The sequence below is a fragment of the Helianthus annuus genome, chromosome 14 (genome assembly GCF_002127325.2).
Source record: "Helianthus annuus cultivar XRQ/B chromosome 14, HanXRQr2.0-SUNRISE, whole genome shotgun sequence".
NCBI lineage: Eukaryota > Viridiplantae > Streptophyta > Magnoliopsida > Asterales > Asteraceae > Helianthus > Helianthus annuus.
In genome coordinates, this window is record NC_035446.2 from 126,448,027 (window position 1) to 126,518,524 (window position 70,498).

General features: G+C 36.3%; 7 protein-coding genes and 1 long non-coding RNA gene across 8 annotated transcripts in view; 5 read left to right on the plus strand and 3 right to left on the minus strand.

Annotated features, from left to right (window-relative positions):
* The first annotated feature begins 922 nt into the window (after nt 1-922).
* Nucleotides 923-8,849, plus strand: LOC110909351 (5'-3' exoribonuclease 4). The gene is made up of 22 exons (XM_022154376.2): nt 923-1,368; nt 2,481-2,583; nt 2,675-2,751; nt 2,837-3,028; nt 3,544-3,663; nt 4,062-4,124; nt 4,210-4,341; nt 4,451-4,615; nt 4,702-4,779; nt 4,953-5,039; nt 5,230-5,310; nt 5,605-5,700; nt 5,794-5,864; nt 5,988-6,116; nt 6,209-6,285; nt 6,389-6,429; nt 6,526-6,600; nt 6,681-6,850; nt 6,941-7,045; nt 7,125-7,200; nt 7,820-7,908; nt 8,004-8,849. Exons 1-22 carry the CDS (start codon nt 1,177-1,179, stop codon nt 8,590-8,592), a joined length of 2,808 nt encoding a protein of 935 aa, XP_022010068.1. The 5' UTR covers nt 923-1,176; the 3' UTR covers nt 8,593-8,849.
* A 1,819-nt stretch (nt 8,850-10,668) lies between these two features.
* On the plus strand, nt 10,669-12,947 carry LOC110909352 (60S ribosomal protein L4). The gene is made up of 2 exons (XM_022154377.2): nt 10,669-11,827; nt 12,641-12,947. The coding sequence occupies exons 1-2, from the start codon at nt 10,727-10,729 to the stop codon at nt 12,752-12,754; spliced, it is 1,215 nt and encodes a 404-aa protein (XP_022010069.1). The 5' UTR covers nt 10,669-10,726; the 3' UTR covers nt 12,755-12,947.
* Nucleotides 12,948-25,781: 12,834 nt separating this feature from the next.
* On the minus strand, nt 25,782-26,552 carry LOC110907328. The gene has a single exon (XM_022152322.1). The coding sequence runs from the start codon at nt 26,550-26,552 to the stop codon at nt 25,782-25,784; it is 771 nt and encodes a 256-aa protein (XP_022008014.1).
* A 3,389-nt stretch (nt 26,553-29,941) lies between these two features.
* Nucleotides 29,942-40,548, minus strand: LOC110909353 (protein CELLULOSE SYNTHASE INTERACTIVE 1). Its single transcript, XM_022154378.2, has 8 exons — nt 40,317-40,548; nt 39,884-40,044; nt 38,759-38,820; nt 35,641-38,665; nt 33,009-35,553; nt 31,427-31,881; nt 30,743-30,859; nt 29,942-30,336 (listed from the first exon to the last, which is right to left on the minus strand). The coding sequence occupies exons 3-8, from the start codon at nt 38,767-38,769 to the stop codon at nt 30,196-30,198; spliced, it is 6,294 nt and encodes a 2,097-aa protein (XP_022010070.1). The 5' UTR covers nt 38,770-38,820; nt 39,884-40,044; nt 40,317-40,548; the 3' UTR covers nt 29,942-30,195.
* Nucleotides 40,549-41,152: 604 nt separating this feature from the next.
* Nucleotides 41,153-50,342, plus strand: LOC110907329 (replication protein A 70 kDa DNA-binding subunit B-like). Its single transcript, XM_022152323.2, has 17 exons — nt 41,153-41,184; nt 41,345-41,448; nt 41,538-41,667; nt 41,747-41,810; nt 46,191-46,312; nt 46,396-46,537; nt 46,934-47,003; nt 47,822-48,019; nt 48,105-48,204; nt 48,307-48,519; nt 48,624-48,756; nt 48,827-49,032; nt 49,121-49,241; nt 49,325-49,504; nt 49,590-49,658; nt 49,773-49,844; nt 49,931-50,342. Exons 1-17 carry the CDS (start codon nt 41,153-41,155, stop codon nt 50,168-50,170), a joined length of 2,196 nt encoding a protein of 731 aa, XP_022008015.1. The 3' UTR covers nt 50,171-50,342.
* Nucleotides 50,343-51,200: 858 nt separating this feature from the next.
* Nucleotides 51,201-57,227, plus strand: LOC110907330. Its single transcript, XM_035983074.1, has 10 exons — nt 51,201-51,249; nt 51,406-51,567; nt 51,656-51,802; nt 51,879-52,046; nt 52,144-52,290; nt 52,398-52,508; nt 52,595-53,033; nt 53,126-54,090; nt 54,263-55,480; nt 55,564-57,227. The coding sequence occupies exons 1-10, from the start codon at nt 51,201-51,203 to the stop codon at nt 57,225-57,227; spliced, it is 5,070 nt and encodes a 1,689-aa protein (XP_035838967.1).
* Nucleotides 57,228-58,440: 1,213 nt separating this feature from the next.
* Nucleotides 58,441-59,463, minus strand: LOC110905878. The gene is made up of 3 exons (XR_002573501.2): nt 59,416-59,463; nt 59,231-59,314; nt 58,441-58,513 (listed from the first exon to the last, which is right to left on the minus strand). It is a non-coding gene; the product is annotated as an uncharacterized LOC110905878 (long non-coding RNA).
* An 8,455-nt stretch (nt 59,464-67,918) lies between these two features.
* The window catches only part of LOC118486551 (extensin-like), a 4,396-nt gene continuing 1,816 nt past the window's right edge, over nt 67,919-70,498 (plus strand). Inside the window, exon 1 of the mRNA XM_035983075.1 lies at nt 67,919-67,957. Within this exon, the coding sequence (XP_035838968.1) occupies nt 67,919-67,957 (39 nt within the window). The remainder of the gene's footprint in view (nt 67,958-70,498) is intronic.

The following is a 70,498-nucleotide window of genomic DNA, read 5'->3' on the forward strand; positions in this document are numbered from 1 at the left end:
TGAATCACCTTATTCTTATAAATTTAAAATAACAGAAACCAAACATATTTAAATAAAACGAATATATTATAACGGTAACTAGATAATTAGTCAACGATATTAAAGCTCTAACCATTAAATCAAGTTACATTTCATGTAATTAATTTTGGTTGTACATATATCTTAGATTCTCTCCCAATATAATCATTATTATTTCAACATTAATGATCAAGAATTAAGGCTCTATGCTCAGTATTTGATCCAAAGTAAGTGTCAATCTTCAAAACATAAAGGAGTCTATAAAGAGCCACATAAGAATCTCGAAGGGGCTATCATCCATTAGTCACCATAACGTGCTTTGTTTTCATCGTCAAACATTTAGTTTTCATCCTTAATCACAAAGGCTAAACCAAACCCACAAATCGAAAAACCCTCCATTCTCTGACAAAATTCAGTCAATCAAATAAAATCAAATTTCTTTGTAAATTAACAACCAAACACGTCATGATATATCTGCAAAACCAATTCCAATTCATTCACAGTCCAATCCCTCCAAACATTCCAATCAATTCCTTTTACAATATTTTGTAAACCAAACAACCCCATAATGATCAAGAATCAACATATGCCACTCAAGCCTCAACCAAACTCTCATTTTCAAAACTTAAGAGGGGGTTATTAGTCCCACATTATGGGCATGTTTGGGGTTCCTTTTTTTGAGAAAAAAAGGACTTTTGAAAGGAAAAAGGACTTTTCCAAAGTGTTTGGCTTTCCTTTTGAAGGCCTTTTAAAAGCAAAAGTCCTTTGAAGTTTCCAAAAGTCAGGAATCCTGACTTTTTTTTCCCAAAAGTCCTTTTCAATAAGTTGAAAATAAGCTAAGCCAAACATGCACTATAACCTTGAGGGGGTCATAACCATCAACGTGACTTGCCGTCATTCTCAAACGTCTAGATTTCAACAACCCTCCGTCCCGATGGCTAAACCAAACCCACAAATCGGAAGCCCCTCTTTCTCTCTCTAACAATATTCTCTCTCTAAAAATCGACTTCCGTACGTTTACTCAACAGTTTGTTAATAATTCACCGTTTATTCCTCCAAACACACACACAAACACAAACACCAACACATACATACATCAAGCCACCTTAACACACAGCAGCGTGTGCAACAAGTTACACACCTAACGAAGCTAGATCAATGGGGGTTCCGGCGTTTTACAGGTGGCTGGCTGACCGCTACCCGCGGTCAATCTCCGACGTTGTGGAGGAAGAAGGTGTTGAAGCGAATGGGGCTCAATTGTTGAAACCGAACCCTAATAATATTGAGTTTGATAATTTGTATTTGGATATGAATGGAATTATTCATCCGTGCTTTCATCCTGAAGGAAAGGTATATCATTTACTGTTTTATTTGTGAAATTGATTGAAAAAGTATGTGAATTTGGTGTTTAATTTGTTTGAGGTTATAGGTTGTTTAGGTTTTTAGTTTTTTGAGGTGTATATGAGGTTTTTGGGAGACATATATGATGTTCTAGAGTTGGATAATGGATTTTACTTGCATTCGGTTTATTTAGTCCGTATCGTATGATTTAAGTGTTAGGTATTTAAGTGTAGCATTTATGAGAATATATTGTGTTAAGGAGAATGGAATCTTGGAGAAAGTATGGTACTTTTGGAGCAAGAATATTGATGATATAGTGAATTTGAATCTTGGTTTTAAATGGTGTGAGGCGCTTTGATGCGTTTTGATCTCAAAAACAAATGCGCGAGGCGCGCTATGTGAGACGTTTGTTATTAAAAAAAATTACCAAAAAGTTATCTGTTTATAATATTTCAATTTGTTAACTTTTGAACACTAAAATATAAGATATTCTCACTGTCTTTGGTCGGATCTGTTCAGATACTCAGACCCATTGCTCAATCGTTGGTCAGATTTACTTAATCATATTTGAAAAACTTAGACCCATTGCAATCGATGGTCTAATTTGTTCAAATACTGGTTATCTGCATAAGGAGTATCATGGAATTGTATCGCATCACATCAACTGCAATGATGCATTTCCATCACTGCATCATGCGCGCTTGTTGCATGCATTTTTAAACCAAGTTTTAAATCTAACTATTTTGAAAAGACTAGTGTTATAGTAGAAGTTAAAGTAGAGCACATTAATTGACAAGATAGTTTGTTATCTTCTGTTTTGTGCATGGTGCATATTGTTGGATCAAACTTAAAAAATCATAATTGTACGAACCCTGTTCAGAATTGTGGAACTGCCATTGAATACAACTTAAATATGTGGACTGAGTTACCCAAATTTAACTTTAACAGGGACCATTTTCTTATTGGATTATTTCATATTTTAACTGTTCATATTGAGAGTATTACTGAAAAGTTTCTAGTTCTCTGTTGTGGCCTATATCTTTTACCGCGTTCCTAAAATCTTTAACTATTCATATTCATGTTCTACATCATTAAAGTTTTAATTTTTAAATGGTATGCAGCCTGCTCCTGCTACATATGATGAAGTATTCAAGTTAATATTTGACTACATTGACCATCTTTTCTCATTGGTCCGCCCAAGGAAACTTCTGTATATGGCAATAGGTAAACCGTAAACCCTTTCAAGTTTCCTCTTTTTCTAATCATTCTTTAAAGTTAAACTAAAAATCAGCTGTATGCACATCCAATTTTGCAGACGGTGTGGCTCCTAGAGCTAAAATGAATCAACAACGCTCTCGCCGTTTTAGGGCTGCTAAAGACGCTGCTGAAGCAGTGAGTTTCTTTTTTTCTTTAATTATCGTAGTGGCTAAGCTAATAACTGAAAATCAACTTAATTTTGCTAATTTTTCTCGTTTAGGAAGCCGAAGAGGAGAGATTGAGAATTGAATTTGAAGCTCAAGGAGCTGCACTTGCTCCTAAAGAGAAACTTGAAACATCTGATTCAAATGTCATCACGCCTGGCACTCAGTTTATGTCTGTGTTATCCACAGCGCTTCAGTATTATATACAATGTAGATTGAATCACAATCCCGGTTGGCAGTTTACCAAGGTTTATTGAGAGTCCTGCATCTTATAGCTCTATAAATTAAAATTGAGTTAATTACATTTTTCGTCCCTGTCGTTTGTTGAAAATAACCATTACAGTTCCTTAGTTTAAAATTTGCCAAAACAGTACCGGTACTTTCACTTTTGTAACAATTACGGTCCACCTCCGTTAACCCCATCCAATTTACGGTTAAGTGTTTGGTGAAAGGACTAAAATACCTCTCATTTAAAAACAATATATAAAATGAGGGGTATTTTAGTCTTTTCACTAAAAACTTAACGGTTATTGGTGAATTTGATGAGGTTAATGGAGGTGGACTGTAATTGTTACAAAAGTGAAAGTACTGGTACAGTCTTGACAATTCTTAAACTAATAGACTGTAATGGTTATTTTCAACAGGACGGCAAACGTAATTAACTCATTAAAATTTTATAATATACTTTGCTACCTTCTTTTTTCAATATACTCTTCTGTTTTGGTTAGTTTTTGTTCTCGCTTAATTTTTACTCTATTTGAAGGTAATTCTTTCTGACTCGAATGTTCCTGGTGAGGGAGAGCACAAAGTAATGTCATTCATTCGGTTACAACGTAACCTTCCTGGCTTCAATCCAAACACTCGACATTGTCTCTACGGATTGGTGAGTGTTAAGACGATATTGGATATCCTAAGATAATAGTTTAATGATATTATCTAATATTGGTTCGTTGGTCATTTATTACCGTAACTAGATTGATTTAGCTTCCTAGTCTATTTGGTTTTTACTTATAGAATCAAACCTCTTGGAACCCTGTTTCATACATGATACAACAATATTATACGTATTTAATGCACCAGAAATGGGTTTTGAGCTGTTTGACCAGTCAATCCATTTATTTGTTAGTTAAGTGCTTAACCCATTTGACACGTTTGAAAAAAGAAATACAACCCAAGTCGACCTAGTTGTACGTAAACGGGTCAAAATGGCCACCTCTTATTCTAACTACATGCAGTGTTGTCCATCTGCCAGCTCATCACTTATATGGCTTATTTTGATAGGATGCAGATCTTATTATGTTGGCTCTAGCAACTCACGAGGTCCACTTCTCAATATTGAGGGAGGTTAGTAAACGATGTATTGCGTGTGCTATCATCACTTACAGTAGTTGTTTTGTACCATAGAAAGTTATTTAACCTTGTTTCACAGGTGATCACAATGCCAGGTCAGCAGGAGAAATGTTTCCAATGTGGTCAAGTAGGTCATCTGGCTGCCGAGTGTCGTGGTCTTGTGAACGGAAAGCCTGTAAACGATATACCAATTCACAAAAAGAAATATCAGGTTGAACTTCAAACTTTTGTCACTTTGTGTCATTCTGACATCTTAATTAAATATGTTTTGCAATTGTTGCCTCTGTTGACTCATTATTTATTGTAATTTATATGGGCAGTTCCTTAACATCTGGGTTTTGCGAGAATATTTGCAATATGATTTAGAGATTCCGAATCCTCCTTTTGAGGTCAACTTGGAAAGACTGGTGGATGATTTTGTATTTCTTTGCTTTTTTGTCGGCAATGATTTTCTTCCTCATATGCCAACATTAGAGATTCGGGAGGTATAGAATCAATATTAGCTACATTCATACATCCTGTGGATCTACGTTAATCGATGTTAACTTTTTTCTCGCTTCTGCTTATGTAGGGTGCTATAAATTTGCTGATGCAAGTCTATAGAAGAGAGTTTGCTGCAATGGGTGGTTATCTTACCGACTCAGGGGAGGTAATTAACTAATTATGCCTTGTTTTGGTTGTTGAAATTATCTTTGTTTAAGTCTATATATATTTACTTTGAGGAGTTTTCATATGTATGCTGTTTATGATTGTGCACTCTTTGTTTTTGTCTTCTTTGGCTTCTTGATGTAAATGAAGACTATTGTTTTCTTTTGTTTTCAGGTCTTGCTGGACAGAGTTGAGCAATTTATTCAAGCAGTTGCAATTCATGAAGACCAAATATTTCAAAAACGAGCTCGCATACAAAAGGTGTTTTTTTCTGTTTTTATTAAATTGTGTGATATGGTTTCTAACATCTTAATTGGTTTGGTACTCCAAATGCATATACTTTGAATTTAAGTCACATACGGCACTAAAAGTATTTTTCATCACGATATTTAATTTTTGTCTTTGCTGATAATAGTTAATGGTTGGATATCATGTTATTTAATTAATTCAGTCATACGAGAACAATGAAGAAATGCGACGTAAAGCAAGACAAGAGGTTGACGAGCCACCCGTGGCTCCAGTAGTGGACAAGGTACAATAGATTTTCTGCAACTTATTATGCTTGAAAGGTTGCTTAATGCTGTGTTATGTTTTAGAAGGAATTTTATACATACCCTTATTAAAGCATATTTTGGATATATACGATATTTCCAAGTTTAGGAGGGGTATATAGGATATTGACCGGTCTTTGATGAACATATGTTTTTTTACTTTGCAAACTCTGCTCTAATTGCTACACTAATTTTTGGTTTGTTGGTGCTTATTAGTCTAGTTGAATATATCTGCTTATTCACTGATGCGGAATTCTAAATTTTAAAAAATTCAGATTAAACTGGGGGAACCTGGGTACAAAGAAAGGTATTACAATGAGAAGTTAAATTTGTCAGATCCGAAGGAGGTTGAAGAGGTTAAAAGGCAAATGGTGAGCTCCATTTTTTCTAATATGTCGCCAACTGTATTGTAGCTTGTATCCTTTAAACCATAATTTAGTTTAATGGCGTGCACACCTGTGCAGGTATTGCATTATGTGGAAGGGTTATGTTGGGTTTGCCGGTATTACTATCAGGGCGTTTGTTCTTGGCAATGGTACATAAAACTAAGAAAATTTTGTTTCCTTTTCTAGAGATTTCTGCCATTTTTACAATTGCTGACATTGACCTAATTTACATCATCCGTATCAGTATATGTAATCGTCTGCTCTTGTTTCAGGTATTATCCGTATCATTATGCACCATTTGCCTCTGATCTTAAAGATTTGGCTGATTTGGAAATAACGTTTTTCTTGGGAGAGCCGTTTAAACCCTTCGATCAGCTTATGGGGACCCTGCCTGCTGCAAGGTAGTTTACATTTGTTAACGTGAAATCCATACCTTTTCTAGTTATTTTAGTTATTAATTGGTTTATCTTATATGTTATTTGGCGCGCTACAGTGCAGATGCCCTGCCTGAAAATTACAGGAAATTGATGTCTGATCCATCATCACCTATAATTGACTTCTACCCTTTTGGTAACGCCATTCGTTCTTTAATTTTTAGTCAAAGTTATATGATACAAGAAAGTTAAAAATAAATAAATAAATAAATCAAGTTGGCCTTTATATGTACATGTAGATTTTGCTATTGACATGAATGGAAAACGTTTTTCATGGCAGGTAATATGGTGTTTGTCGAACAATCTTTGTTCAGTTAATTTCATCGTTTTACCCTTTCTGTGACATCTATATTTTAAAATTATTATAATGAAACAGGGTGTTGCCAAATTGCCGTTTATTGATGAAAAGAAGTTGCTCACTGAAACAAGAAAGCTTGAAGACACTTTAACAGTTCGGTATTCTGCTACGTTAATGCTAAACTTTTAATTTGTATAATTGGTTATTTTTTAAGTATCGATTTCTTTTTCCAGGCTGACGAGCAAGCTCGGAATAGTGTTTTTTGTGATTTATTATACGTGTCACCAAGTAATAGCTTGGCCCCGCAAATTAGTGCATACTATAACTATTTCTATTATATGACAACGCAAATGCATTTGTACCCGAATCAAATCTCTATGTGCCCAATTGACGTAAATGCTAGGTTGGTTATTTCTGTTTTATGCTTTTCAATTCTTTTTTTTCAAAATATAATAATGAATTTAATTCTAAATTCCTTGTTGAATATATTCAGTGGCGGAATGAACGGTTTCTTGTGGCTGTGTGAGAGAAATGGTTACAGATTCGTACTTCTTTCCCCTATTAGTGGTTTGGAGGATATTATGGACAACCATGTTCTGTAAGTTCTTTTTTTTTATCAACTTATGATTATAAAACTAAATTCTTTTTTTTAATCGTTTTTTTGTTTGGTTTTGCAGAAACATTACTTATATAAATCCAGTCCCCCATAAGCATATTCCAGAACCTCCTAGAGGAGTAAACATGCCAAAGAAGGTCTGGTTACCAAAGATACAAAAATGTTTAAAAAGTTTTTGCTAATAAGATATACAGTAAAATGTCATTTACGTCCCTGAGGTTTGGCCAGTTTTGATACTTTCGTCCAAAGGTTTGTTTTTCCGCGTCTAGATCCAAAAGGTTTGAAATCTTGCTATTTTCATCTGGCTCATTAACTCCATCCATTTTTCTTCGTTAAGTCAGGGGTATTTCCGTCTTTTTTGTTAACATCAAAGGCAATTCGGTCTTTTTTAAATTACGTACAAGCATTTAGCATAACGTACAAGTATACAAAAGACCGGATTGCCAAGTTAACAAAAAAAGACGAAAATAAACCTGACTTACCGGAGAAAAACGGATGGAATTAACGAGCTGGATGAGAATGGCAAGATTTCAAACCTTTTGGATCCAGATGCGGAAAAACAAACCTTTGGATGAAAGTCGCAAAACTGACCAAACCTCAAAGATGAAAATGGCAACAGCCACGAGTTTAATCGTATTAGTGATGGTTTTGTTAATAGACTTGATGAAACCATGAAGACATCCCAGCTTAATTTGGATAAAATGTTGAGTGTTGACTTCTAATCGGTATGTTTTTATTTTTGTGTCATTGCTGCAGATTCTGAAACCCGTTGATATTAAACCATTGCCTATTTTATGGCATGAAGATAATAGTGGCCGTCGCTCACCAGGTGGTTATAACAATAGGTACACATGCATCTCTCTCTCTCTCTCTCACACACACACAGACACTGAAACCATAATTTGTACTTTTATTAATGTATAACTTTTCTTTCATTCAGGCCACAAGTGCCTGGAGCAATACATGGGAACGTGTTAGGAGATGCTGCTCACCGTCTTTTAAAAAACTCATTAAATATCAAATCCAGTGGTAATTCTAATTCTAATTCACCGGGGTTCTATGACCAATCACAGTACCGAAATTACCCACCCAACAATCTGCAACATAGGCCCAGACCAGCTGGCCCATCGGGCCACGGAAGGAATTACAATTACAACGATGATCCAAATTATTACAACGGATACCCTAATCCTCGGGGCCCGATGCCCAGGCCAAGATTTGGGCCCACCCCTCCTAATCACTTGCAACCCAATAGGCCCAATTTGAAACAGCAAGAAAGTTACACATATCAAGACCAGTACCAAGACCTAAGAAATGGCATGGCTGGTTTAAGCATGGAAAGTGGGCCCAGGAATAAGCCATACCCGGTTAGGATGGTGCAACCGAACGCGCGTAACCAGACCGTTGGGAACCTTCCGACCCCACCACCTACATGGATCAGTAGACCACCCATGACAGCGAACGGGAATCAACAAGCAAAGAATGTTTATCAAATCAAGACTCGTGTTTCGCAGAATTCTGATGCTTGAATACAAGATTCAAGCGGTTTGTGTGTACTTGATGCAAGTGTTTAAAGAAGTAAAAGCTCATATGCAGTTGGGCGGTTTATTCATAGGTAGAAGTTTGTTTTTTATTTGTTCATAGGACAGGATTAGTTATGGTTACAGAAGGATAGAAAAAGTTGTTTACTTGGTTCAGCATCCCTCTACTTTGTTCATGAGGTTTGCTGAACAACGTTGTAAGGTTAATTGTTTTATTTATTTCTTGAATCATGCTGTTCATTTCACTGTTTTCTTTGTTAATCTGGTACCATTTAACTACTCTACATTAGTGAATTCTGGGAAGCAAACCTTCGTTTTGGTGGTGTCGTTCTTTTTAGAACTGGTTAACTTGTCGGGAATGGGTTTTGGTGGAACAAACAAGGGCGAAGGTTAGAAGGGGCCGGAGGGGGCGCCCGACCCCCAGAACTTTTCGCTCAGTAGTGTTATGTATGTAGCTTTCGTATAGAAATTTTGTTTTCGGCCCCCCCCCCCCCCCCCCCCAATCGGAAATCTCAAGCTTCGCCACTGGGAACAAATTACCTATGTGCGTGTTAATCTATCGATCTCCTTGCTTGATAAAAGATTTTATACTTTGTTGACATATATGATTGCTCCTTCAGGTTGTAACCATTTGCATAAAACTTTTGATCACTTGGACTAACTAATTTTTTAGCTAGTTTGACTTCTTATACAACTTGAGTGACTCTCGTACACTCGTTTTCGTAAACATAAGATGAAACAACCATCTTTAGTATAAGAAGAAGAAGGTTTCGAAATATTTTTATTATGTAACAAACCTTTATATTTACTTTTCAAGGTGGTGAGAACGCATCTCTGATAAATTTCAAAGAAAGAGATCTATTGTTTCATTTATACTTGCACAATCTCTCTTAAGCAGTTTAATCTAATCGAGGATGGCGAGCTAGCACTTGGTTCTTGCTATCATCTTGCCATGTGTAGATCATTTTGGTTCCTTAGCCACACAAAATGGGGAGAAAAGATAAATGGGTACCGAAAAAAATGCCTAGGCGACACTTGGGTATCGGGAAACACACTGCTACAGGCAGTAGCGAAGCTTGAACAAAAACTCAGTAGAGGTCAGACTCTTAAAAATCTAATATTTTACGCTAAAAAAATTTATTAAAATTAACACTATGAGCCAAAAATCGGTGGATGCTTGGCACAACTAAAACCATGAGCGAAAAATTGATGGAGGCCGGGCACTCCCGACCCCAATAAAGCTTCGTCAGCGGTCGCGGGTGCAGTGATACCATTCAAAACCATTTTCCATATGGCCAATCACCTCATGCCATCTTTGCATTTTCTTTTAATTTTATACTATTATATTCAATTTAAGGCTTAACTTGATTTTTCTCAAAAAAACTAGTGCCCATTAGTATTATTTTAAACTAATTGCAATAACTTATATAATTTTTTAAGTATACCAGTATATCTTTTAATGATACCCGGTTATTTGCAAAATAAAGTATTTTTTTTATCTCATAAATGGTTTTTAGATCAAATATTTATATTTTATTCGATCGATTACTACATATATGGTTTAGTTTAGTTTTGCACCTATAGGTAGATATGTACAAAAAAAACCTTGTATGGATATCCCGACCGGATACCACACCTGAAACCGACTTGACCCAAACCGATTCCAACCCAACCCAAATCACCAGTTTGCACATTGGTTCTTACTCTCGTTACTGAAAAACTAGTAACAAGTTTATGACCCGATCCAATTTGAAACACCCATTTGAAAAACTGGTAACCAGTTTATGAGCCGAACCGCTTTTGACTCAAATCACTTTTCCCAAAGTTGACCAAACCGATTCGGTTTACAACCCAAACCGTTTAAGAAAAAACCGAAATGCACATTTCGACTCAATCTCTAGGTTGTACTTGTACATAACATAATCATCAGCCCAAATCTAAAAAGTACAAAAATTAAGCCCACAATGTTTCAACAACCCAGTGACGTACTCATGTCTCACACCGATGGGCCAAAGCCCATTTCCACAATCCCTAATTCACACCCCTATATACTCATTTCACCACCTCCTCTCTCGCAGTCTCAAAACCAAACCCTAACCCTACACACCTGCAACCCACAGCAATGGCCGCCGCCGCTCGTCCTCTCGTCTCCGTCCAGCCACTTGAATCCGACATGGCCACCGACGGAGCCACCCTCCCCCTCCCTCACGTCATGAAAGCCTCCATCCGTCCCGACATCGTCAACTTCGTTCACGCGAACATTTCGAAGAATGCTCGCCAACCCTACGCCGTCAGCCGTAAAGCCGGACACCAGACCTCAGCCGAGTCATGGGGAACCGGACGTGCTGTGTCTCGTATTCCTCGTGTTCCTGGTGGCGGTACTCACCGTGCAGGTCAAGGTGCGTTCGGAAACATGTGCCGTGGTGGACGCATGTTCGCACCGACTCGGATCTGGCGCAGGTGGCACAGAAAAATCAACGTGAACCAGAAACGATACGCCGTCGTTTCGGCGATCGCTGCTTCCGCCGTTCCGTCGCTTGTGATGGCCCGTGGACACCGGATCGAGACTGTTCCGGAGCTTCCGTTGGTGGTAAGTGATACCGTTGAAGGTGTCGAGAAGACGAAGAGTGCGATCAACGTGTTGAAGCAGATTGGAGCTTATTCTGATGCTGAAAAAGCGAAGGACTCATCTGGAATTCGTCCTGGAAAGGGTAAGATGAGGAACAGAAGGTATATTAACCGAAAAGGACCGTTGATTGTGTACGGAACTGAAGGTGCTAAGTTAGTTAAGGCTTTTAGGAACATTCCTGGAGTTGAGATTTGCAATGTTGAGAGGTTGAATTTGCTGAAATTGGCTCCTGGAGGTCATCTTGGAAGGTTTGTGATCTGGACGAAATCGGCGTTTGAGAAGTTGGATTCGATTTATGGATCGTTTGAGAATAAGAGTGAGAAGAAGAAGGGGTATGTGTTGCCCAGGGCTAAGATGGTGAATGCCGATTTGGCTAGGATTATCAATTCGGACGAGGTGCAGTCGGTTGTGAGGCCGATTAAGAAGGAGGTGAAGAGGGCTCCGATGAAGAAGAATCCTTTGAAGAATTTGAACACTATGCTGAGGTTGAATCCGTATGCTAAGGCTGCTAAGAGGATGTCTTTGCTTGCTGAGGAGCAGAGGAAGAAGAGCAAGCAGGAGAAGCTTGACAAGAAGAGGCAGCCAATCTCCAAGGTACGTTTAATTTTGTTTTTATTTTACTTACAATTGTTTAAATTTATATATTATGTTGCTTCTGATTATTGGTGGTATTTTATTGATGGTTTTAGTGGTTTTGGATTTAGGTTTTTGGTCAATTGATTGCTCAATGCATTTAGCTAGTTAATTTATTGTTATATATTAATCCTGTATTTGGTTGTTATTAATAGTTTAATTTAATCATGTAATTAGCGTGTGTATATGATTTACACATGATGGTTAGTGAACATAGGTCTATTAAAATGATGTTTGCTTTTTCGTTGAACAGAGTTGTTGATAGTTTGTTATTGATTAGTGAAGTTTAGTCACTTTGATGGTTAGTAGCTTGTTCTATGTTTTGTTATTTTTTTTCTGTACATGCATTAGATTGTATGTGGTGCGTTTTCACTCCTGTGCACTCACAATTGAATTTTGCAACTGTAGAAGTGTTTGTTGAATCTATTCTGAGTTGCTGACCTTATTTTTTTAAATCTATCTTCTTATTTTAGTTACCATGTTCACTATTTCTTTTGTTTACATTTGTTTTTTAGTGTTCTAGTCTTCTTTTTTATGAAAAGAAGTCATTTCTGTTTATATACTGGTTTTCAAGCACTTCGGTTCGTAGATTCAAGTTGCCCCATCTAATAACTTTGTTTTTTAGTAACTGGTGTGAAGGCTATCACTGATCTTTAGTAATGCTGTTTCTAAGCTTGAAGTAGAAACATAGTCTTGTTTTGTTTTAAGTGATTTGATTGCATCATGTGAGTTGTTATACTTTCTTTTGTTTGTTGTTAACTTTGGTTATTACAGGAGGAGGCTGCAAAGATCAAGACTGCTAGCAAGGCATGGTACAAGACTATGATTTCAGACAGTGACTATGCCGAATTCGATGTCTTCACCAAGTGGCTTGGAGTTTCACAGTGATTTCTCTACTTTTAATGTGTTGCTTTTGTCTGTTAGGTTTTCTTAAAACAATAGAAGTTCATACCAAGTATCCTATGTTTGATCTTTCTTCAAGACATAAATTTCTATCTGTGTTTTGTTGCTGGTCTTTTCTGGCATTGAGTTTTGTTAAGATTGAGCTTTCAGTTAAAAACATTTGCATATTTTTGTGTTATTTTGTTGCTCTAAATTTGCATTTAATGAACGGAAAACTTCAACTTGGAGATATAATCCAACTTAAGTTGTTCGTTCGTTCTAATGGTGTGTTAATTAGAGGGGACATGCTATTGTGTTATTCAGAGAGTTTCAAATTGATAGTCATTTCTTGTAGTTAGTAAAATGATTAGTGTCTTTACAAGAATTCTGATGTAGTGGCTCTTAGAGCAATGAAAGGGATAATTATTCAGTAGTGACTTTACCCTTAGCTTCTTCATGAATACTTTTAAAAACACAACTGTTGGTGCCTGATGGGAAGTTCCCCCATATTGCTATCAATGTTTTTATGTTGCACGACCTCTTAACATTACACCACTATATCCTCAAATTGTTGAATTTGAGACTGCTCTATCTTTATATCAATTCTCCTTGGAGCGGTGGTTTGGGTTTGCGGCTTGGGTTTGCATTGTCATGACCATGCTTCGGCTTGAGCCGAAGCTTTGTGCCACATCATGGGCTGGTATCATGTTTTATTCCATGCCATAGTTCTTAGCTTAAGCCTTGCTGCTTACGCTTGTGATGTGTCTTCTTTATAACGTTGCGGCCTTTGTGCATTTACCGTTTCCTGATCTCTGTGTCAAGGCTTGAGCTGTCACCTGCTTTGTGTCACAGCCTTCTCTTTTTGAGGCACGGCCTGGCCCTTTTATCACGGTCTGGGCTCGTTTTAGGGTTCCAAATCAAGTCTTGTTACGAGTGTGTAACTCTTATCAATTAGTTTATTTATTCATGAACTATAAGACCATGTGTACTTGTAGTGGTGAGTGAAACAAATGTCTTACTCTTGGCATGAAGTGACACTGGACACCTAGTCAGCAAAGAGGCATTATAGAGTTTGCCCTTAAAATGAGTATAGTGTGGTATGTCCCATTCCACGATTAATCTATTATTAATTTCTTTTAAATTAAAACAAATAATATTACAAATTAACGGTCCTCACTTCTCATTGCTCATTTTTTACAAATCAAAGGCGTTCTTTAAAGGGGTAACTTTGCTAAATAGTAACCAAGTTTCACATTTGTACCACTAAAGTCACTCACTTTTTTTGTCACTTTAAAATCATTCAAATTTAATTTGATGTTTTAATCTTGCGTAATTTGCAGGTAACAAGGTTACCGCTATTTATTTTAATTTTTAATGTTATGTTGATTTCTGTAATTACCTTTTTAGCCTTTTAAGTAAAAATAGCAAAAACCAAAGCCATAACACAACATTACACAGCAGAAACAAAAAACAGAAAAAAAAAAAAACATAAACAAAAAAAAGTACCTTTCTACTTCCAAACATCATAATTCACAACCTGTATCTCCGGTTACAAGATATCACTGCCAATTAGAAGAGTATGCGTTTAGGCACCTCTTTACGAGACCTACTGCGTGTCATATCTACGTTCCAACTCCTCCCTAACCAATTCGTTGGAGCATTGGTTCGTGGCAGGATAACGCTCGGTTTGTGGTCAGAAGGTTACCGAAGCTTCATAGGGGATTTAGAAAACTAAATGTGGTCCTCAAGAAGCATTTTAAAGGTTTGAGCCGTAGATCGGAAAGTTTGATTCTTCACCGGAATCTATGGCTGTGAAAGCGATTTGTGTGGAAGCAATACCAAGACCGGAAAGTGGATTGGCGATGAGGTAGAGGCCGACGGGAAATGGTTTGTCGGGAATAGTCGTCGGAGTATCAGCGGAAGTAGGAAGATCCGAAGATTCGGCGGGATTGGTAGACATTCTATGGAAGACGAGGATGATGATGGTGAAAATAGGATAAAATTTGATATATTTTTTCCTTTTATGTTGATTTTTAGTTGTAAGGGTAAAAAGGTAAATTACAAAACTAAAATAAATAATCAAATTTAAAATAAAATGCGGCAACCTGACAACCTGGTAATTACGCAAGATTAGAATAAGAAATCAAAGTTGAGTGACTAAGTGACAAAAAAAGATATAGTGATTTTATTAGAACAGTAAGGAAACTTGGTTACTATTGTGTGGAGTTTTCCCTTCTTTAAAACACGCCCGAAGCAAAAATCCCAAAACAACGCCGTACCATAATGGTTCCGGCATGATATCGGCGTTTTTGGGGCACTTCACGCCCAAATACTGCCCCACTACGGGTGGTCTAAATATCCCTGTCATTTTTCTTTTCAAAACCTATTAACGGCCACCTCTCTATCACAAGGAAGATGAAGCAATTTCTATCCTTTGATATCGTGTAAAGATTGCATTTTTGTGTTCATCTCTTTATCATGTGGATTTAACGCATGAAGTACGGTTGTGCACAATTCGGTTTTATGGTAAAACCGAAACCGTAATTGAAATTTTCCGTTTTCAACAGTTCGTTTTGATTTTTTTTCGATTTTAGTAACGGTTTAGTTCGGTTTTTGAAACAAATTTACGTAAGATTCAAAAATAAGAAGTATAAATCAAGATTTAAGAATCTTTCTTAGATGTTTACATTTAAGTTATTAAATTTATAAACCTAACCTTTTAATTTATTTTTATTATTCTCCAAAGTTTTTATTAAGACAATTTCTTTTATAATACTTTAAAAATCATTTAGTTTTATGTTAAAACTAGAATTATCACCCCAATGCGGCGGGGATTTATTAGTTATATATCATGTTAGATGAAAAGCAAATGTTTCTCACATGAGCACGAGCCTGTGTGTAAAACCGAGAAAAAATAACTAAGTCGATCTCTAACTCGCACGTTGCGACAGACCTATCAAATGGGGAAAAATAGACGCGCTGCGACGGACATGTCAAACATGAAAAAAAATAGATGAAAAAACGTTGAACCCCACACGCACGTTGCGGCGTGTTAACTCGGAAATTTAGAACGACACGTTAAACAAAGAACTTATGAAAGGTGAAAAGTATATAAGAGATCAAAGTTGAAAGTAAAAAGTGTTGAGATTAAATTGCAAAAGATAAAAAGCTTTGTGTTGAAAGTAAAAAAAATTAAAAGGGTTAAATTGCAAAAGATGAAAACTTTTGAATTAGAAGTGAAAAATCAAATTAATCAAATGGGTTAAAATACCAAAGATTGAAATTTTAGACTTAAATTACCAAAGATTGAAACTTTAGAGTTAAAAAAGAAATCAATTTCAGATTATGATAACAAAAGAGATAAATAGATTTAGTTAAATTGATGTTTAATATTATTGTTATTATTATTTAATAAAAGAGATAAATAAAAAATAAGGGTGAGAAATTACCAGAGAATGACACGTGTACAAAAAGGGTTTTTATTTAGGGCTAATCACGAGAATAGCCAAGTTTTGGTCAAAGTTTCAAAAATAGCCAGTTGACACCCCATAAAATGGGCTTTCACGAATTTCAACGCGGCTCAAATTAAAATTTAAGAACTTTTCCCATGACCAATCACCTTTTGCCACGTGTGTTGCTGACATCACCATGTTCCCTTAGTCTCTCTCTCTCTCTCATCTTGTGTGTCACCCTGTCATCTTGTGCTGCTGATTACTATTTGTCCCCATTTACATTTGCCAAAGATGTGACAACTCGTTCCTACCCACTCAACGCACACACCAAACCTTCATTACCACCATTAATGGCGGCATCTTCATATACAACCGCAGCAGCACCGTCGTCGACTCTACTTCACGCCTGCAACCACCACCCTCACCGAGCACCACCAACCTCTACCCACCACAACCACCACCGTAAACCACCACCACCCTCCACCCACCATAACCAACACCGTAAACCACCACCACCCTGAAACCAACCACCACCCTCACCGAGCACCACCACCCTCCACCCATCGCAACCACTATCTTAAACCACCACTCAGCAGCCATAGCTTTAGCAAGAGAAAAAGCAGAGGGCGATGGAGTTGGATTTATGAGCTTCCACTGTTTATTTTTATTCAAAAGACCCTGTTGAATTTAAGGTTCTCACTGTTTGATTGAAAGAAATACGTTATTTGTATTGATTAAAATGATGATATGAACAAGCTAGTACGCACCTCTGTTTTCGGTTAAGTGATACGAGAATGCATATGTTCGACGGTGTGAGACTTATTGACGTTAAAACATGAATAAACGGACTATAAGATCAAGATGGGTTTAATTGTTGGCTTAATTTGAAAACATGAGCATAAAAATTCATACTTTAGAACCTGGGTTTTCTTTTTATAGCTTGAATCTGTGTTTTCATAGAGGGTACAAACATATATGCTCAAGGTACAAGTGCATGTCTGAATATTTGGAGAGATGATTGGGTGTCACGTGATTGATTCAATTTGTTATAGTTGAGTTTACACAGCAGGTGAACTTGATGAGTGAAGTAGGACAGAACGCAGACAAGATGACAGACAAGATGAGAGAGAGAGAGAGAGATACTAAGGGAACATGGTGATGACAGCAACACACGTGGCAAAAGGTGATTGGTCATGGGGAAAGTTCTTAAATTTTAATTTGATCCGCGTTGAAATTCGTGAAAGCCCATTTTATGAGGTGTCAACTAGCTATTTTTGAAACTTTGACCAAAACTTGGCTATTTTCGTTAGCCATTTTATTTATTAGTATATAAAGATTGTTATTTATTGTATGCAATGGATAAATCATTTATGTCGAATACCCAAATCCCTGGTGACGTTCAAAGGGGTCTTCGCTGACGTCAAGATATCCCGACCTTCATTGCTACAAAAAAGTAAACCGTTAGCCTCGTCACGGAGGGCCCCGGGAGGGGGATCCGTGACCAAGCTCCGGCGTGAGAATAAGTAAACTTGCCGGAAAGTTGGAAGAGCTTATTCTGATGAGTGTGATCACCGGAATGTTTCCTCTAAGGTGTGAATCCAATAAATGTGTGTGTGTTTAATGTATGAGAATGTTGGTCGGAATAAATGAGAGAGGAGTAAATGAGAGAGCTTTAAATGTGATACCTTAAAATCTGCCTTATGATCATCCTTTTCCGCCCTTATATAACTCCGAGACCTTATCTCCTATGTGAGATATTTTATGGAGATGATCCAACGGATTCCGAGTGTCTTCGGGGGGGGGGGGGGGGGGGGCTCAGACACGTGTCTGACCCCCAACGGTAAGATGGCAGCCTCATTTAATGTTTCCGGCTAGAAAGTAGAATTTCCAGCCAAAGATCCTTTTCTAATCGGGCATTAAATGTTGCCCTGTGTCTTCTGAACCTAGTTTCCCGCCCATTTTATATAAGGGAAACCTTAGTGGGCAAGGTATATTGCTGTTGGGCTTATATCCTGTTGGGCCCACGCGACAGAAGCCCAAGACAGGTAAATGGGGCAACCCATAGGCCCGTCGTCAAGTCATCTTTAGTCCCTGGTTATTAAATCTCATAACCCAGGGCTGAGTTATAGTTTCTTGCGAGAACAGTTGCATTGGGCTAAGGAGGTGGGCCCCTCCCTAGGCAATCATCGTGTGTCCCCTTTTCTCTTTCCAGGGTGCCATTAATTGTAAGGAATCGACGGCTGGGGTTCAATCTTATTGGAGCACGTGTTGTGCGGTTTTAATTTTGAAATGAAGGCGATGTGACGGTTTGCTCCATACTTGTCAGTTATTTCCCTTAAATACCCCCTTGGTTTCTTGAACTTTCCTTCAACTTCCGCCATAACCCCCCTTTTCTCTGTTTTCCTTATACTTTTCCGATTACCATTTTCCCTAATCATGAGTCGCACCGGTCGCTCAATGATCCGTTCCGTTTTAACTGCAAAGGACTTGGAGTCCTTTGTCAAGACTTACAAGATACCCAAGCGTTTCTCTCCAACATTGCTAGGCCCTGATGAATCGGCCGAATGTACACCAGATCAGATTGCCCTTTATACCTTGGCATTCTCTTCCTGTGGAGTCCGGTATCCCCTTTCACCTTTCAAAATAGCCTTGTTGCGTCACTTTGGGGTTCATTTCTCTCAGTTGCACCCCTTAGGGTTTATGAGAGTAGTACATTTTGAACCATCTTGTGTGGCCGTCTCCGGCGAGCCGTCTGTCCCCTTGTTCTGCATGTTTTATAAACTGATCTCTGATGGAGATTGGTTCACCTTTGCCAAGCGGCAGAACAGTGTGTCTCGGCCTTGCTATTCTTTCATGCCGACCTCCACTTACCCTAAAGAGTGTAAGAGTCGGTTTATCTTTGTTTCCGCTGCTATGATACCAGAGTCTCCACCGCCAAAAGACGCCAAGGCCGCTCTTGAAGACAGTATTCCTGCCCTGTCTGCCGACGAAACTGTCCAGTGGAAGCGTATGTCTAAGAACCCCACAAGAGCCTTTACTTTTTCTAAAGGGATCTTGGCTATGGGAGGTTTGAGCCCTTCTTACTCGGTCCGTCCCAGGGCCTTTTTGGCAAAAAAAGGTATTCTTGTGTTCCTGACTTGTCATTTTTTGTTAAGATTTGTATAGTCATCTTTAGTGTTTCTCTTGTGTAGAGTTGACTCTGTGGAGGTTGCTTCAGGGGGATTCCCGAGATGTGAAGTTTGTGGTTGGTGATGAAGTTGAACCGGGTTTGAGCCGGGATGTTGAGATGCAGGTGGCTGGAGGGTCTGTTCAGGCTGGGGGGCCTGTTGTTGTGGAAGAAGGTGGGGGGGCCTCTTCTGATGGAGAGGAGAGTTCCCCGGATCCTCTCAAGTTGGGCGTTCTGATCATGATGATGAGGAGGACCTGGAGAGCCGTCTGGTTCGAAAGAGAAAAGCTGTTAGTCCTAAGCCAGTTCCTGCCCCTCGTGACATCCGGCAGAGGCTCCAGAGTGCCAATGGGCAAAAGGGCCTTCCTGTGGCTAAAGCTGTTTCCGAGCTTCCCCCCATCGGGGTTAAGGGTTCTTTGTCTAAGCACATGCGGTCCTCCGGCCTTGTGAGTGCACCTTTGTTGGTGAGTTTGTTTTCTCTTTCTCCTGTTACCTTACCTTCGCCTTGTTTTGGGGAGGTTTTTGATGTTCTTTTTTCTTTCTTTGTCTGAGTAGGGGAGTTCTCATGATCCAATAGAGATTCCTACTGGCCCTTCCTCTTCCCGTGTTCGGGACAAGACTCCAGAAGTAAGCATCGCTCGTATTGCCTCAGCTTTTGAGGTTTCTCCTCATCATGCTACTGGGACTAGTAAACCTTCTCAATTTGAGGGTCTTGCTCATCGGTCCCCTTTGGCTCCCCTGTTTGCTGATGCCCTCCCTCTCACCTATGTTCCTAAGTGGAAAATAACTCATTCTTCGGTGATAGGGACCCCTGAGACTGCCAGGGATTTTTTGAGTCATGTTGTTCCTCCCTCCCATAGGTTCATGAATTCTGCTTTGAGGGATGACCTTTTTGAGGATCAGTACAGCATGTCACTCTGTGAGAGCTTCTTCAGGGGTGCCGGCATGCTGCAGCGGGTTGATGATTTGAGGAAGGAGAATGAAGAACTCAAGGGTGAACTCAAGACTTCCCAATCTGTTGCTGCTGAACTTCGATGTCAAGTGGTTAAGGCTGAGCGAAAACTGCAAGAAGAGAAGGTACATTGCCTTTCTCTCCCCCCCCCCCTTTTTTTTTTGCTTTTGTGTTCTTTATGATGTCTTTTGCTCAGGGGGGCTGGAGCTATGTTAGAGCGAAGGGAGCGAGCTTGGGAGAGGGAGATGACGGTGTTGGTAGAGGAGAAAGAGGAGTTAGCTGCGGAGCTAAAACATCTGAAGGAGGTTCGTTCCGTTTCTCAGGAGCAACTGAATACTATGTATGCTGATTATGGGATAACCTCTGATGATAACAAGCGGTTGGCTAAGGAGAAACATTGGTTGATTACTGAAGGCTTCGAAGCCTTTCTTACTGTTGTCTCCCAATCAGAGGAATTCAAGAGCGGTCTTGAGGAGGTGTATAGGGCGTACCGGGATGTTGGGTACCAGGCAGGGCTAAAGGATGGGTACGTTTACTCTGCTCAGGGTCTGGACAGGAAAGAAACTCCGCTTTATAATTCCAAAGCTAAGAAGCGGCTGTCTAAGTTGGACAAGGAGTTTGGGGGTAAGACCCCGGCCATTCTTGAGAAAATCCTGGAGCATCCCATGATATCTATAGATGAATTGAAAGCCCTGTTTTCCTCCGCTGGTCCCTCGTCTCCGAAGTCTTTATCTAGGGGTGGCCCCCAGTGATTTCTGAACATTAACCTCTTTCGATATGGTTGTAATCCGGATAATTACTTACCCTAGGATACTTTAAACTTTTATGGTGTTTGGAAGGAGAACCTTTGTGTAGGGGTTCTCCTAAGTACTTAATCATATAACCTATGACTGTATGTTGCTATCTTGTTTTTTGCTTGTTTTCTGTTGTGTTTTTTCATGTTGCAGAAGCTTTTGCCAGGGATCAGGTCGGCACTTTCTTGAAAACTTTTGGGCTGTTTGCAAGAAACTGTGCTTTAGTCTGTTTGTTATGCTTGTTGGCTTGTATGTTAGTTGTTTTTGCCAAAGTCAGTAAGGCTTCCCATTGTACATTCATTTTGCAAATAAATAAAGAAAGACTTCTTTTTGTAGTTTGTTTACAGAAGTGTGTTGTGCTTATGGTTTGTTTGATAAACCAGGATTGTCTGTTCGAGGCCAATCACTGGACAAGATTATAATGTGAGATTATGTTTTTGGTTTGTTTGTCCGTTTTCTCTGGGTTAGCTAGACCTTATTCTGCCCCGCAGCCGGGCGATTGGTATGTTTGATATACCTTGTGCACATGTGTTTGTTTGTTATTAGGCTTATAGTTCTACTAGGCACGTCTGCCTTGATATAACACCTGTCATTCTGTCAAAAGGGGGCAAGTGAGTTGCCTGTTTGTCATTCATTTCATGGGGACCAAGTTTCCCCAGTACAAGTTTTTACAAAAAAGTTTTATCTTGGGGTAAGCCCCTGACTATCAGTTAGTCATTACAAAAGTGGCTCCCTGGCCGTTTTCCTAAAAGATTTTCTTCTGATTCATATGTGGTACTTCCTGAGCTGCATGAGGTTCCATGTTCTTGGGACCTCTTTGCCCTGAAGTGTCTCCAGCTTGCAACTTTCTTTGCCATTTGCCCACGTGACCCGGTAGGGTCCTTCCCAGTTGGGCCCTAGTTTCCCGGTGCTCTCCTGTAGGCTGGATTCGTTTGCTCTTTAAACCAGGTCCCCTGGAACGAGGTTAAGCTTCTTCATCTTGGCGTTGTAGTAACTTTCAAGCCCCTTTTTTTGTATTTAGCCTCCCTGACTGCTGCCACTTCTCTCCTCTCTTCAAGCAAATTCAGGTTCATCCGGAGATCTTCTTCATTCTCTGCCTCTCTGAGCTTCATTCTGGCAGTTGGGGACCCTATCTCAGCCGGGATGACTGCTTCCGTCCCGTAAGTTAAGCTGAAAGGGGTTTCTCCGTTGCAGTCCTTAGGTGTGGTCCTGTATGCCCACAACACAAATGGTAACTCCTCCAACCATCCTTTTTGTTTTCTTCCGAGTCTCCCTTTCATGCCCTTAATGACGCTCTAATTTGCTCTTTCCGCCAGTCCATTGCTTTGGGCATGGGTAACGGAGGTGAATACTTGGTGTATGTGCATTTGCTCGCACCATGGCCTGAAGGGCTTTCCAGCAAATTGGACACCATTGTCACTCACCAGTTCCTTCGAGACTCCATATCCGCAAATGATGTTGTCTAGTACAAATCATCTCATCTGCTCCCCCGTTATTTTTTCCAAGGGTTTTGATTCTATCCACTTGGTAAAATAATCAATGGAAACCACCACGTACTTAACCCCTCCCGGGCCTTCTGGGAATGGCCCGATTATGTCGATGGCCCACTTTTGGAAAGGCCAGGACGTTGAAACAGGTATCATTGGGTGTTTGTGGCGGTGCGTCATAGGGGCATGGATCTGGCAATTGTCACATTTCTTGATCTCCTCTGATGTTGTCTCATACATTCGAGGCCAATAGAATCCCGCATTCATTGCCTTTGCTACTACTGTCCTTGGCCCCGAGTGCATCCCACAAATTCCCTCATGTATTTCTCTGATCACATACTTAGCTTCTTCAATGTCAACACACTTCAGGGATAGGCCCTGGTATGATCTTCGGTAAAGTTTTCCATCAACCAACTCATATTGTAAGGCTTTGACTCTTACCTTCCTGGCTACCCAGTCCCCCTCGGGTAACGTTCCGTCCTTTAGGAATTTTACAATTGGTGTCATCCATGTCTCTTGTGCGTTTTCGACCGCAGCTACCACCTCTGTGCCGAGAAAGGGGGAGGTCAGGACTTCCACTTTGACTTCTCTTTCTAAGTGGTCAAATGCCACGGAGGCCAGCTTGCTGAGGGCATCAGATTTTCTGTTTCTCCCGTGGGGGATGTATTCTAGCTTAAAGGTCTTGAACGCTTCGGCTGTTTCTTTCACATTTGCCACATACTGAGCCATTGTGTTGTCTTTAGCCTCATATTCCCCCTAGTATTGTTTGACCACCAACTACGAGTCAGTACTAGCTTCCACATGTTTTACCTTCATCTTTTTGGCTAGCCTCATCCCTGCTAAAAGGGCTTCGTATTCTGCAGTGTTGTTGGTATTCTCAAAGTCCAGCCTAATGACGTAGGTTAACTCAACCCCCTCAGGGCTGACCAGCGTAATGCCCGTTCCGCTGCCTTCTTCGCTGGAGGCCCGGTCTGTAAGCAACTTCCATACTGCCTCATCTTCCTTCTCTTTCTCCTCTTTTTCTAAAGCTTCCCATTTCAAAAGTTCTTTTTCTTCGTACTCAGGGACCTCTGCCAAAAAGTCGGCCAGTATTTGTCCCTTCATGGCAGTTCTGGCCTTGAACTCCAAGGAGTGTTCTCCTAATTCGACTACCCACTTAGCCAATCGCCCCGACAACTCCGGCCTTCTTAGCACTTTTTGGAGGGGTTGATTCGTCATCAGGGTGACCTTATGCCCTTGTAAGTACCTCCTGAGTCTCCGGGATGCAAAAACAAGGGCTAAAGTTAACTTCTCCACGGGCATATAGCGTTCTTCGGGGCCTTTAAGGGTCTTGCTGATGAAGTATATTGGTATCTGCTTCCCTTCCCGTTCCACCATCATAACCGCACTTATGGTAGTCTTTGAAGCAGACAAATACAGGAGTAGGTCTTCCCGGGCACTGGGGTAGCCAGGGTTGGAAGTTTGCAGATGTAGGCCTTCATTTCTTGAAAAGCGTTCTCTGCCTCAGAGGTCCATTTAAACCTGTCCGTTTGAAGGCAGTCCTTCAACACCTTCATGAAGGGAAGGGTCCTGTCAGCTACCTTTGACAAAAAGCGGTTCAGAGCGATTAGCCTTCCGTTAAGCTGTTGGATGTCTTTCAGGGACCTAGGGGATCACATTTCAGCCACGGCTTGAGCTTTCTGCGGGTTAGCTTTGATTCCACCCTTAGTAACCACTACTCCCAGGAATTTCCCTTCTTCTACCCCGAAACAGCACTTCCCGGGGTTTAGCTTCATATTAACATCTTGCATGGTGCGAATAGTTTCAGCTATATCATCTATCAACACCATCTCAGTCAGACTCTTGATAACGATGTCGTCGACGTATACCTCCAAGTTCCCTCCTCGTTGTTCTCTGAAAAAGGCATACATAAACCTTTGAAAGGTGGCCCCAGCATTTTTTAGCCCGAAGGGCATTTTGGTATAGCAAAACGTCCCTTCGTCTGTGATGAAGGCGGTCTTTTCCTCGTCTTCCATTGACATCTGTATTTTATGATACCCTTTGTAGGCATCCAAGAAGCATTTCAGGGGATGCTGAGATAAGGAGTCCACTCGGACGTCTATCTCTGGGAGGGGGTGGCAGTCCTTGGGGCATGCCTTGTTTAGATCTTGAAAGTCAATGCACATCCTCCATCCTCCGTCTTTTTTCTGGACCATAACTGGGTTAGCAACCCAAGATGGGTACTTCACTTCTCTGATTATTCCGGCTCTGATCAGCTTCCTGGTTTCTTCACAGGCGGCCCTCCTCTTACTGTGGCCCATGCTCCGTTTCTTCTGTTTAACTGGCTTTGCCCAGGTGTATGTATTGAGTCGGTGTTCAATCAAGCTTCTTGGGATTCCTGTCATGTCTCCATGTTGGAATGCAAATACATCTATGTTGAGAAGGAGCAGCTCCTTGAGAGCACTTTTGCACTTGTCACTTAGGTGACTTCCTACTTTAACCGTCTGCTCCGGGAATCTGTCACAAAGGACCCATTCTTCTATCCCATCCTTTTGAGGTTTCTCGGATGCTTCCCCCTCAAATACGGAGGAAATGACTTCGTATGAAGACTTTACCCAAGCCAAGCCCTTTGGCGTCTGGAACACTAGAGCTCCGTGTGGGGTTGATGCCTGTGCTTGTAAATCTCCAATCCCAGGTCTTCCCAGGATTGCATTGTACTTTGAGGGTGCCCGAACCACTGTGAAAGTTAGGTTTATAGTTCGGACACGATCCCCTACCCCGACTGTAAATGGGAGCCTGATCTTTCCCAAAGGGTGTGATACACTGTTGTTGAAGCCTACTAGGGGGATAGAGTCCTCCTCGAGCCTATCTCTTACATCCCTGTCAAATCTGAGGAAACAGTGCTCATATATTACTTCTACCCCAGATCCCCCGTCCACATGTATTCTGACCACCTTGTGGCCAGCTATTATGGCTGAAATGTTAAGAGGGAGTCGCTGCACTTCGTTTTCCTCCAGGTGTGGCATCAAGATGGGAGCTTTCATGCGGTCTGGGAGCCCAGAATTCTGGCCTTTACACTTCTGGTGGTATCAAATTCATCCCTCCTTCGAATCATGTCTACATCTGCCCTTCCAGGCTCCCACACATCTTTCCCTTTGCGGTCCCCTACTCCTTCCTTAATTTCCTTAACCAAATGGGTCAGCTTACCCGTTTTCACCGCGGCCTCTATTTTCCCTCTTTAGATACATGCAATCATCAGTTTTATGACCAAATCCTTTGTGAAAGTCACAGTACTCGTTGGGTTGTGCTTTTGGCCCGGGTTTTATGGGTGGTGGTCTTGGGAAGGAGCTCTTCACCCTCTCAGTGGCTAGTATTTCATTTGGGGTTTTGGTGAGAGGGGTGAAGCCGTCAGAGTAGGGGGATGGGCCTCTCCCCCGAGGCCTATATGGGGAGTATGAGAGCCTTGTTCTATCATGCAACATTCTATTAAAAGCGGGTTTTCTTGAGTAAGGTGTACCTTTTTCGGGAGGTTTTGCAGTCGGGGTGAGCCTTCGGGGTGGGGTGTCCATCTCTTTGGCTTTGCTAACTATGTCTTTGCCCCTGACAAAGGCTCTGACTCTATCCATGAGGTTGTCAAACGAGTGTGGGAACTCTTCCCCCAGCTTTTCGCATAGTTGTGCATGTTTTAACCCGTTAATGAAACTGCTGATCTTCATGACCTCCGGGACGTCCTTGATGTTCATGCTTTCTTTGACGAACCTCTGCATGTATTGATCTATTCGCTCATTGTCACTCTGCCTTATGTGCAAGATCTCGTTTGGGTTCTTGACTACTTTCCTTTGCTGGCCAAAGTTTCTCAGAAACTTTTCACTTAACTCTTCATAGCTGTCAATCCCTCCGGGGGAAAGGCTGTCAAACCAAAGCCTAGCTCCTTCCGTTAGGGTCTGTACAAACATATGGCACCAAACTGGCATGGGCCACCGTCCCAACTGTCATGCACCCCTGAAGGCATGGAGGTGGTCCTCAGGGTCTCTTGTTCTATCGTACCGATCGAAGTTTGGAGGTAGTTTCGTCTTAGGGGGCATGGGTGCCTCCGCTATCCTCCTGGTGAACTTCGAGATTTCGGCTAAGTCCCGTGGGAGGTAGGGTTGATCCAGACCATCATCGCTTTGGTTTTCCTTTTCTTTTTCTTTCCCTTTTTTGCTTCTTCCCTGTGATGAGATCCTCCCTCTCCTCCGAGGATATCTGTCTGAGGGCCGTCATGAAAGTTTCAAGTGGGTCATTTCCACTGCTTTTGTTTTGTGGATCCACCCCTTCCTGGTTGGAAGGTGTGTCGAAGGACAGTCTGGCCCTGAGGCTGTCAAGCTTCTCTTGCCTTTCTAAATACTCGAGACACTTTTTCAGCTAATCCTTGTGCAAGGCAACAAAATCTGGAGTGATGGCCTCTTCCCTTTCCAGAATTTCCACTTGGTTTTCGTTTTCTTCTTCGTGAGTTATATCTTCCATTGTGACCCTATCATGGTCGTTCTGTACCGTCTGGATAGTACGTGAGCTGGGTGGAGTAGTCATGTTGCCGCTTGTGAAACGGGTTATCTTCAACGTCGGAGTTCAGTGTGGAAACACCAATCAGACTGTAGTCCCACGGATGGCGCCAATGTCGAATACCCAAATCCCTGGTGACGTTCAAAGGGGTCTTCGCTGACGTCAAGATATCCCGGCTTTCGTTGCTACAAAAAAATAAACCGTTAGCCTCGTCATGGAGGGCCCCGGGAGGGGGATCCGTGACCAAGCTCAAGCGTGACAATAAGTAAACTTGCCGGAAAGTTGGAGGAGCTTATTCCGATGAGTGTGATCACCGGAATGTTTCCTCTAAGGTGTGAATCCAATAAATGTGTGTGTGTTTAATGTATGAGAATGTTGGTCGGAATAAATGAGAGAGGAGTAGATGAGAGAGCTTTAAATGTGATACCTTAAAATCTGTCTTATGATCATCCTTTTCCGCCCTTATATAACTCCGAGACCTTATCTCCCATGTGAGATATTTTATGGAGATGATCCAACGGATTCCGAGTGTCTTCGGGGGGCTCAGACACGTGTCTGACCCCCAACGGTAAGATGACAGCCTCATTTAATGTTTCCGGCTAGGAAGTACAATTTCCAGCCAAAGATCCTTTTCTAATCGGGCATTAAATGTTGCCCTGTGTCTTCTGAACCTAGTTTCCCGCCCATTTTATATAAAGAAAACCTTAGTGGGCAAGGTATATTGCTGTTGGGCTTATATCCTGTTGGGCCCACGCGACAGAAGCCCAAGACGGGTAAATGGGGCAACCCATAGGCCCGTCGTCAATTTCAAAGATAAATAAACATGCTAATGTTTTTATCATAAATACTTTACATTCAAGAATAAAATTAATAATTCCTAAATCAATATGTAACAAACATTAAAAAAATGATTTTTTTGGTTATTCTGTTTGGTTTTTTCAGATTTTTGTGTAGTACATTTTTTTCAGCTCGGTTAAATCAGTATATTTTGGTTTCGGTTTAGATTTTTTGATTTTCTGCTCAGCTCTAGCCATGAAGTATTAATAACATTATGTAGTCAGTGAGTTTAATAATCAAAAGATGAAAAAAATACTTTACCAACTTGGAGTCTTGAATTGGTGATGGTAGGTGTAGGAAAATACACCCAGAACCTTGGTTTGGGCCGGCCCAAACCCATCATATAGATTGATTAAAGTCCCACAAAGATTTAGGGTAAATCATTCTTCATCTTAGGGTGGACGACAACACACTGGAATCTTCCCTGTTGACAAATGATCCACCGATAGGAGCAAAGCTAATGAAAGCGACATGCAACAGATCCAAGTATAAATTAGGGATGAGCATTTGATACTGGGTACTGGTACCAAACTGGTTATATTCGGTACCGGTATCCACTTTTTCCGTTTTTTAGTACCGGTACGGTAATGGTATTTACCGTTAAAACACCGGTAAATACCAGTACTGAACTAGTGTATTCGATACCTGTACCGGTACCCACTTTTTCCGTTTCTCGGTACCGAACAAATACCGTGCTCATCCATACTATAAATAGAGGTTAGGTTACTCTTTAAAAAAGTAACTTCCACGTTGTTAATCTCTTTAAACCCAATTTTATTTCTATCAACCTATACTTATTCTTCATATGTGGAAATACGATCCGAAGCCACCTGGCCAGGATTTGTTTCTTCGTTTGCTAGATTGTTACGTAGTTTGGTAAAGCAAGGTGGATCAAGTAGAAACCCAAACTTATCTTAAATTGTATAGAAATAAAAATTACTCGACCATGAAACTGAGTCTTGATAAAATCTAGGAGGGTAAACCACTTGAGCCAGATCTCGACTAGGCTTAACCTCACCTTGTTTAACTTACGAGAGCTCGAGCTAGGCTCGTTTCGAGCTTTATCTCTAAAGCCTGAGCTCTTCTCTTGGGTAGCTTTATTAAGCTCGGTCCGGGCTTGGCTCGTATATTATTTAGTTAGTTTTATTATATATATAAATAATAGGCTCATCTAGGCTCTGGAGCTAGCTTGAGTTTGATAAGTGAAGCCTGGATTCAAACTTGTGTATTAAACAAACTTATATTTAGACTTCAGCTCGGGCTCAAGCTCGTTTCATCTCGGCTCAATTCAAGTTCTTAACAAACTGATCTCGAATAGCTCACTTGCGGTTTTACTTTTTTACACCCTATTAGAATCCTCGACCTATAAACTGCAAGGAAAAATTAGTGGGGATTGACTTTCGAGTGGACTCAACCTTGAACTTTGACCTCAGCCACTGCTTCTGAGAAACGATGGAGCTTAGTGAGATCTTTAGCGTTGTAGGTTGGGTTCTAAAAAGTCACAGCAAGGTGATGAGCACGTCGCATCTGGCGAGTCCATTCAAGTGTTGTTATGTATTTTCATGCTTCTTTGCGCTTTAAATGAGGCGCTCTAGGCGTCCTGAAAACTCGGTTGGTTCTTCTTTCTCTTTCCTCTTTGTTTGCATATAGCTTGTACGTTGGTTGTATATAGAGAATTTTTTTTTTTAAATATGCTTTTTATGGTTACATAATGATAAAAAAAGAAAAAAAAGACATGTTACATAAAAGCTTGAACAATTGTACATTGAGGTAACAAAGAAAAGCCATGTTTTTTACCTTAATTTTTTGGGTTGGTTGTGTTTTCTAAGTTGCTATGATATAAGTTGAATAATAACAAATGTTGCATACATGACGCGTGTAGCATGGCTTCACGCCACGGCTCTAGAGAGCTCATTACCTCGCACTTATTAAACATGGGCTGTAGTTTAGATTAACAAGATGCTGATGAGTTTTAGAGAGAAGAGACCCGAAATCAATCAATCGTCATTACATTACATATAACAATATATTACAACAGGCAAACAATACAAAAGAAAGTTGGTTATACATCTCATGGCTATACTTTCAATTCTACAAAAAAATAAACCAGATAAAACATTATATACTACTCATTTGTTTTAATTAACTTTCAAAAAAAAAAAAAAAGATACCGGAAAAGAAAATGTAATGGGTTTTCTGATGTGTGGAGGGATGGCTATATACTAGACCCAGGTTACTTCACTTGTTTGACCAGAGAAATTCTATTTCAAGATTCCTCTGGGCCCCACTTTTGCTTTGTGGCAGCAATGCATATTCACCAGCCACTGCGCCCATCATCACAACGCGGTCGATTTGGATCGTCACTTTCCCGAACGATTTCTGCCCAGACAAGAACGTTTGGTCAGCGATGAGATAGTTTCATGTATTCCCTCAAAACCGATCGTATTTATCAAACAAAAATCATAACCCGTTTCTAAATCTGCATATTTAATTTAATGTATGCCTTACCTTAAGACTTAAGGGCTTGGAGTGTAAAGGTAAAATGGTCATATTACAAACCGTAATGAAACACGTGAATATGAAATTTGAAGTATTTTAAACGGGTATATATGAAATTATTATTTTTTTCCTCCTTCAGATTTTAAACGGGTATATATGAAATTATTAACTTTTTGCTCCTTTAGGAATCTCTACTTGATATTAGAAACTTTGAGGTTATGCTCTTATCTAGGGCCATTATATACATGATCAAAATTCTTTTATTGAGTTATGGTGATGGACTTACCTTCCCCATCTTGCTTTTATTCTTGCATGAGATATGTAGCTTCTGGCCCTTTGGAGGACTTTCGAAGGACCACGTGAAGCTCTCATCCCACTCGGGATTAGGTCCCGTTGATACGATCTGCGAAACATTAAACGAGCAAATGAGAAGTGAGAACTTTTTAAGCACGACAATTACATGCAACCACGAGAATCCGTTATGTCACAAAACTTGATCACTGGTGTCAATGCGAGAACCAGAAACATAATGTAAAATACTGATCTGAGTCCAGTTGTCTCAACTGGTCTTATTTTTTCAGCTTTTTTCAACAAGATATTTCAAATGTTATAAATAGAACTTTTTTTAACTATTAGATGTATGAACAAACACACACACATAGAAAGAAAAAAAAAATACCTTGAGTTTTGTTAGGCATTTGAAAAATACAAATTTACATAACATTACATGTAGAAATAACTTAACTTATAAAAAAAGACTAAATAGTATATGAAAACATATAAATACACCTACATTACCTGCAACACATCTAGGACTAAGCAATTCTATAACTGGGCTTTTCGACTAAATACTAAGACATATATGCAACTTTCAGGCCCAAGCATGTTCTAGAACCAATGTTGGGCCCAGGTCCGGTGTGAAAGATAGATACTACAGAAAAAAGAAGTGACAAAAGTATAACAAGTGTACCTGGGTTTGCCTTGTTGGAGTATTGCCCAGTGTAACTTTACAGTATACACTAGGGTTTCCAACGGACTGTTTCAGATCATTGCCACGCTTAATTACAACCGTTAATGTCCCGGGCAAACACTGCAGCAAGAATTCAGCTTTTTCATGAAATCTCGGAGGGCCCGATTGGATCAAAAACTGTAACAATGGTATTGCATCAGCAGCAGCAGTTGATTGGGCGCTAGAGACTTCAGGTGGGCAAGCTGACCAAGCTTGCCTGAGAAGAAAGAGTGCATCTAATGCAGCTTCTTGAGTTGGTTCTGAGCCAGATTTAAGGGCGGTCACTAGGTGTGGGATGCTTAAGGTTGCAGGTTCGGTGGCTCTCAAACGTGGGAAATTACCAAAAAGTGCATTTAGAGCCTTCAAATACCCTTCGTTCACTGTTCCATTCGCCCATAAATCCTTTTCAATAGCAGCTGCAGGTTTGAGATAGTATTAATAGTAGTGATTAAAAATAGTGTGATGAGCGGTGCATCTGAATATTTTGCTTAATTTGGCAAATAAATACATCTTTATTTTTATAGGCAAAAGATCAAATACAAATAATCTTAACATACTAAACATACAAATTGAAGGAAAACCCAAAAAGACAAGGTGGCATTTTTGTAATTACCACCAACTATCAAAGTTACAACCAAAAATACCTAAAAAAACACAAATTTTTTTTTTAACATTTTTTATTAAAAAATCGCTACATTTCGTTAGCAAAAAAAAAAAAAAAAAAAAAAATTTATTTTTTTTTGGCTGCTACCTTAGGTATATTTGTAGAGTAACTTTGATAGTTATTGATAATTACAAAAATGCCACCTTGTCATTTTGAGTTTTCCTTCAATTTGTATGTTTAGTATGTTAAGATTATTTGTACAAGAACTTTACCCTATTTTTATAATCAGAATATTACTTACCAAGAAGTATCTTATAAATCAACAATAATATACCATGTGAAAAAATTTGGATATTTATGTGGCTATTTGTGCGTTGGCATTAGTCTAAGCTTAGAGGTGGCAAAATGTGTGGGGTAAGTAATGGGTCAAAACGGGTGGTGAGGTGGGTTGACCAAACAGTTTTGTAAACAGCGTCAGGGCTGTTCAAAAAGCTCGTAACTCGCTCGATAAGAGCTCGAAAAAAACTAGCTAAAAACTCGATTTGAAAAGACCTGAGCCGAGCTCAAGCCAAGCTCGGCTCGGCTCGTTGGCTCGTTCTTAGGTTCTTTTAACTTCGAGCTCGAGCTCAAGCTGAGCTAAGCTTCCTCATTTAATTTCGAGCTTGAGCTCGAACCCACCCTGGCTCGACTCATTTACAGCCCTAATTAGTGTAACAGTTATAATTACAAAATATATGTTACTTCAAAAGTAATCTAATTTATTTTAAATGATTTAAAACTTTTATGCACTAGAAGTACAGCTTGGGAGAGACTTTTGACCCGTTTCCTTTCAAGCTAAAGTAAATGGGTTCAAATTGCCGCCTCTATTTTAGCACTGAAATGCAAGTTTTCATGTGTTCATTTACAGCCAAGCATAACGAAGTAAGAAAAAAAACTTACCAGTTATAGCTCTGACAGTTTCAATTGAAGCATACTCTTGGATGGCATTGTTAGAGAAAAGATGTTTAATAAACAATGCAGCCTGAACCGAAATATCACCATCACTTGAAGCAATCAGATCCAGTACCACCTGAACACCGCCAGCTTCCGCCACTGCTCTTTTGTTAGACCGACTATACATCACAAGATTCTGCAAAGCACACATAGCCACCATTCTCATTTCTTCTGACGGTTGATCTTCAAGCAAATTCACCAAAGCCCTACAGGCAACAGCAGCATCAGTAGATTGAGCCAAAGCTTCATTCTGGAACAAATCCCCAAGAGCGAGAGTCGCCAACAATCTCGCCTGTTGAGCTTGAGTTTGCGGATCCAACAAATATTGCGATAGCGGTATAATAGCCGATTTTGTAGCTTTCGTTTCTCTGATTTTCACATTATGTAATAAAATTTCTAATAGTCTTGCAGCGGTTCCCTCGCACAGATGGCATCGAAGAAGTTGTAAAAGAGCCTCAATTGCACCACTTTCAGCCATGGCTACTGCACTGCTGGAATCATCACTTTCGAGAACTAAAAGTGCGTTTAATGCACCGATTACGGTTCCTTCTGAGCCTGAATGTAACAACCTTACTAAAACCGCAATAGGTACTTCCAAATAGAACTCAGAACTATACTGTAAAATACTAGATAAAACAGTAGCAGCAGATTCCCATAGAGGATTAGGAAGAACAGTGTCCGCTAATAATATGACTCTTGATAGTTCACTTACACCACCTTCTTTTGCAATTTCATTAGGCCAAGTTAAGGCAATGCTAACAAGACCCTTTAGAGCCCGTTGCTGCAATATTGGAATGCCCGAACCGAGAACCCGCATTAATGGACCGATTACTTGCTGTATTATAGAATCTTTCTGGAAACTTTCTTCCAGAAGCAGATAAGATAAAAGCTCTGCTGATGACTGCTGGACCACCGTAACGGGAGAATCTAGTAACCGAATGAGCGGTTCAATGGCTCGCTGTGGAGTCAAAGTGTGGTCCGCACGACACTGGTCATGCTCCAATATGTTTACTAGAACGCGTAAAGCACTATGCTGACCATCAGGTCCAAGCTCGGGCCTTGTCAACAGCAAGAAAAGAGGTTTGACCACCTTTGCTGCAGATTGACCCTTAGCTATTGCAGCGTTATTCGTCAATATTCTGAGTACTTCAGCAAAAGCAGCACAGAGAAAATCAGGTGCTTCCGGAAGGATATCAAGTACACTCTCGATAACTCCAGCTTTCACCATTTCGGTCTTTACAGAAGGCCTGTCTTTCCCCAATTTAACAAGGGCTCCACAACTTGCTTCATGAAGCATGTAATTTTGGCTCTCGAAAAGACCTACAAGAGGAATTATTGCACCATGTGCAGCCACTAATTCAGCCAAATTCTCCTCGTCTAGAAGTCGGTCCAGTGCACGCACAACCGAATGCTGAGCTGGACTAAATTCAGTAGCAAGAAGCGAAACCAAAGGCTCGATACAACGACCAGCGGTGACTGAACATCTTATTCTTGAGTTTTCAAATAACACACAACATAACTCAGCAGCATCCCCTTTTAAGTCTAGTGAACAATCTGATGAAATGATTCTACAAAGAACATCCACTGCATTTAACTCGACATCTGAAGCGTTGAGACCTCTTGACGGATTTCCACTGAGTAGTCTCACTAGTGCACCAATAGCCGCATGCTGTTCTTTCTCCAAACCGGTGTTCAAAATTTCCACCAATGGTTGAACCGCTTGTCTAGAAGATTCTGCATTTTTTATGTGATCGGCAGAAAACAGATTCTCTAGGGCCTTAGCAGCACTATAACGTGCACGTCTTCCACCCATACGCAAGACGGCTACAAGCTGACTCACCGCACCAAATGCCGAGTCGTGTTTTCGTATTTCAGCAGTGCTGAATAGGATGCCAAGTAGAACGGTAGCAGCTTCCTCAGTGGCATCCTGCGGGCCAAGTGAAAGGTATTTCGTCAAAGCTTCTAACGCACCAGACTCAACCATGACGATCTTGTTTGACGGGCTATCTCCCGTAAGCTGAATTAGAAGTCCAAGTGCAAGAAACGGTGCACCAGGCCGGTCTGGGATTGGTTTCAGTAAGTCAACAAGAGCTGGGATTGACTTTCTGGAAGTAGCACCGACCCTAATGTCATCGACCCTGAATAATCTCTCAAGAGCGACTTGATCTGGGTAATGAACGAGAGAAAACTCTTCTGACAGTTGTAAAAGATCGAGTGTGTCCACATCAGCACACCCAAGCATGGATATAAGCCCGGCTGCAGCCCCTGAATTAGCAACAGATAGAAGAGTTCCTCTGCTTCCATTGCTGACTAGACTAGCTATAGCTTGTGCAGCAAAATATCTATTGGCAGGACCCTCTGACCTCAATAAACTAGCTAGAGCTGGAATAGCTTTTGTTGTTGCACTTGTTCGTACTATATCCCTATCTTGAAATAAGATTGCTAATAGTAGTGTGCATATCCAGATGCTATTATCCTCATCGACATCCAACTGCAACAAATTAAAAATGATGTGGATTATTAATTTATTTTTAATGATTTACGGACTACTTGATCTAACAAAGCCGTTTAAATGTACCTGGCTGTATGAAAATAGACGTGAGATTCTTCCGGTGAGAATTTCAACAGCTCCTGCCTCCATAATCTCAATTTTGTATTTTGCCACATGGCTAGCAAAAGCAGAAAGTAGCCATAGAGAGATACCGGCACCGTTTATAACTGACGTACCAGTAAGTTGCTCATCTTTGGAACATCTGCAGATACTTATAGCGTTCAGGTCTTCCAAATCAGAATAATTTGGAGAGCTTAATATCGAGACTAGAGATCGAATCATATGGGAATGCAAATGTGCTTCATGAAGGTCCTCCATAACTCTATCGATATTTGCCTTTGTGGCACAAACAAGAAGTGCAGTTCCACCAATTCTCGCAATTGGGTTCGAAGAATCAATTACTCTTTTTGCAATCAATGAAGTGCAACCGCTGGACCTTGTAATCGCATTACCAAGAACTATGCATTGATCATGGCAAAGCCTTGACAAACTTTCTATGGCTTTATCTTGTAAAACGGCGGTTGCACCCTTCATGAATGAAACAATCGGAATTACCCTGTCGGGATTCTCAACGAGCACTTGCCATGCAGATTTGATGTGCCCCGGTGAACCTTTTAATCTTGACAAAACAGTGAGTGCATCAATTGCATCTGATGCAGCAATAGATACACAATTAGTTGACTCTATGAAGGAAACCAATGCAAGAACGGTTCCCGTTTGATTTACATATTCAGTTAAGCTAGAATCTGTTTTCCGAGAATCAAGAAGCCGAGCGATTGCTGCTGCTGCATGGCTCCTTTTGTTTGTTGTTCCTTCACGAAGGACCCTTGTAGCAGCCGTAATAATTTCTTCAGGAGAAATCTTTGCGGGAACTTCTTTATCCAACGAAAGGGTCGCTAAAGCACTTAATGCCTGTTCTGCAACTTGCAGAGCTGGAGATTTTGCAAGTGTCAGTAATGCAGGCAGCAAGTCCCTGCCAATAACCGCCACGTCATCATTCTCCCTGATTGATATAAAAATTGCAGCAAGGCATCCACAACACTCTGCCAAAATGCTCTCAGATTCAGAATTTAGAAGTTTCTTTAAAGAGGAAAGAGTCTTTACAGCAATACTGCTTTCACGCAAGTCCTTTCTCAGATTAAAGATTCCAGCAAGCGCCATTGATGAATTAGCTCGAGTCTCTTCATTTGTAGAGGTCAAAATCTTGATCATCGTTTCAATTGCATCATTAGAAGCACTACCTTCACGTAGTAAATCAGAAAGCGGGGCGATTGAAAGCAGACTTTTTAATGCATCCAAAACATGAAACTTAGACTCAGGAAGATCACTGGTCAACAGTGCAGTAAGTTGACTTATAGTTGCTGTATCTGATCTTTGAATCAAATGGTTCAATGTCTTGGCTGCAATTTCCTTCCCATTTGAACTTCCATTCTTCAAAAGCCATAATAAAGCAGGAACCGCATCAGCACTCTCGACACAGTTCCTTATATCTTCACTGTGATTACATAGATTACCAAGAATTGTTGCAGAATCTTCACGTGCTTTAGCGGACCCTGTTTCAAGAATTTGAACGAGTGGCGGTATGCCACCAGCAGCTGTGATGGCCCACTTACTGTCATCGTTCTCGTTGGACAGAAGACAAAGCAATGCAACAGCACATTCCTGCTGCTGCTCTGATGAAAGCCCAAGAAGAGAAATTAACATCTGAACACCTTCACGACCCTGAAGAGCATGCCATAAATTCCCCTCATTATTGCATAAAATTAGTAGGGATTTTATCAACTCGTCTTGAACTTCATTGACTGCCATTGTGATCAAACCAACCAGTAAATGTTTTGCATCAGAATTCGCAAGTTTGCTCGCAAATATCGGATTTGCATACAAACTGGAAAGAGCTTCTATGGTACGTTCTTGGACTAAAAACGGTAAACGAGGCTTAAACTGTCTAATTAACGTCAGCTCAATATCTGACGGGTCTGAAGCTCGGGTACTTTCTGCTTTACTGTCGTATATCATAAGAGCAGAAGCCAAAGCTCCTAATGTATCCGCCACCTGTGCAGGTGACGTGCACGAGTCAAGACTTTGACCAAGACTTGTGATGACATGTGATAACCCACCAGAAATGTTTGCAAGAGCACACATGGCATTCGCCTGTAAAGCTTGAGCATCTTCACCTTGCATAAACTCTTTCGAAGGAGCTATTGTAGCATTAATCAATGAAGGAATGCCATTACAACTTGCTATATCTCTTCTTGCTTGTTTGCTCTGAGCTGAAAGAGACTTCAACGCACCTGCTGATTGTGCTCTAACAGGAGCTTCATAATCGGGCCCCAGTAGATCAAGAAGGTGTTTAGTAGTCTCGGAAGTTGATATCTTTGAACATACGGTTGCATCCTCCATCATCATACATGCCAGGAGAAAACAAACATTTGCTTGAGTGTTTGGCTGGTCAGACATGAGTAATTTAACTAGAATATCATCTCCACCAGCTTTAATTGTTGCTGACCAAAAACCTTCAGTGTTGTTACAAAGATTTCTCAAAGCACCAGTCAGCAAACCATTAACCACATGCCCAGATTTGAGACCCTTTTCGAGCTGTTCCCAGAGCACAGGCACAACCCCTTCAGTGGCAAAAATTTTGGACCCCACATGATCTTTAGCATCACCTTCAGAAACCGCATAAATGGTCTTCGCAGCTGTGAGTTGACCTTCTGGAGAATTTGACTTTAGAAGACCGAGAAGTGGAGGAACACAACCCCCGAGTAATACTTTAACCCGTAGCTCGTTTTCTGTACACATGGAACCCAAAACTGTAGCTGCTAGCATCTTCACCCCAAGTGACCCGGAACGCAAGAGAGAGACTAGAACCGGGACTGCCTGAGAATGTGAGCCAACAGCACTGAATGCACTTTCACGTGTATTGATCAGGTCTAGCAACTGCTTTAAATTGAACTCCTTTTCTTGTGGAGATGATGTTTTTTGTCGTAATTGCTCAATGCATTGGGCAACACTTGCTAATGTACCATCTGGATCCTCCATGCTACTCCTCTCTCTGGATACACAATAATATCACATGAACAATTTTAAATAAAGATGTTTGTAACTTCAAACATATTATATCGTCTGTATACATAACTAAACTGACCTAGAGCCCATTTTTATTAGGGACTGTGGAGTCGGAGGTTCTCTTTCACTCCCATTTCTTTCCTGCAATGGCATTGTATAATCATCAGTAACTGAAATAAAAATTAGAAATCATGGGCAACCCAAAGGCAGTGAACTACTAGGGCAACAAGCCTTCAATTCAAATGAGTTGTGGTAGGATATAACTGAAACCGATTAAAATAACATGGTGTTACTCTTGAAATGAAATATAACTTAAGACTAATTCCACTTCTTTGGAAACTCTATCAAGTAGCCTTGACTTGTCATTGTTTTTTGTTATGTGTGGTGAGACCCATACAGATATTTGTCAATTTTTCATTTAAAAATCAAAAACAAAAACATTTCAACTTGAGCAAGGTGACACTTAAAGTAGCACAACATGCAAAAAAAAGGAATTATTACACAGACATGAGACACTCAGGGAACAAACTTAAATATCTATCAGATACGTGGAGGATCCTTTTGTTCTTTTCATGTGTTGATTAGAGGAACATCTTTTAAGAACGATTGTCGCATACTATCAATGTAAACAACAATTACACAAACAACTTCATAAAAGTTTCAGGCTTAAACGCATAAATGAGGGAATAGTATTTGTTTAACTAAATCATGAATAAACAAATTGCCAACTTTCTAGCATTGTGAAAAAAAAATTATAGCTGGATTATAGAATATGAAGTATGAACTCTTTTTGGCATAATAACATATAATTCTTCAATTTATATGAATATATTACTTTAATAGAATAACAATCACAATTAGTAGCCAACCATAGTTCCAAGCAGCTATACAACTTGCTCTATACCACATGCATATCAGGAATCACAACCTATTATACAGAATTTGCCAATCACTATCTATACCACATGCATATCAGGAATCGCAACCTATTATACAGAATTTTCCAATCACTAAACAAGGTGTATTTCACATTGCATTCATACAAACCTTAACATCACATTAAACATATAATCACGCACATCAGCATTTATCATACCATAATTATATAAATAGAAACAAATTCAATTGTCACTTAATTTCCTAAAACAGACACATTCACAATCCATCAACTAGATTCACAACTAAAAAGAGAGCAACTAACTACCAGATGATTGATGCCATTGCTTCCGGCAGATAACCGCCGACCGACCTGTGCCGCCAGCTTGACTCCACTAACTCAAATCACTAATACAAAATCAGATCTACCTCCAACTCCGAGTCACGCTGCTAATAACAGTATAACCACACGTAAATCCCGATCGTTTCCTACAAAACACACAAAACCGATCAATTTCATCACAATTTAACCTAACTCAAAACAAATCCATCACAACTAACAATGAAAACAGTAGATCGACGTCGATCAACCTAATTCAAATCTCATTTCACAATCAACGAACCGGATTCAATACACAACTCAATACACATCACAAAAACAATAACGAAGACCTAGATATCGTTAAAACAACAAATGCAATCTCAATCGAACGAATGCAAGGTGAATATAGTGAAATATTATGAATCTGAACAGTACTAACCACTGGCAAATGGAATCGGGAGATACAGATCCGTTGATCTAGCACATTTGAGGAATTTCGTAACAGAAAAAGAAAGAACAAACAAACAAACACCACTAGTGTGTGTGTGTATGTGTGTGTGAAGAAGAAGAAGAGTATTTAACAAACAAGTGTGTATAATAGAGGTGGCGGTGGGGTGCCAGCCACCGACAGCTCACTCCGAGTTGGCTATTCGGCTCACTTGTGGCTTGGCTCACGTTCCGTTGAGAACGTTATCTTTTGTCCGTATAAAGCCAAGGGTGTTAAAATATATATCGATTTTGTTTGATTGGGACTTGATAACAAGTTATGAGTTGATTTAAAATGAAAAAAAAAATCAAATATAAATATCTCTATACCTAATAAAAGAAATAGGTTTTGACACTTGGCATCATTTCACTCCCCCTAGACACTTGTCAACACCTCTTTTCATACACTTACGTGTTCACCATACATTGCTCCACGTATACGACTTATTGTGAACCCGGTTTGGGGGTATACTATTGAAGAAACCCTAAAAGTTCATTCAGCGCCGCTTCCATTTTTTCTTCTTTCTTCTCTCCTTCTTCCCTCGCTCAACCCTTCTTCTTCTCAATCAGTCATACATGTTTGCTGTTCTAATCCACGATATTAGCAGGTATGGAAATTATTGTTCATTGTTGATATCTTTTAGCATTTTACGGCTTTGATTTTGTTTCCTTTCGATTTTAGATGTTAACCCCCTTTTGAAGAAACCCTAAAAGTTCACCTCCGCCGCTACCCTTCGTTGTTCTTTCCTCTCCAGTCGGTCAACTATTCTTCTTCTCCATCACTCCGATATGATTCCGGATCATTACGATGTTATTAACAGGTATGATTTTAAAAATTTTCTGTCAATTGTTACACATTTTTTTCAGTTTCTTGAGTTGATTTTGTTACTGATGGTACTAGATCTGTTCCCCTTGTATTTGATATTAGGGTTTTTTCTTTTACCAGTTCATGGGTTTGATTATGTTTTGTTTCGATTGTAGATCTGTACCCCATTTTGAAGAAACCCTTAATGTTCCACCCCGCCGCTACCCTTTGTTCTTCTTTCCTCTCCAATCGCTCTACTATTCTTCTTCTCCATCACTCCGTTATGCTTCCGGATCTTAAGGATTTTATTAACAGGTATGGTTTTATTAATTTTTTGTTAATTTGTTAATTGTTACTCTCTTTTTTCAGTTTCTTGTGTTGATTTTCTTACTGATGGTACTAGATCTGTTCCCCTTGTATTTCAGATTAGGCTTTTTTATTCCATTGGTCATGTCGGTCACTCATCCATTGTTGGAGATCTTAACCACGCCTTTCAAAGGTATTTGCTTCCTCCTTATTTGTTAATTCTTCTCCATTTTCGTACTTATTTAACCTGGTATTCTTAATTACTATTGTAGATCTGAATCATCCGTTGTTCATATTATTGTTTCTTCGAGTTATTTGCCACCTTTTCTGACTCAGGTTTGATTATCCCTCCAAAATATTATGTTTTTTTAAAACTTTGTTGAATATTAAAACACCGTGTTTAAGATGTTATGTTTTCGTTATGTTTTTGATCACTGTTTTTGATTCTAGCCGTTTGTTGATTTTATTTTGTTAGTGATTATTTTATATCTGGACCACGTGTATTAAAAGTTAGGGTTAATTCATCTTATAATTTAAGTGTTAGTTTATTTGATTTTGTTTTGTTATGTTTTTGATCCTGAATTTTTTTTATCGCGTGTGTTGAAATGTTTAATTTCATGATGATGATGTTTTAAATACATTTTTACCCTAAAGCTTATTTAGTTTTTGTTCTGTTATCATAATGATGTTGATGATGATAATGATGTTGATAATGATTTTAGTTTATGTTGATGTGTATTATGTTTTTTTAAAACTTTGTTGAATATTAAAACACCGTGTTTAAGATGTTATGTTTTCGTTATGTTTTTGTTCACTGTTTTTGATTCTAGCCGTTTCTTGATTTTATTTTGTTAGTGATTATTTTATATCTGGACCACGTGTATTAAAAGTTAGGGTTAATTCATCTTATAATTTAAGTGTTTGTTTATTTGATTTTGTTTTGTTATGTTTTTGATCCTGAATTTTTTTTATCGCGTGTGTTGAAATGTTTAATTTCATGATGATGATGTTTTAAATACATTTTTACCCTAAAGCTTATTTAGTTTTTGTTCTGTTATGATAATGATGTTGATAATGATTTTAGTTTATGTTGATGTGTATTTTAGGACCAAGAAACTGTTTTATCCGTATCTATGATTTGTGATTAACTTTTGTTACTCTAATCCTGTTTATCAACCGAACGTGTGTATTTCAATGTATAATTTTATGATGATGATGTTTTAAATACACTTTAAGATGTTATGTTTTTGTTATGTTTTTGATCACTGTTTTTGATTCTAGCTGTTTGTTGATTTGATTTTGTTTGTGATTATTTTATATTTGAACCACGTGTATTAAAAGTTAGGGTTAATTCATCTTATAATTTAAGTGTTTGTTTATTTGATTTTGTTTTGTTATGTTTTTGATCCTGATTTTTTTTTATCGCGTGTGTTGAAATGTAAAATTTCATGATGATGATGTTTTAAATACCTTTTTACCCTAAAGCTTATTTAGGATATGTTCTGTTATGATAATGATGTTGCTGATGATAATGATGTTGATAATGATTTTAGTTTATGTTCATGTGTATTTTAGGACCAAGAGACTGTTTTATCCGTATCTATGATTTGTGATTAAGTTTTGTTACTCTAATCCTGTTTATCAACCGAACGTGTGTATTTCAATGTATAATTTTATGATGATGATGTTTTAAATACACTTTAAGATGTTATGTTTTTGTTATGTTTTTGATCACTGTTTTTGATTCTAGCCGTTTGTTGATTTGATTTTGTTTGTGATTATTTTATATTTGAACCACGTGTATTAAAAGTTACGGTTAATTCATCTTATAATTTAAGTGTTTGTTTATTTGATTTTGTTTTGTTATGTTTTTGATCCTGATTTTTTTTTATCGCGTGTGTTGAAATGTAAAATTTCATGATGATGATGTTTTAAATACCTTTTTACCCTAAAGCTTATTTAGGATATGTTCTGTTATGATAATGATGTTGCTGATTATAATGATGTTGATAATGATTTTAGTTTATGTTCATGTGTATTTTAGGACCAAGAGACTGTTTTATCCGTATCTATGATTTGTGATTAAGTTTTGTTACTCTAATCCTGTTTATCAACCGAACGTGTGTATTTCAATGTATAATTTAATGATGATGATGTTTTAAATACACTTTAACCCTAAACCAATTTCTGTAATTATTTTCATTATTTTGTTGATGATTATATGAATCCGCTGTTTATACTTTTGTGAGTACGCTGTTTTCGGTTCCTCCTTTTTTTTTATTTCTTCTCCATTTCCGTACTTTGTTAACCTGGTATTCTGACTTACTATTGTAGATCTGAACCATCCGTTCATCATATTAGTGTTCTGACTTACTATTTTCATTATTTTTGATGATGATTATATGAATCCGCTGTTTTTACATTTTATCCCTAAAGCTTATTTATTTTATGTTCTGTTATTATGATGATGTTGATGATGATATGATTTGGTGTTTGTATCATTTTATTTGAATCCGCTGTTTATACTTTTGTGACTCCGCTGTTTTTACTTTTGACTTATCCATTAGTGTTGTCTAACTCTTTTGTTAACAAATACACCTAAAGAAAGATGTTGTTTTATTTTGTCACCAAACTTTGGTTGTTGCTTATCATCAACAGATCAATTTAAGGTAAATACTTGTACATGTATCCGTCAATTATCATTTATCTGTATTCATGTTTATTTGTCATTTTAAAATTATAATCCACTATTTTATTTTTATTTTTCCAGACGGTATAATTGCGGTTTAAAATAAATCCATAACTTCTCCTTTTTTACCGTTTAGATGATACGCCTAAACATTTAATAAGAATTAACCCTCTGTTGAAGAACAACCACTGATAGACCTCTGCTGGAAAGATCGATGTGTCGGTGATGTTGTCAAGGAGTGTCATTAGATGCTTAGTGATAGCATTTTCTTATTCTCCTTGACAATGTCACCGACCCCTCATAACACTTCCATCAGAAATCTGTCACTGGTTGCTTCTTCAACAGAGGATTGTTTTTTGTTACGTGCAAATGTATCAGAATTACCTTTACTTTTAGTTGACCTTACCCATCTTTGTTCCACTTATCACCATTCAAAAAAACCTTTTCCTTTTAATTTTTACTTTCAGAAATACCTTTTCCTTTTAAATCCTTTTTTAAAGTAAATAAAAATGTTCAAGGACCTTTCCTCAATTCACTTTGATTTCTACTCACTACCATTTCTTTTTAAACCTTTAAAATTGCGTAAATATGTATTTTTTTTACAAAGTTATATAATTTATTAAGTTTCATTATCTGTTATCGTTGTATATGTACTCACCAATTCATCACAAGTCAGAGTTTTTTTTTTTTTTTAAAGTTAATAAAAAATTTCAATGATGTTTCATAAATACACTTTGTTTTATACTCATAACCATAGTTTTTTAATCACTTTTAAGACCATAAACCTGTTATATTTTTACAAAGATAATTAATTTAAACCTATACAACAGTAGCCCTTAAGAATAGTAAAAGATATTTTGTATACATATTTATTTAACAGGTTTTAAGAATAAGTATTAAATTTTAAAACTGTACATTCCCAATTCATATTCATACTGCCTATTAAGGTCCATAACAGACTTTAGTTATATAAACACAGTAATACAAACAAAAATGAAAGCCTAAAATGGGTCTGAATTATTTATTTCTTTTAAATTTTGACCTTTACTTTTAGTTGACCTTACCCATCTTTGTTCCACTTATCACCATTCAAAAAAACCTTTTCCTTTTAATTTTTACTTTCAGAAATACCTTTTCCTTTTAAATCCTTTTTTAAAGTAAATAAAAATGTTCAAGGACCTTTCCTCAATTCACTTTGATTTCTACTCACTACCATTTCTTTTTAAACCTTTAAAATTGCGTAAATATGTATTTTTTTTACAAAGTTATATAATTTATTAAGTTTCATTATCTGTTATCGTTGTATATGTACTCACCAATTCATCACAAGTCATAGTTTTTTTTTTTTTTTTAAAGTTAATAAAAAATTTCAATGATGTTTCATAAATACACTTTGTTTTATACTCATAACCATAGTTTTTTAATCACTTTTAAGACCATAAACCTGTTATATTTTTACAAAGATAATTAATTTAAACCTATACAACAGTAGCCCTTAAGAATAGTAAAAGATATTTTGTATACATATTTATTTAACAGGTTTTAAGAATAAGTATTAAATTTTAAAACTGTACATTCCCAATTCATATTCATACTGCCTATTAAGGTCCATAACAGACTTTAGTTATATAAACACAGTAATACAAACAAAAATGAAAGCCTAAAATGGGTCTGAATTATTTGTTTCTTTTAAATTTTGACCTTCAACGGTTCATTAACAGGAAAAACTCAACATATACCACTGATATTTAAACACCCTCTTAAGGCCGTTATCAGACCCTCCTTTTAAAAACTGACTAATAAAAACAAAACTGAAAGCCTAAAATGGTTCTGAACATTTTGTTTTATTAAAAATATCACTTTCAACGTTTCATTGTTTCCTATTTTGAGGTTTTGTAAGCTTTAACCTTTTTGTCGGTCAACTATCAGGACAAAAACCCAATTTCAAAGTTTTTCACCTTTTAGTTAATCTTCTACCTATCCAAGAAAGTTGACTAATTCTGATTACTTTCATATACCTTATATAGTTTTGTTATTTTCTTCCAACCCTCACTATTTATATCCACTACCCCTTCCTCCTTTTTCACCAACTTCACTTCTCCTTCTTTTCTTTCATCTTGAAGCAACTTACTGAAGTAATGGAGCTCGGGTACGAAATTGAAATTTTCTACATATTCTGTTTCATATTGTATTTTATACGTAGTAATATTAACGCATATTTCTTTGATATAGTAACATCACTTATTTGAAGGATTTGGATTTGGCTCGCCGTGATTACACTGTGAAGGTTCGTGTACTCCGTTTATGGAAGCAACCGATGTATAACAATCCAGAGCAGTTTTACTCAATCGAAATGATCGTTGTTGATGAAGAGGTATATATTTCTCATATGAAGTAGATTTTTTATAAATAACGAAAAACTTTAAAAGTTTAACTTATCCGTTTAAGTTTAACTTTTATCCAGTGATTAATTATTTCAGTTTGTTTGTTAAAGTGCTATGAAGAAGTGGTTATTGAAATTAAGTGAAAAATTTAAAAAAAAACTAACTTATAACGTTTTCAGGCTGTTACACAGTCAGTTAGTTAAAATTTATGTTATCTAATTACTTATCCCTTTAATTTAAAGTTTTATCCTTCTGCTTATGAACATCTCACTTTAACATGTAAAAATGTAGTTTCATGTTTCTGTTCTATGTCATCTTCTAAAAGTAGTTATATTATTCGTGAATTTTTTCCTTATTATTTTTCATTTTCATATTTTATTTGACAGGGAACCACCATGCAAGGCAATGTTCTCCGAAGATGGTTTCCGAGATTTGAACAAGTTTTCAATGAATCAGGTATATTCTTATAACCTTTTAAAGTATTTTAATTAATATTTAATGTATCAAGTTGCCTGTTTAAGTGTTTCATATTAACTTATGTGTTTTGTTTTAAATTATTTTTAGTCACTTGTCATTAATTTAGTAGTTATAATATCATGTTACCCGTAGATATTGATGATTAGTTTCAGATTTTGAATCGTCAAGTTCTCATCATATTCTCATTCAAGTCTCGCACATGTTTCAATTTCATACATTAGAAATTATTTGTATACTATCAAATTCCGTATCCATAAATTTATTTAAAAGATGTTATTTACATCCACATAGTTTAGAACTAAATGGTAGTTATAAATTAATGTCTATTAAAAAACGTATTATGAATTGTATTACCATATTATCCTTAATAAGTATTGAGTAGTTTGTAATGGAACAACCACAACTTTTGACCACATTTTCATTGAAGTACCTTATATGCTTATATTATAAACATCCTATAATATTTGTATACTTACATTTACCTTATCCTTAAATTTTTTTAAAAATAATTTGGTGACATCCACATATTCTAGAAGTAAAAGGTACCTATAACTTACTTATATGCAATAAGTTATAACATGTATAAATAACCAAATGCGTAATAAATTTTTAGATTGTTTGTATTTTATATTTTTAATTATATATTATCATCTTCAATTGTAAATTTATTATATTAAGTTATTGATTAATTTTTAAGATTTATGTTTTACATACCAACTTTTTTACAAGTACGTTACATGTTAACTTTTTATATTTAATTTAATTCATTTATGTTTATAATTCAAATTTTCCTACAGATTGCTATTTCATTGTCAAACCGACTATTGGTTTAAATGAGTCCAAGTACAAGTATGTGGACAACAAAAACAAGCTGGGAATCTACTGTGATACCGATGTGTATCCATGTAAGGATTTCAATGGTCCCCTGTATGGGTTCTCATTCACATCCTTTAAGGATATCATTGACAAAACTGTTCCAGAAAACAAATCTATAGGTGACTAAAAACCTCATACATGTTTTTTAGTTATGTTTTTATATACTGTATATTTTTTCACATTTAACCGTCTTCCATTATCTAGATGTTATTGGTTTTGTTGCTGATGTTAAAGACCTTAAGAAGTTTAAGACAGCAAGGGGTAAAGACACCAAGAAACTGAATGTCATCATTCAAGATCTAGAGTATGTGTTTTTATTCTTATTCAATGTATTGATTATAAATTCTTAATTTAAATTTTTTTACCCATTTACTTTAACTCTGATATTTGGATATTTTATTTCAAGGATGGAATCAATATACCTGTCTTTGTGGGATTCTTATGCTGATCGGATTTTAGAGCAATGGGAAAACAGAGAACAACATGGTGTTATTGTTGTCATTCTGCAGTTTGGTACACTGAAGTACTTTGGTCGTTTTGGTTATGTTAACAGCTGTTTCAATGTTTTCAAGCTTTTCATAAATTCTGATGTTGATGAAATGAGTGCTTTTCGTAACAGGTGAATCCTTTCAATGAATGCAAACCGATAATTAATTTATTAAATTTTTTCCTTAATATATTAGAGTTACATAAATATTAATCTAATATAATTATTTGTAACAGTCTTATTGCAAACTCTGCTGCTTCGTCATGTTCGAGTCAATCTTCTCGGCTTTCTGGGATTTTTTTATCATTGTATGATGAGTATGTTGTTAGATCTGAATTCAACAACATAGCTGAAGTAAATCTCAATCAGGTATTACAATTGACTATGTTTTTTTATTAACATTATTTCTGTCATTATCACTAAACTACATTTTTTATAGGCCAAGTCTGTTGTTGTGGTTGGTACTGTTCAAATGATATCTGAAGATTTGCCTTGGTATTACTTTGCTTGTAAAGCTTGTAACAAGAAGGTTTTCCCAAAAGTTACTAATGATACACCTACGGTTGGTGTCTTGGTTGATGAAGAAGAGGTTTATGAGTGCAAAACCAAAACTTGCAAGGACACTGTGATTCAATATACTAAAAGGTGTAAATATTTTTAAAATGTTTGAAATTTATGTTTTCTCTTAGGTGTGTATATTTCATTGCTAACATTTTGACACTTTGTGATTTAGGCTTAAAATTCCATTGACTGTTCAAGATTCCAGTGGAACTGTTTCATTGACATTGTTTGACAGAGATGCTTGCCGAATTCTAAATACAACTGCAGCTAACTTAATTGAGAAACACGTTGCTGTAAGTTTCCATTTAATAAATTTTCAAATTTTTAATTTTTTCCCCGGTAATATGTCTAAAATATTTTTGTATATATAATACAGGGTGGTGATAAGGGTCTGTATCCTGACGAGTTTGAAGCTCTTTTAGGGAAAAAATTTGCATTCAAGATTGATATCAGTGAGTTCAACATTGAACACAACTTTTGGTTTTTTGGTGTTTCTAAATTGACTGACGATGAGGATATCATATTTGAGCTTGAGAAGAAAGCAAACAACATTGAGGTAAAATTAAGTTTAAGTACTTAATTTCCGGTTCATTTAGTATATAAACATATTTTACATACTCAATTTATGGCGAACATTGTAGGTGGAAACTACTGCTTCTTTGAACAACAGGTTCACTGATATGGAATCAGAAGATACTGTTAACCTGAATGTATGCATTGTGTACTCTATAAAGTTACTCATTATTATACTTTTTATTCAATTATATGTTTGTGAATTATTTTAGTTGTTTGATATTAGAATTGAACAATTCCAAAAAATGCAGGATGATAACTGCACTGATGTTATTATGGGAGTCACTGTTGGTACCAAATCAAATGAAGACTTCAAATCGAAGGTATGTAAAGTTATATTAAATACTTAAAAATTTAAGTTAAATCTTCAAATTATTATTTTGACACCAATTTTGTTTATCATTTTTAGGTTCCTTCTGAGTCCATGGATGATAATGTCATCACCCCTTTGGCCAAAAATTTGGAGGACACTGCCATGGCAAGTAAGCCTATTGGTGAGCCTGCGATTTTTAAGAGGAAAACCAAAAAACCTGCTTTCAAGAAAAACTTGGTTGAGAGTTATGATGTTGATGAAAATGGAGAAATGTCAACCACCAAACCAGTTAAACCTGGAAAACCAACTCTCCTAATTCCAAAAATTGAAAAATGAAGGCTTTACAGTCTTTATGTTCTAAGTGTTGGTTTCCTATGTTATTTTAATGTGTTTTAAGTTATGTTTATCGTTTAAGAACTACTTCAAAAGCTTTGGATCATTCAAGCTTTTATGTTTAAGAAGTTTAATATCGTTTTGTTGTACTGAATGCTTCTAGACAATATTTAAAAGCAAGTATTATGTTTGGTTTTTAATGTATTAATGTTTTGTTACATTTTTCATTTTATTTTTGACAGTATTATATTTGATGTGGTTGTAATGTAAATATACCTAGATAACATTGATAAATTTTTCAACTATGCTCCTTTATGAACTACTTTTTGGAGAATATATATTATCATCTTTAGTTTATAGTACTTACACAAAAACGTCAAATGTTTTTTAAATATCGACACTCACATATAATACATAAAAAACGATATTTTTAATTCAAAACAGAATTTTGTTTTTTATATACTGCGATTGTACTACATAGTTTATCAAAATACATAATTTTCAAAAGATTATACCCTTTAAACATTTAAATTTTGTACTGTCCAAATACTCCACATCTTATTATGTAACTTTACAACTCCACATATTAAATTAATAAATTTTTAAATACTTTTCTAAATATTGCTTATATTTAAGTCTTTTTAAATTACTTAATTTCTTAGTTATACCATATATTATTATCCTCAGATCAAAACGATGGATTTTTTGAAGCAAAGGTTATGCGACAAAAAAGGAAATTACATCTGGCAGCTAAAAAAACGAAACGTTGTGATTTGGCTTCCACAGGGAAAGGTCATATTTTCATTAGTTTCTCCTATTTGTGATAAATATATGCCATTGAATATTAATTTATTCCCACTTATAAAACAATAATTTGAAATTAATTATAGTTTATTTTATTTATTCAGGCTTTCAAACGCGAAGTCCGTTATCTAACATTACAAATGGTATGTATTTAGTTTATTTATATTTCACCAATTTGATTATTGTTTAAATAGGTGTATTCATTGTAGATTTTAAGGAAAGAATACTTATGAGAAAAGAAGAGATTGATAAAAGGAATTCCCACCAAAAGTGTAAAGGTAATTTTTCATTTTACCCTTAATTATTTTAGAATAAGCTTTTTTGTAAACTTAATTTTAATTACTCACATAGTATTTAATTTATAAATTCGAATTTTTGGAAATATTATGAGTACAGTATTATTACACTACTAAATCTTTGTTTTCATAAAGCAGGTTTGCAAAATGTCCAAGTTAGTTCTGACCAATCACCAACTAACATAAATGTCTATTATGGAAAGGAAGTCGTCAATAGTTATCAATCAATTCCAAACACACATACCACTGACACTGCTTCAAATATCTATTATACACCATTGCTATCAGATGTTACAAATGGTACGTATTTATTTATAAGCAGTTATGTAAAAAGTACATATTTTCCTTTTGTTTTTTTCTTTGTTATCCACTTTTTTTTGTTTCACAGCTTCACTCGCCGATAATGATTATACTCGCTCGAAGTTTAATCGGTGCATCCGTAAAGAATATCTAGATAGGAGAAAAAAAGGCTTGAATTTTACCTCACCAAACAATCCAATTTCAACTACACAAACTTGTCTCACATATTGTCAAAGTATGGTGGTATTCTCATTATCTAATTACAAGATAGTAATTCAAATTATTATTAATACTTGTCATATTTTTTGCAGGTACTTCTTCTTCAGATATGCAATTTAGTTTTAACAATTCACCAATTAATAGAACTGTCCCTTATGTGAAGGAAGTTGTTATTCCTTATCAATCAAATCCAAATCAACATACCATTGTTCATTCTTCCAATATCTATTTTACACCTATGCTATCAGATATTACTAATGGTATATAAATTTCAAAATTTAATATTTTAAATTTTAAAAAAATGTACATTAATATTTAATTAACTTTTTCTCTTTGTATACAACTTTTTTTTTTCAGCTTCAATCACCACTCATGATTATAGTAGCCCAAAGTTTTGTCGGAGCATCAGGAAACAATATCGTGATAGGCAAAAACAAGCAATTAAATCTCCATCAGTAAAATTTCCAAGGTCAACTACACAAGCATCTATCAAATTACCACAAAGTATGTTATTTACTTATTTATAATTTAAAAATGTAATTTTAAATTTTTATTAGTAGTTAACATATTTATATATATTGAAAATTGTTAATTCCGAATTCCTTTTTTAGGTACTTATACGTCAAAGAAGAATATTCAATTATCTTCGTTGAACAATTCTCTAGAAAAACTCCCTTTTTCCGGAGAATTTATAACGAATATATTTTGTGGCATATCAAAAGGTATTATTCCACTTTGAAATATTTTTCAATTTAACAATACCATTTTATAATTGTATAATAACAAAATTAAACTTTTCCATTAACAGATTACTTGGATCATGGTGATCAGAGTCATATATGTGAAACATGTCATGCAAAATTATGGAAAGATGAAGTCTTAAGAAGTTATCAAAGAAAGACTAAATCAAGTTTTTCTCTATGTTGTGGTTACAGCAAAGTCAAACTTCCCGATTTCAAGCCCCCGCCCTCTGATTATAAAAGTCTTTATACTTCTTCTGACTCTAAAAGCATTCATTTTTTGAAAAACATTCGTCGTTACAACTCAATGTTTTCTTTTACTTCCATGGGTGGAAAAGTAGACAACTCCATTAACAATGGTAATTCTCCTTATGTATTCAGACTTAGTGGTGAGAATTATCATAGTATTGGAAGTCTTTTACCAACGAATGGATCCAAGCCTAAGTTTTCTCAGTTATATATATATGATACTGAGAATGAGGTTGCAAACAGACAATTTGTTTTAGGGTATGTTTTTTATTTAATATTCGTATATTTCATATTTCCTAAATTTTTTTTTATCAATCCTTAATTAATTTAGATATTTTTTTTGTAATTAGGGAAAGCCGAAAACATTCCAGCTCAAGTAGTGAAATTTTGGATTTTGAAATTATTTCAGAATTGAAGGCAATGTTAGATTCTCACAATCAGTTGGTTAAGTCTTACAGAATGGCGAGAGATTGTTTTCAAAGAAATCCTTGTGAGAATCTTAAGATTCGCCTTATTGCAAAAAGGAATAAAGATGGTAGGACATATAACTTGCCAACTGCTTCTGAAGTTGCTGCTTTAATAGTTGGAGATATTGACACTTTGTTTGAACCGAGAGATATTATTGTGAAGAGTAAACAAGGTTATCTAGAGCGAATTAGTGAACTACATCCTTCTTATTTAGCTCTTCAATATCCCCTACTTTTTGTTTACGGTGATGATGGTTATAGAATTGATATCCTTCATCGTGATGTTTCTACTTCAAGCAGCAGTGATGTTTCTACTTCAAGCACCAGTAAAAGACATACGTGCACAATGAGAGAATACTTTTGCTACAGAATCCAAGATCGATCTAATACGTTTTCTTTGGTTCTAAATTCCAGAAGGCTTTTTCAACAATTTTTGGTCGATGCGTATACTATGATTGAAAGCGAAAGGCTCTTATACATACGTACTCAACAAAAGAAATTAAGATGCGAGACTTTTGAGAATTTATGTTCTGTTAAAGAACAAGGCAAAAGTGATGTCTCTAAAATCGGTCAGCGTGTTATATTACCTTCGTCTTTTACTGGTAGTGCACGGTACATGTTTCAAAATTATTTAGATGCCATGTCCCTTTGTAAATGGTATGGTTATCCAGATTTTTTCATAACAATCACATGTAACCCAAAATGGCCTGAAGTGAAGAGGTTTCATAAGGACACGAATCTTAACCCGGAAGATAGGCCTGATATTTTATGTAGGTTATTTAAAATCAAGTTGGATTCCATCATTAAAGACTTAAGGGATAATGCAATTCTTGGAAAGCTTCAAGCAGGTATTTTAATATTTTATGTTTTTGTCTTCAAAGTTTTCTACATTATTTTCCAAATTTATAATAAATACACTTTAGACTATGTTATATATGCTTATTTAGTTAGTAAACGGTAGGAAACATTAAAAAGTAAAAATAAAACACTATTTTAAATTATTTTATTTCTTATTTTTAGTTGTATATACGGTGGAGTTTCAAAAGCGCGGCTTGCCTCATGCTCATTTGTGCTTATTTATGCATGCCGACCACAAACTTCCAACCGTTGATTATATCGATCCATTCATTTCTGCCGAAATACCTGACAAAGACAAAGAACCAGAGTTATATTTTCTTGTAAGTGAGTTCATGATTCATGGTCCTTGTGGTGTTGAAAAAATGAATTGTCCCTGCATGATTGACGGAAAGTGTTCCAAAAATTTTCCAAAAAAATTTCGTGAATCTACATGCATAGATGGTGATGGTTTTCCCGTTTACAGAAGACGTAACAACGGTGTTTTTATTGAGAAGTCAGATGTCAAGTTAGATAACCGCAGTGTTGTGCCATACAATAAAATTCTTTTACAAAGATATCAAGCACACATCAATGTTGAGTGGTGCAATCAGGCCGGATCAATAAAATATTTGTTTAAATATATAAATAAAGGTCATGATAGGGCATCAATTTGTTTTGTACCAAGTAAAGAAGCAAATGATCAAGAAAAGACGGTTGATGAAATCAAAGACTACTATAGTTGTCGATACATATCTGCTTGTGAAGCGTCTTGGCGGATATTTTCTTATGATATACATTATAGGAATCCTTCTGTCATTAGGCTTCCTTTTCATCTTCCCGGACAACAACATGTTATCTATGAAGAATTTGAAGAAATAGAAGATGTGTTAGATAAACCGTCAGTGAATGCTTCCATGTTTTTACAGTGGTTTGTTTGTAATGAAAAATACCCTGCCGCACGTCAACTTACTTATGTCGAATTCCCAACAAAATTTGTATGGAAGATCAACAAACGTAAGTGGAAACCAAGGAAAAGAGGTTTTTCAATTGGCAGAATTCATTCGGTTTCTCCTTCAGTCGGTGAAGCTTATTATTTGAGGATTTTGTTGAACAAGGTGAAAGGTCCAAGAAATTTTGAGGATATCAGAACCGTAAATGATGTTGAGTATCCTACTTTTAGAGATGCATGTTATGCATATGGCCTTTTGGATGATGACAATGAATATGTTGAAGCAATTATAGAAGCAAGTTTCACCGGATCGGGTTATTATTTAAGAAGTTTGTTCTGTACAATGTTAATGTCCGAGAGTATGTCTAGACCGGAATTTGTGTGGGAAAAAACTTTCACCTACTTATCAGATGACATTCTCTACAAGCAACGTCGTAATTTAAAACATCCAGGTATTTTCCATTATAATAGAATTTATCAAAATGTTTAACTTAATGTAATATAAAATTTTGACTTTACTTTCATTATTTGACAGGTTTGGTACTTAACGAAGATCAAATTAAGAACCTAACATTGTTTGAGATCCAAAAGTTTTTACTTCGAAATAATTCCACTCTTAAAAGGTATTCCAGTATGCCTTTTCCTAATAATGATTGTATATCTTCCGCAAACAATCTTTTACTTAGTGAAGAGTTGGCTTATGACACGGAGATATTAGCTGAAGAGTTTCGTAAACTTTTCTCTTCATTAACTCAAGAACAACGGGTTATATATGAAGAAATCATCACAGCGGTGGATAACAACAAAGGAGGGGTTTTTTTTGTTTATGGTTACGGTGGAACAGGAAAAACATATCTTTGGAAGACTTTATGTTCATCTATAAGATCAGAAGGGAAAATTGTTTTAAGTGTTGCTTCCAGTGGAATTGCATCTCTTTTGCTATCAGGAGGGAGGACTGCTCACTCTCGGTTCCACATTCCTATCAATTTAGATGAGGATTCTTTTTGTTTCATTAAGCCAGATAGCGATCTTGCACGTTTATTACAAGAAACCTCACTTATTATTTGGGACGAAGCACCAATGGTACATAAACATGGATTTGAAGCTTTGGACAGATCGTTAAAAGACCTTTTTAGATCTGTATCTGGAGCATCATCAGAATTGCCATTTGGTGGGAAAGTTATAGTTTTTGGAGGAGACTTCCGACAAATTCTACCTGTGGTGCCAGGAGGAAGCAGACAACAAATTGTAAATGCTTCTTTAAGTTCTTCTTATATTTGGAGAACTTGCAAAGTCCTAAAATTGACCAAAAATTTGAGGTTGAGTACCTCAAATGATCCATCTGAAATACAAGAAACTACCAAGTTTGCAAACTGGCTTTTGGATATAGGTGAAGGTAATGTCGGTGGTGTGAATGACGGCAATGCAATTTTACAAATACCCGAAGATCTTCTCATCAAACATTCGTCTGATCCCATTGCAGAGTTAATCGAGTTTGTATATCCTTCTCTTCTATATAATTTCAATGAAGCAAATTACTTCCATCAAAGAGCCATTCTAGCTCCAACAAATGACGTTGTTCAAGAAATTAACGATCGTATGCTGTCACTTTTTCCGGGAGTTGAGAAGGAATATTTAAGCTCCGATAGTATATGTCCAACAGAAATGCTTAATGAGAATTTAGATGATGCATTAGTCTCACCGGATATTCTTAATGGAATTAAAGCTTCTGGTTTGCCGAATCATAGGTTAGTATTCAAGGTAGGTGTTCCGGTCATGCTTCTTAGAAATATTGACCAAAAAAGTGGTTTGTGTAACGGAACAAGATTAAAGGTGGTCTCTTTGGGTAAACGTGTTATACAGGTAGAGATTATCTCTGGAAGTCACATTGGCGATCGTCATTATATTCCTAGAATTACGTTGATACCTACAGACAAAAAACTTCACATTAAGTTACAAAGAAGACAATTTCCACTTGCGGTATCTTTTGCAATGACCATAAACAAAAGTCAAGGACAATCACTCTCTAGAGTTGGTTTGTTTTTGAAAAATCCAGTTTTCACACATGGTCAATTGTATGTTGCATTATCAAGAGTTACCCGCCGAGATGGCCTTAAAATTGTTATTCTAGATAGTGATGGAAATCTTTCTGATACAACGTCAAATGTCGTATACAAAGAAGTTTTTAGAAATTTGTAATGTAAATGTAAATATGATGTGTTTAGTAACTGTGAAGTGTACGTGTATGTCGCTTTATGTTTAGTTTAAGTCAAAAACGTTAGTATACTGTATGCATATTATTATTGTTATTTTCATTTATTGCCATTTTTTGAAATGTAATACAATGATAAGTTTAGTAGTCTATACAAAAATTCATATGTAATTTTAAATTAAAGTAACAACAAAAATACCATTACAGTGATATCTCTGTAATATATAATTTGTGAAGACGTTAAAGTAAACCTGTATATTTAGAGGCTCATATCCATCCACTATATTTTATGTTGTGAGTGTGTAACAAAGAGAAATAAATAATAAAAATTGTGTTTTTCTGTTAGATAAAAATATACATATATAGATGGACGTGATAGGTTTTTTAAAAGCTAAGATAATTTAGATAAGAACAAATATTTTGATTAAATTAGAATAATGAACACGAAGGCATCAATTTCAATGCTCTTTGAGTTTATTTTGATTGTTAAGCTATAAAACCTGAAATTGAATCATAGGTTATTAATTGTAAATATTAAACCCTTGAGTCACACGTCAAATTTGTATTACCATTCAACCTAAGACATAATATCAAAAATAGTCAAAGTTATTATACACTAAAATAACAACCAACCATTCAGTTACCTAACTACCTGTTAACCTTGATTTACATAAAATCCCAACCCAAAATAAACCAAAAGTTGTCAAATTTAGCCCCAAGTTTTTCTAGACCAAGTAGGACTCTAAAGCCCAACAAAAGAAATTAGCATATATATTGTTTCTAAAAACCACCACAACTACAAGCCGACTTCCGATTCATGCACGCTTTTTTTTGTTCTTAACACCACGCTTCTCCACAACCTTTGTCAGTGTCAAGACCTTGCTTGAGTTGTTGAACTCAAAAAACATTTCTGCTCCCATTTTGATGTTCCAAGCCTTCAAGTAATTCAACCATCCAACAAATGCATACCGGAACGCTTTGCGGTTTTTTTCCGATCTGGTCATTATAAAGTTGACTTCACCTGTCATGTTTTGAACACTCACTTCTTTGAGATTAGTAGGAGATAAGTCCAACACAGATGTCATTTTTGGTGGTAGTCGCTGAAAAATACAACATATTACGGTCATGATTAAATATATCGTTTTGATAAAAATTTCAAGAAAGAAACAAAAAAAAAGGAACAAAATCTTACAATTCGGTGTTCCGCAATTCTTTTGAAGTTCAAAACCGTTGATTGTGGGTTAAGTATTTGAATTGTCTTCTTGCGCTTTTTCTGAAGATAATATAATTAAATTTAACATATTCTAGATATATAGTATAGAGATTATATATTATCACGAAACAAACACGATTGTTCAAAACCGCCTATTCGAATATTTCGGATAGTAAATATCACTATCCAAAACCGTTTTGGAAAGTTTGGACTTCCAAAGTTCGGATATCCGATTTCGTAAACACACACAAATAAAGATGAGACAAATAAAATTACTACTTTGTTGTTAGGATGTTTACAAGTTCCTTCCATAATTTTGAAGACCCCTACACGACACTCTATTATCACTAAAAAGAATTTTATCACGAAACGAAGCTGAAACTATATAATCATGCAAAGCAATACTATCAGGTATATTGTTATCACACACTTAATTCCTAAGTTATCATAAAATCAAAAGGAGCAAATTATTATATTATCATGAAGCGAATTACACCTATATTATCACTCAACCAAATGAACAAATGACTATATTTTCATGAAACAAAAAAAACATGTATTATCACCAAAAAGAAAGGAACAAAGCACTATTTTAGCCATTAAGAAAGAACGACTATATTATAAGCAAACAAAGAGTGGCAATATTTTTAGCTAACAATTTAAACCCAAACCCATTTATTGCAGAAATGATATTGAACGAAAAGCAATAGATAGTTAAGATATATGAACTATGTAAATAATAAATTTTTCCCAAAAAGTTACAATTTGTGGTTGTACCAGGTTTGTGGATTTCAAGACTGGAGAACCCGTCATTGGCGCTTCATCAACCTTTTTAATTCGGCTTCGAAGATTTCTTTTTGTCTGTACCAAAAGCAACACAAATAATTAATAAGTTTTTTAAAAATGTGTTACTATAAAATTTAAACCGTAAATGTCAAAAAATTATCAATTATGTTTTCTACCGTTTCTGTGGATTTCAAGACCAGAGAGGAAGTGCTTGCTCCTGCATCAAGTCTTTTAATTCTGCTCCGAAGACTTCGTTTTGTCTGTATGAAAAGTAACAAAAATAAGTAACAACTTTTAAATAAACATGTTACTATGAAATATATAACGATAAGTGAGTTGACCGGTATTCAGTTTTTGATTTAAATACCTGAGTTTCATAAACTTTGGACTTGCCTTTAACCTTCACAATAAAAAAAAAATTTGAATATGTAAAATTTAAATAATGATTGAAATAAACAAAGAATGTTTTGTATTTTCATTGTTTCTTACCAAAACATGATTATGTAAAACTTTAATAATAATTCTAATAAATAAATTCATTAATTTTATACATATCAAACACTTTTGGAGTTATCTTTGTCTAATAAAGGCTGAATACGTAAAAGTTAAATAATAATTCAATAAAATATATTAGAAATTGTTAAACATATAAAACAATTTCAAAATGAACAACCTGAATACTTACATCGTTTTGATTTCCTTCCAGATCATCTTCACACACATCAGCCGTCAAGTTTTGTTCAACTATCATATCCTCATCCGCAGTTTTTGAATCTACATCACAAACAACACTTTCTTTGCCTTTGCCTTCAGTTTTTGAATCCCAATTCTCTTTGAACTACAGATCAAAATAAATTTTGGTTTAACATAATAGAAATAATTATTATTTAATAAATAAATGATACATGTAACAAAAATTACCTTCTTCTTAAGGTCTTCCATTTCAAGTAGAGATGAGAAAAATGTATCAAACTTGGAATCGTCTTCATCCTATATAATTAAGAATGAAAAAAATAAGTGTCAAAATACATCATAAAAATATTTATAAAATCAGTTAATTAATTTTGTTATAATATAAAGAATTACATTGAACATATCTTCAAAACCTGCCAAATGAGCGTTTACATCTTTACTTTCAACAACAACACCTTCTTCAATGACAGTTCCAGCATCAATACACTCCTCTTTACATGCCGTCTAAATATAAAATTAAGCAATAACAATGTGTTAAATGAATTATGTAATTATAAGATGTACTTGATAAGTAAACAATATTGTACATTTATAATTCTAACCTCGATAGCAAATTCATCCAAATCAACATAGATTGGGTCGTCCAAAACTACTAACTCAACTCTGTTGTTCAGAATTTGAGTACCGGTTTCATGATTAAACACTGAAACCTCGAAGACCTTATTTCCATGCATTGAGAAAACAAAGGTAGATCTCCTGTCTAAGGCAAGTTCATTTATCATCTCCGAACATCCATGAGTAAAAACACACCTATCAGTAAATCTGTCCATGTTAACGTTCCAAAACGTATCTCCGAAATACAGAGTTGATTGACCACCTTTGAACATCTTTCCATAAAAATCTCTCCAAAACTTATCTGCCATTACCTGCATATGTTGTGATAATTATTATTAAAAAATAACTAAAAAAGCAGTATACAAACATAACAAAGTATTCAACATACAAATATTATAAGATAATACTTACAATAACATCTTCTTGAGGGTTTATCTTGGATATGAACATGTTTCTATGAACACATGATTTAAAGACCATTAAAAAAAATGAGGTCGGTCCATAAGTCTGAAACATAAGGTAGTCGTCTTTTCTAAGATGAGTATCCCTAACCAGTTTGGTGAAACCATCAGCAAGAACAGGGCCAACATCTGTTTTTTTTACTCTTACAAACCATATATTGTCCCCATCAAGAATCTTAACTGAATCTTTGTAAGGTGGGTGGTCTCCCCAAACCATTGATGTAAAGTCATTAGGTAATTCCTATGAGTTTAAAAAAGCGAATAAATTATCAGTTTACATAATATATATAATTATAAAACATTAGAATAAATTTAATAAACGTACCAAAAATATTGGAAAATCTTCATCAATTAGCTTTAAAAATGAAGGAGTGTTGTGCAAAGGGTCGATACCTGAAAATTAATATACGAAGTTATTAAAAGAAAAAAGGTCAATTATTAATAACAAAACAATGAATTTTACAAACAATAATAAGTATACGTTATATAAATTTTCAAAATAATTTATTTTTAGAACAGGAATGAAGGGCAAAAATAATATACAACATCAAAAAATAGATTCTGATACTGAAAAGTTATGTACAACAGGAAAAAAGGGCAAAAACATATGAAGATACTAAATGAACATAATCTGTATTTTTAACAAAATGCATTATCATCAACATTATAATGTAAGATATGCCGATAGGGTTTTCCGCAAAAAAAAAACATAACATCTAAAATACAATACACAGAACATTTACCTACGATTGTTGAAAGATTCATCATCTAAAATAATGACCGGCTCTATAGTTTTCTGCAAATATGTATAAACATATAAAGAATACATTAGCTTCGATTATTGAAAAATTGGTGACTTTTAATGATTATAATCTTCAGTATTTTGATAATGGGATTTAGGGTTTCTAAGCATCAATAATGAACAAAAATTACAAAATACAAATAAAATCAATCAAATCTGAATAAACATAAAACAATAACTAAGGATCCAAGTTTGATTACATAACTGAAGATTTTGTGCAACAATGTAAATAAAACACCAAAAATAATTTTCGAATAAAAACCGGCCGTTGAATTTTAAAGAAGATAAAACTCCATATGTGATCTAACAACATAAATAAAGCCTATTTAGGAGTAAGGAAGAACATTAACCTGCAATAATCGAAGAAACTGGCGACAGAGTGTGTATCGGATTGAAGAAGGTGTTGAGAGAAATTGGAAGAAGAAAGTTAGGTTAAATGATTGAGCAAAACCTTATATATGGTCCGTATTATATGTCGGTTAGTAAGGGCAAAAAATAACCCGACCCAAAGTAATTTGGATCCCGTGTAAAATGGATTTCTTTATTGAACAAATTAATTTCCCTCTCAAATTATTAATATATATAAAAATATTAATAAAAATATATATAGATATGGTTTTTTTAGTTTTACTTTCCAAATAATATGGCTAGAGTTTCACTAAACCCTATGTTGGTAATTTGAATTCCAACTTCAGAAAATAGGGTTGCGTAAAGCTTTAGCCATATGGTTTGAAAAATGAAAGTTAAAAAGTTTAAGTGTGATGAGAGTGTACGGTTAAAACGAAGAAAAATAAAATAAACTATATTTTAGATTGTGAGTCTGTAGGAAAGAAAAATAAATAATAAAATTAGTGTTTGTCAATTAGATCAAAATATAGATATAGAGATGGACGTGATACGTTATTTAAAACTAAAGATAATTTAGAGAAAAATATATTTTATATTAAATTATCTAAATGAAGATAAAGACACGAATGTCAATGCTCTTAGATGTTATTTTGATTGTTAAGATATAAAAGATCATATTAAATAATAAGTTATTAATTTTATTTTTTAAACCCGTGTGTCACACGGGATATAGGCTAGTGTTTATCATATAAAACGTACAAATAGAACAAGTAGTGAGTTGATTTAAAATGACAAAGATCAAATACAAATATACCATTATCATACAAAACATATGAATATAGTGAAAATGTAAAAAACACGCGATAACATTTTCGTAATTATTTACTCGTAGAGTAATTATCAAAATTACTCTACAAATGATCTTGTAGGGTAATTTTGATCTTGTAGAGTAATTTTGTAAAATATTCTTGTAGAGTATCATAATTACTCTACAAATGATCTTGTATGGTAATTTTGATCTTGTAAAGTAATTTTGTAGAGTAATTTTGAATTGTATGTTTTTTTGATAAACTTGCAGAGTAATTTTGATAAACTTGTAGAGTAATTTTGGTGCAAATTAATTTTGATACACTTGTAGAGTAATTTTGATAATTACTCTACGAGCAAATAATTACGAAAATGTCATCGCGTTTTTTTGGCTTTTTCATATCTTTCGTACGTTTTGTACGATAAGACACTTTGTACGTGAACTTAACCCGATTTAAAATATGTATTTTTATATAATAGTTTATTTATAGTTTATTAGTGTTTGAATTTATTATTAATCATAACTGTTGAGCTGTCGTTGTAAAGCATGTGTTAAGGAACACTAATCAAAATAATTATTTTTGTGTAATGATTTGACACTGAAACTTATAGTTTCTTTTTTTTTTCCACTTAAATAATACTTAGACCCTGTGTAGTGGGGCGTTTTTTTTAAAAAAAATTCAAAAAAAACGCTTGAAAACGCCCATGTACCATTACATGGGGCGTTTTTTTAAGCAAAAAATCAAAAAAAGCCCCTTTGGCGTTTTATAAACCACGCCCAACACCCTTTGCCTTTGTACAATCAGATTTCATCTCCCTTGTCCTATCCAATAAGATTTTTTCTTTTTTTTTTCTTTTTTTTTCTTTTTTTTTATTTAATGCCCCAATAATGCCCAATAATGCCCCATCCCCACTACACCCATTTTTCTAAAACGCCCAATAATGCCCCTTTGCTGACTGGACCGCCACGTGGCGTAAAATGCCCACACTTGGGGGCATTATTTTCCCCTTCCACTACACATGGTCTTATATTTGCTAAAGTAAGAGTTCTTGATATGTTATATGTTATATAATTTTAGTTATGGTTTGTTTTTATTCTACGTTTTTAATATAAATTTTATTTAAAATTGAGTCCTAAATATTATCTGAAATTTAGTCTTGGTGCAGGGTATTACTAGTGGGCGATGATAGAAGACCTAGAAAAACCTGAGTTCAATCCTTAAGCCAAAGGGTTTTACCAGTAATTTCACTGTCGTGTCTATGGACGGGTGGGTTACCAGGTTTTCTCCAGAATTGGTGGTGGACTCGGAGATTCGGAGTTCTTCGTTTGGTCAAGTGGATGCCCCGAGAGTGCCCGGAATTAATTATATTGATCGTTCAAAAAATATAACAATAACCACATTTAAAATTGAGTCATAATAAAATGAAAACAGTAATAATAATAACCATATTACCTATTACCTAAACACAACAAAACCAATGGTCAGCGGAAATAGTGCCTCCCATTGATTGGAGGAAAGGGGCGGCAAGGGGAATAGTGCCAGGCACTTCCCTATTGGCCCAATTAATTTATGATTTTATCATCGCTTTAAAATTACGATTTTGTCTTTGGTTCAAAATTACGTTTTTGCCCCCAGTTAAAAATATATTTACCCTTTTGCCCCTAAAACAAAATTACGATTTTGCCCTCGGTAAAAAAAATACGATTTGACCCTCAGCCAAAATTATGGTTTTGTCCCAGTTCAAAATAAAATATGTTTTTCCCCTAGCTAAAAATTACGATTTTACACCAGTTTATTATTTTACACCCATTTTAAAATTACATTTTTCGCCTCCAGTTTAAAATTACGTTTTTGCCCCCCCCCCCCCCTTAAAAATAAACATATGCTTTTGCCCCCCACTTAAAATTACGATTTTACCCTCATTTCAAAAATACGTTCTCGCCCCCAGTTCAAAATAAAGATATGGTTTACCCTGGTCCAAAATTATGATTTTGCCCCCAGATCAAAATAAAATATAGTACTGTTTTTTTAATTGGTTGAGAATTATTCGGCCATCGCCTCGCAACGCTAGCGGGGTATCAACTAGTTCATATATATATATATATATATATATATATATTATGAATTATGAATATGAATCCATAACATCCCCAGAAATAGTATTGTTTTAGTTTCTTGATTTTACCAATATGGTTATAAAAGTATTTCACTTTGACCCTTTATTTATTTCATGGTTAAACATATATTTAAAATACTCAACAATTAAACAAATAATCATTATCATATAAATCTAAGAAATGGTTCATTTTTTTCTTTTTTCTTCTTTTGGTTATGTCTTTATTTTAACTTTTTTTAGTTAAACAGTATATTTTCTTCAAGTTATATAATTACTAGGTCTTATTTTTTACGTTTTGACATATTTTTTAAGTTTCAGTTACGTTTGTTATACCGAGTGCACTAAATCATCCGAGTTCCAACCCGACAATATTTTTTTTTTTTGGTTATTTACTGTATCAAACAAAATCCATATCGTTCGAACAACTTCGGTAGTGGTACCAATATAAGTTTCTGGCATGAACTTTGTTGAAATCATAATTGTATTTACAATAGGGTAGCTTTTCTAATTTATTTTTTGTTCCAAACATAACATTGTCACATAAAACACGTGTCAATATCTTTGTTACGTATTGATTATAGCAAACATTTGTATCATTAACTGAACTGCTACCGACCAAACTCTCACCGCGAAGCGGGAGAATCCCACTAGTTAGTATATAGTTAATAAGAATGACGGTGTAAATAGGAGATTTTTTATCTATTAAATTAAACTATAAACATCAACCTTTTATTATTTATATTGAATTACTAAAATTGTGGTTATAATAAAACTTTGAATGTGATCTTTAAACTTTATTGGTTACTCTTTATTCTATGTTTAAACCTTAGGGTCTGTTTGGGATGGGGTAATGGAATGGACGAAAGAATGGAATGGATGAGGGAATGCAATGAACCATTACCATTCCATATCTTGTTTGGTTACCATGTAAATGGAATGAATTATTATTATTGTGTATTGTTCGGTAGGCAAGAAAAATGGTGTAATAAAATTAGCGGTGAGTGGTGGTGGTGGTTGGTGGTAGTGATTGTGGGTGGTTATAGGTGGCGGAGGTGGGTGTCGGCGGCGGCGATGGGTGGTGGTGGTGGCGGCGAGTGGCGGTGCGGCGGTGATGACGAGTGGTGGTGGCGACAAGGTGGCCGTTGGTGGTGGGTGGCAACAAAGGTGGCGGTTGGTGGCGGCAGCTGCGGTTGGTGGTGGCGGTGGTGGTGGCATCGACGATGGTGGTGGGCGGCGGCGGCGAGTGGCGTTGGCGGTTGGTCGCAGCTGTGGGTGATAACGGTGGCGAGTGGGTGGCGGCGGCGGCGGTGGCTGTCGGGGTGAGGTGGTGGCGGGTGACGGCGATGGCGTCGGTGGTGGGTGGTGGTGGTGGTGGGTTGTGGCGAAGGTCGTGGGTTGTGGTGTTGTTGATGAATGGTGCAAGAGGGGATGGAATGTAAAAAAAAACATGGGGGGTGGAATGAATGATTTTGAGGGAATGGAATGCCTTTTGGAATGGGTGATTCCATTCCATTGACCAACCAAACACTCTTTTCTTCATTCCCTCGTAATCATTCATTCCATTCCACCTCTCATTCCTTCATACCAAACACTACCTTATTGATTACTCTTTATTCCATGTTTAAGTTTAGAATACATGTAGCACATGGACATCTTAAACAAAAATATGAGGATTGAGGATGGATATAAATAAGCTAAAGAATAAGATGGCAAAGAACTATAAAGAAATGTGAAATAACCAAAAATGAATATAGAGAAATACTTAATTAACTACCTTTAGCATATGCATGGTTTTTGTAATTTACTCTTACTTAGATTAAACTTTTAAAATTAGATAGAGAAACGTTTTAACCTCATGCACTTATGCTTAAAAAATCTAATCTAACTACTATAATAAAAGAAACCAACTTTTAACACATGTCATTTATTGAAGGTATTCTCAAATTTATACTTATCTTATATAAACTAAATAAATAAATAATAAATTAATATTAAATCTTATCATCTATATCTATATCTATATACTATATAATACATCTCCCATGTCCACAAAGGTAATTTCCATTCTAATTTTTAAGACGGCATGCGAACAGTCATGACTTCTTCAGCTAATCTTTCATCCTTTCTCCCAAATTTGCCCCCAACTCAATGTTAGTCGCCAATTGATTGATGATGAAACCGTCGGAGTATATGTATAATTAATTAGGTTTCACGCTTGAAATTCATTCTTGCACATCGAAATCTTCAGCAAATTGAAGACAACCATTAATGTTTGAAACCGTCGAGCAATTATAGGTATCATCAGTTAGGGGAATTTCTATTCAGAATATTCAATATGCGTCTCAGCAGGAGAGACGAATTTCTAGGTTATTCCCTGTGACACCTCGGAAATTCCTGTCCAATTAAATAAAGACACGTGTCCTCTGCGACAGACGTGTCAGAGAAACCGGGTTTAATAAAGAGATATGTGGTAGGACTTAATTAAAAAGGGGCGTCATGTATTTTAATTACCGCTGAACGACCCAAGGGCGACATGTTATTAAAACACCTCTGAGCGACCCGACATTTTATAAATCCCAAGATCCTTAAATCAGTTTATGATCATCTCGTACAATAACCGGTTGTTCTCGATAAATAAAGTTCATCTTTATAAAGGACAATGGAAGTGAAGGCTGTTACTACTCCTAAATCTAATAAAATCCTCATGGTTAATATTAGTTGTATAATTAACCAAGTCATATAAAATTGCAAGACCCATTCTTGAAATATCCGTCAAGTGCCAAGACTTATATGAGATTTGAAATGGGGGACATGTAAGAGACTTCTCACCATGCAATGACTGATCTTGAAGGCCCCACATCTGTAAAAGTGAAGGCATGTTTCGGTTTTTGAGGAATGCATGGTCAAGACTTAAAAATTTGTAAGTTTTTGTCTTCTGACCATCGCTTACGGACCGCAAGGCTCATGGCTTACGGTCCGTAAGCAGGGCGCTTAAGGTTCTGGTCCGCATGGGTCCTTACGGACCGTAAGGCCCGAAGCTTACGGTCCGTAAGACCGTCGCTGGCAGTAACTTCAGGACAGTTGCCTGTCCAAAGCATGTAACCGACTTAAAACGTAAAATTTGAATTCCATGGGCTTCCTAGGCTGTTTTTAGACCTTTAGGGACAAATGTAATGATCTTGCATCAACATTAGACTTGCTTGGCATGATCTAAAGACCTTGGGTTCACTATAAATAAGAACACAAGCTTGATCATTTGGGGATACTCATTTGGAACTTTGGCTACAAGTTTTCTGGAGCTCCTCTGGTCACTAAGGCACTTTCTTAGGCTCTCTAATCCATCTTAGGACTCTTGTAAGTGTCCTTAACCCCCTTTAATCCTTTCTAGCTTAGTTAATTAAGCAAAAGTCAAACCGTCGTAAGTAAGGTTTGACTTCGTGATTAAGCATAATGTGCTTTGTCTAACCACGAATTAAAAGTACCTTTAGGAAGGTAATTAAGTGGGTAACAAACCCTTAAGAGGGTATTTCCAGATTCCCACTCTAAGCATGTTAATTGTCGAGTCAAAGCTAATTAGAAAAAGTCAACAGAATGCTTATCTTTATATTAATGCATAATTAGCAATGTAGGTTGTATGTAACCTGTTTGAAAATTTATATAACTTGGTAATAAGTGTAAGAACATGTTCCAACATGTTCAACTCGACAATTTTCTGTTTAGACCCGGTTCGGAACCGAAAGTCGCATAGTTTGACTTTCGCTTTAACTTTCAGTTCTGACCCGTTTTAGTCAAGTTTGTTTATACCTTAGAGCTTCTTTTGAACCTATTAACATGTTAGTATATCCGCCTGTGATTATACAATGTGGTTCATTAGATATTTAGTACGTATGCATGTTTCCGCTAAAAGCCCATATGTTGACCATTATGCCCGAATGTCCAAGAATCATAATTTTTGAAAATGTAAAAGGGTAGACACCTTAGTTACTGAAATATAAAGTTGTCCCCAAAATTTGACATCAATTTGAGGTCTAGATTAAGAGTTATGCTTATTAGCGTAAATAGAGGCTTTCTTAGTAAATTAATAGCGTAATTAACGCATAGCCTATCTAAACCCGAATTTTTATGCCAAAACTTTATACCCACTGTTATAGAATAATATTTTGGGAATTTTAAAGATTTTTATTTATTTTTAGGCTGAGCATAACTAGAGGTTCTAAGCTTCTTTCGGCTTATGCCGGTTTTACCCTTTTCGGTCATAAAATGAGTTTTACATAACCTTTTGACCCGAAACCTTTTTTCCAACTGATTTGTTATATTAAATATCATACTTTGAGCCTTCTGGAAATATAAAAATATCAGCATTTCTTTTAAAACCCGGAAATGGCTCCAAATCGCCTTTTTAGGCATTTTTACGACATAGTATATGTCAAAATAAGATTTTATATAAAAGGCCTAAAACCTACTGATATATTTTATAAAAAAAAATATACATTATAACAGTAGCCTAAAGTTGGAAACTCAGATTTCCCATTTTATCTTTTTTTAGCCTATGTAAAATTACTAAAATGCCCTTATGAGGCGTAATTGGCATATAAAAACATTTGGGGCATATTTGGGCATACCTTTCTGATATTACAACATATTTTGTGCATATGATCTCAGGAAACTTGCATATGACTTATATGGTTACTCGTTACGCACTTTCGCGTTCGGATCGGCTTATGTGACTAGTTCACACATATTAGCCGAAGCGGGTCAAACCATATCATCTAAGTCTCAAAATTCAGAATGTATTTAGTTTACCCATATTATACAAGTATCCAAACTTGTAGGGTCTAAATCACATTCCTCCCCGGTTTTCGCATTCCTCGCGATTAAACCATAATTACTCTTTGAAACTAACCGGTCTAAGCTTAGGCTATGTTAAAAGACCCGTTAGAATTCTAATAGGTTATTATAACCTTCGTTCCAGAATAGGAGCCCAGTAAAAGAAACGTGCATTTTTGAAATTGTGGTTATACTTGCTCAGGTAAATACTTTTAACTTATTTTCCCTATACGGGCTTGGGGGTACGGTATGTAATATACCGCTTGGTCGGGCGGTTGGTTCCATCTCATTAGAAGATGGGTATTACCAATGGGACCCGTTTGAAATTCTGGTGTTGTTTGTTTCTTGTACCTTTGGGAGCTTAATGACCATGTCCCGGATATCCTTGGCATCATTTTTTGGCCACGACCTCGACAGTCGGGTGTAGGCGTACACCCGGTTTTATGTCTATTATTTTAAGGTATTAACGTTGGCTTCCCGCCGCGGACTTATACCATGTGGTGTGTCATTTAACCTTAAACCCGACACGACTCGGGCGACTAAACGGTCAACAAACATGTAAATCTTTTACAAGTTTAACTCTGCTTA

Excerpts from the sequence above, each read along its gene's own strand:
- LOC110907329 (XM_022152323.2), top strand. The coding sequence starts at position 41,153 with ATGATTCCGGATCATTACGATGTTATTAACAG. Across the intron at positions 47,004-47,821 it reads ACAAGTTTTCAATGAATCAG|ATTGCTATTTCATTGTCAAA; the intron begins GTATATTCTTAT and ends ATTTTCCTACAG. Across the intron at positions 49,845-49,930 it reads ATGAAGACTTCAAATCGAAG|GTTCCTTCTGAGTCCATGGA; the intron begins GTATGTAAAGTT and ends TATCATTTTTAG.
- LOC110907330 (XM_035983074.1), top strand. The coding sequence starts at position 51,201 with ATGAGAAAAGAAGAGATTGATAAAAGGAATTCCCACCAAAAGTGTAAA. Across the intron at positions 51,568-51,655 it reads GCTATCAGATGTTACAAATG|CTTCACTCGCCGATAATGAT; the intron begins GTACGTATTTAT and ends TTTGTTTCACAG. Across the intron at positions 53,034-53,125 it reads AACAGACAATTTGTTTTAGG|GGAAAGCCGAAAACATTCCA; the intron begins GTATGTTTTTTA and ends TTTTGTAATTAG.
- LOC110909352 (XM_022154377.2), top strand. The coding sequence starts at position 10,727 with ATGGCCGCCGCCGCTCGTCCTCTCGTCTCCGTCCAGCCACTTGAATCC. Across the intron at positions 11,828-12,640 it reads AGAGGCAGCCAATCTCCAAG|GAGGAGGCTGCAAAGATCAA; the intron begins GTACGTTTAATT and ends TGGTTATTACAG.
- LOC110907328 (XM_022152322.1), bottom strand. The coding sequence starts at position 26,552 with ATGCCAGTTTGGTGCCATATGTTTGTACAGACCCTAACGGAAGGAGCT.
- LOC110909353 (XM_022154378.2), bottom strand. Across the intron at positions 30,860-31,426 it reads CTCCAACAAGGCAAACCCAG|ATCGTATCAACGGGACCTAA; the intron begins GTACACTTGTTA and ends AATGTTTCGCAG. Across the intron at positions 30,337-30,742 it reads ATAAAAGCAAGATGGGGAAG|AAATCGTTCGGGAAAGTGAC; the intron begins GTAAGTCCATCA and ends TTGTCTGGGCAG.
- LOC110909351 (XM_022154376.2), top strand. The coding sequence starts at position 1,177 with ATGGGGGTTCCGGCGTTTTACAGGTGGCTGGCTGACCGCTACCCGCGG. Across the intron at positions 5,701-5,793 it reads AAGAGGTTAAAAGGCAAATG|GTATTGCATTATGTGGAAGG; the intron begins GTGAGCTCCATT and ends ACACCTGTGCAG. Across the intron at positions 6,117-6,208 it reads GGGACCCTGCCTGCTGCAAG|TGCAGATGCCCTGCCTGAAA; the intron begins GTAGTTTACATT and ends GGCGCGCTACAG.